This window comes from Mirounga leonina, unplaced genomic scaffold (genome assembly GCF_011800145.1).
Source record: "Mirounga leonina isolate KUSES-001 unplaced genomic scaffold, KU_Mleo_1.0 Mir_150, whole genome shotgun sequence".
In the NCBI taxonomy this organism is placed as follows: domain Eukaryota; kingdom Metazoa; phylum Chordata; class Mammalia; order Carnivora; family Phocidae; genus Mirounga; species Mirounga leonina.
Genome location: NW_023270374.1, coordinates 15,063,889 through 15,135,977, shown reverse-complemented (window position 1 = coordinate 15,135,977; position 72,089 = coordinate 15,063,889).

The window sequence follows — 72,089 nt, the reverse complement described above, 5'->3', positions numbered from 1 at the left end:
CATGGTTGTTTAAGAAACCACTTTTCTTGCTATGCCCTGATAATCTCACCTCATTTCCACCAAGAGCAAGACAGAATCAGAGCAGCATGACCAAGGATAATCCCTGAAATGTGATTTTAAAAGTGTGAATTGGTTTCTCAGAGACCTGGAAAGCATGCATTGTTTAGGTTGACCCAAAGTCATCCCCAGGGAGTAAGATGGTTTTAAGAAGACTGTACATTCTTTGACACATCTCCCACTAAGAGTTAGAATCTATGCTCCCACCCCTTGAAATTGGATGGGTTTTGTCATTGCCTCAACTGAAGGAGTGCAACAGAAGTAACACTGTGTGACTTCCAAGGCCAGGTATGAAAAGGGGCATATAGCTTCCTCCTAGCTCTCTTAGAACACTCACTCTTGGTGTCTTCATCTGCCCTATAAGAAATCTGACAACCTGGAGGCTGCCCTGCTGGGGGTACTATGTGGAGACACCATTGAGATGGAGAGAGAGATGAACAATGAGCCCCAGATGTTCTAGCTCCTGCCATTTGATCTTCTCAGCCTAGGGAATGCAGTACATATATGAATGAAGAAGACTTCAAGAGGACTCTAGCCCTAGCTGCTGTCTGTAACCACTAAGAGCTGGAAGCCAGAAATGCCCAGAGGAGCTGATGAGACAGTAATAAATTATTATTGTTTTAAGCTACAATAAATGACTGAAACAGGAGGCTCATGGCACAGAGTATGGTGTAGAACTCAACCCAAATGATTCTCCTACCTATTACTGTATACAAGTCTATGATAGCACTGATGAGGACATGCAGAGACAAGGCAATGCCTCATGGGACAGCAGAGCTGGTAGCTGTCAGCCTGCTATGATTTGAGAGATACTCAATGGAACCTCCCTCAGGGGACTGCTCAGGCCCCTGACTGCTCCTATGGTAATTGCTCTGATAGGATCTGCAAGCTGGCAAACTTGCAGAATGTAGAGATCCTCACATCCAATGGGCTTCAAACTAGGAACACTTGGGATTTTGAGAAGAGCCTGCCAAGGAGGTAGGGTGCAAAGCAAGCCTGGTGGGTATAGCTTATTCCCTTTGTGTGTTCTCAGGGATGGGGCTTCTTCCTTCTTCCCGACCTCACTGGTGGAACGTGTGACTCAAGTAGCCAATCAGCACGACACATTCTTCTGGCCTTCATGAGTGGTGTAGCCTCGGACATATGGCCCATGCCAGGTCAATCAAAATGAAAGTCAGGACATTCACAGAGAATGCTAGAGAAAATATGCTTTCTCTTTTTCAGTATATTAGAATTGAGAAGGATATTGTTCTGGAGCTGCTAGCAGCTGTGCTGTGATAGGGAGGGGCAGGTGATCCTGGGGATGGAGCAGAAAGAGGGAAAGCAGAGGGGAAGAGGAGACAGAAACAAGCAAACAAAACTGATCTTGATAACTTTGTACCTGTATTTCTGGCTATTCTTGAAGCTGGATCTTCCTGGGCTATTTTGTAGTGTGAGCCCACAGATTTATTTTTCTTGTTGATTTAAGCAACTAGAATCAAAGAACATCAATGAATATATATATGCTAAGATCCTTTTGAATTTTATGTTTGAAAATTATTTCTGGTGCTAAAACTGTATTTAGAAATGGCCGATCTTGGTCCAGTTTATTTACTACTTTTTGTCTTACAAAAGGAATGGAGTAAAGTCAAATTAGTACCCTAGTCACCTGACACCACTCCATGGAATAATAATCATGATGATGATGATGATGATGATGATGATACTAACATTCACTGAGCCCTAATCCTGAGCAAGACAGTATTCCAAGTGCTATGAATATATTAGCTAACTTAATCATCTCACTAATATTGTAGAGTACTCCATTATTATCCCCATATACAAATGATGGAACTGAGGTACAAAGAGGATAAATAACATTCTGCAGATCACATAGCTAGTAAGTGGTGAAGCTCAGATGGAACCCAGCTTATTCTCTTAGCTATACTCTACACCACCTCTGACAAGGTAGAGTACATTTTGTCGAGCAAAAGTTCTGGAACCTTTGTCTTACATGCCACAAAGTACCTACCTGATTCATGTCTACTTGGTTCTGACATCTTTACCAGAGGTAAGAAAATGCAGAGATCAAAGAGAAGAGTCTTAACAAGTTGTCAACTTGCCTCTGTTTCCAAAAATTCTTATGCTTAAAAATATGGCACAATGCTTTATTCTTCATTAGAAAAAAAAAATCAAATTGTAGCTGACTCCAAGTCTTCATTTCATTTGGGTTAGGGAGGATTCAATCACAGTGGGTATGTGGGTTCTTCTCTCCCATCTCTCAGCTCACAGAAAGTTCCAGGAAGTTGCATGCAGAATAGAATTGGGGGTGGGGGTGAGGTCAGGATTCTCACTGGTATTTGGTTACCCTGTATGCTCATTGTTCAGACTTGTGCAATCCCTGGAAGGAAGGTGGCTCTGACAGTCGTCTGTCATTCTTGGATACAGGATACTTACTTTGCTGAGACTGTTTTCCCAGAGCCTGGTGTCAAGCTTTCCTTTGTGGGGAATTCTAAGGAGATGATAGGGTACAAGATCAGAAGCCACCATCCCTTTCTATGTCTCCATTAATTTCCACCTATCCCTTCCCTTTGATGAAGAACACAAACGCCCATACTGCCCCACTCTGTTCTTTGTAGTGCTTTTCATATTGCATAGATTTCAGCCTAAATTAAAGTGGGCCTTTAAAAGAATTGCGGGGCTCTTAACCATTCAAGCATCATTTACTTTCATATTCCCTTAACTACCTTTTGAAAAATCTCTTAGAAGTCCAGTCGATTTAAGGGTTAGTTACTGTGTATTTTAATTGACCATTCAATTCAAATAAATGTGGAGGAAATTATAACCCTCTTTAACAGCTCAATGACAATTTAAGGAGAATGAGACCTTGATTGAAACCATTAGGAACTTAGGAACCAGACTCGATGTGGTTGGATGTGGTCAAAGAAAAGAGCCTAGGAATTTTTAAATCCTCTTCTACTTTGCTTTTAAGAAAAACTTTAAAACCACAAAACTAGGAGAGATACTACTTCAAATTTTGAAACCATTTAATAAACAGATTGAATGCAATTATTATACTTGGCATTGAAAAATATTGATAACCAAAATTTTATCTTTTAAAAATAAAAATGATGGTTCTCATCTAGCCTATAGGTTTGAAGCTGGGAAAGAAAACATTTCAATATCCTGTCATCTGCTACATATGTTGATCAACCCACATAACCAGACAAACTCCTGCTCAGATGGGCCATCTGCAAACTCCTAAGAACACTCTTTTCTATCAGCTGCATTTTATTTATTCCCTTTTTGGATCTGTGAACAGAGGTAGTGATGCGCCAAACTTGTCCAAGTTCTGTAAACAGGCTGGGGGTTGGAAGACCACCCTGGCAGGCAGTCAATTGAACTACAAATAAGAATGAAGAAACAAGGGGCACCTGAATGGTTCCGTTGGTTGAGCATCTGACTCTTGATCTCAGCTCAGGTCTCAATGTCAGGGTCATGAGTTCAAGCCCCGTGTTGGGCTCCATGCTCAGCATGGAGCCTACTTTAAAAACAAAACACAAAAAACGAAGAAACAAGAAAGAAGGAGCCTATTATGTGTCAGACAGTGTGCAGGAGCTTCTTCATAAGACATTACATTTTCTCCTCCCAACCCTATGAGAGGAGGTAAGCATATTACAGATCAGAATCACAAGGCTAAGTGATCTGGTAAAGATTACATGATGAGTAATGCATGAGTATACATATAATAAATGCATGTAAATGCATTTATTCATTGACTGACCATCTACCAGTAGCCAGACACATGACTGTATAAATGCTTCTCAAAATTTAGCACTCATTGGAATCACCTGGAAAGTTTGTGAAACACAAATTCCTGGGTCCCACCTTCCAGAGGTTCTGACTCAGTATATCTGAGGTGAGGCCCAAGAGTTTGCATTTCCAACATACTCTCAGCTGCTGCTGCTGCTGGGTGAGAACCCCATTGTGAGTGGTGAACGACACACATCACCTCTGCCTTCTCAGAGCCCACAGCCATCAACAAGCAATAATTTAGCTCACATGTGAGGGGTAGATGGGGAAACAGGGAGCTATAGAAACACATGGGAGGGCCTCTACCTAAAAGTTTGGGGATCAGGTTTCCTGGGAGAAATTTCAGGCTATGCTGACAGCTTTATTTATTTATTTTCTTAAGATTTTATTTATTTATTTGACAGAGAGAGACACAGCGAAAGAGGGAACACAAGCAGAGGGAGTGGGAGAGGGAGAAGCAGGCTTCCCGTAGAGCAGGGAGCCCAATGCGGGGCTCGATCCCAGGACTCTGGGATCATGACCTGAGCCGAAGGCAGATGCTTAATGACTGAGCCACTCAGGCACCCCTAAGCTGACAACTTTAGATTGAGGAGGAATTCTTGCCACGTGAAGGCAGCTGGGAGGTGGGGAAGAGGAGAAGGGGGAGGGTTCTGAGAGGAGGTGACAGCATTTGCAAAAACTCAGTGATGAAAAGACATATTCAAGAAGGAAGAAGTCTGAATATGATGGAATGGCAAGAGGAGAGACAGAATATGCAAAAGATGTTATAAACTATTTAAGGAATTTGGGGTTTATGCTGGTGATAAAGAGAAGCCTTGAAGGGCTTGAAGCAGAACAGTGTCAAAATCAGATCTTTGTTTTACAAGAACATTACAGACAATGTTCAAAACTGCAGGTCTGTCAGTCTCTACATCTTAGAGGCCAGCACCAGTGCCACAAGATGCCTCTGACCTTCCCCCAGGGAGAACCCTCTGTCTATAGAGAAAATGTGCCTCTGGTCTACAGAAGGAAGTCCCTACGCCAGTCCTACCAGCCCCTTGTGTTGGCTTACTTAGCTCTGCATGGGGCAAACCTTCTTCCATTCTGGTTAGGTTTGGTACCAGCTCTGCCATGATGAAGCATTCTCCCTGGCCTTCTCCTGCTTTCAGCTCCCTCAGCCCCAGCTCTCTTCCTCCTCTGACTCTAGATCATGTGTCTCCCGTGATCCTACCTCACAAGGGGCTGTTATTTTGCTAGCATGTGAGCATATTTCTGCCCTCTGCAATTAAAATGTTCAGCCCCTTATGAGGTAACCTTCCAAGTCATTTAGGCCAAAGTAAATCCCACCACAGTTGTGCCACAAATACTGACTCCACAAATAAGCACCAATTGGCTGCAAGAGAAATGGTTGTAATGTTTTATTAAAGTAATTATCATAATGACTACTATTTATTGAGTACTTACTATGTGCCAGATACTAAAATTTTCTAGATATCTCATTTCATCCTCATAACAACCCAAGGGAATAGAGGTATATTCTATTGTTATCTCCATTTTACAGTTGAGACAAAGATTGGGGAGATAACTTGCCCATGGTCACACAATTAGTATAGATGCCAGAGGTTATATTTATATCTAGCCAGGTCTGTTTATTTTTTTTTTAAGATTTTATTTATTTACTTGACAGAGAGAGACACAGTAAGAGAGGGAACACAAGCAGGGGGAGTGGGAGAGGGAGAAGCAGGCTTCCAGCTGAGCAGGGAGCCCGATGTGGGACTCTATCCCAGAACCCTGGGATCATGACCTGAGCCAAAGGCAGATGCTTAATGACTGAGCCACCCAGGCACCCCTAGTCAGGTCTGTTTAATTCCTGAGACCTAATTATACTTCATAATGAAAATATTATATGTTCCAGAAAACTGAATCAAGCGACATATAGAAAGGAATATACACCATAATCTACTGGGATTTTTCCCAGCAATGAAAGGTTGGTTTGACCTCCTCAAATCAAGTAATGTAATGCCCCTTATTGATAGAACAAAGGCCACAAACTGCACAATCATCTCAATAGACATAGAATAAACATTTGACAAAATTCAACACCCTTTCATGATAAAAATATTCAATAAACTAGGAAAGAAGGGAACGTCCTCAATATGACAAGGCCACCTCAAAAAGCCCACAGCTAACATCATACCAACATAAGATTGGAACATTTTCCCCCAAGATCAGGAACAGGATGGTCTGCTCTCACCACTTCTATCTAATATTTTACTGGAGATTCTAGCCAGAGCAATTAGGCATTAATTAATTAATTAATTAATTAATTAATTAAACAAATGGCATTCAGACTGGAAAGAAAGAATTAAGACTATCTCTATTCAACTACGGACTCTGAGAAACAAACAGGGTTTTATAGGGGAGGCGGGAGGGGGGATTGGTTAGCCTGGTGATGGGTATTAAGGAGGGCACGTACTACATGGAGCACTGGGTGTTATACAAAAACAATGGATCGTGGCTCACCACATCAAAAACCAATGATGTCTTGTATGGTGACTAACATAACATAAAAAAAAAAAAAAAGACTATCTCTATTCAAAGATGACAAAATCTTGCATGTAGAAAATTCTAAAGAATCTACAAAAAAAAAACCTACTAGAACTAATAAAAACATTCATGAGTTTGCAAGATAGATCAGTATATGTAAATCAATTGTATTTCTATATACTAACAATTAACAATCCAAAAATGAAATTAAGAATAACATGCCATTTATAATAACATCAAGAATAAAATATGTAGGAAAAAATTAAGCAAGAAAGTACAAGACTTGAATGCTGAAAATAACAAAATATTACTGGAAGAATTGAAAGAATACCTAACTAAGTAGAAAGACATCTCATGTTTAGGGACTAGAGGGCTAAAGACTGTTAAGGTAACAATACCCAAATTATCTGCAGACTAAAAACCAGTCCCATCAAAATCCCAGCTGCACTTTTGCAGAAACTGACAAGCTTATTCTAAAATTCACACAAGCTTATTCTAAAATTGAGAATAGCCAAAACAATCCTAAAAAAGGAGGAGTAAACCTGAAGAACTTACACTTCCTCATTTTAAAGCTTGCTGAAAAGCTTCAGCAATCATCTTGAATACAAGCATAAGGATAAAGATATAGATCAATAGAATCCAATTTAGAGTCCAGAAATAAATTCTTACATTTAGGGTCAATAGATTTTTGGCAAGCCAACACAATTCAATGGGGAATAAATAGTGTTTTCAATAAATGATGCTGGGACAACTGGATATCCACATGCAAAAGAATAAAGCTGGATGTGTGCTTCACATCATATGCAAAAATTAGCTAAAAATAGACCCAAGATCTAAATATAAAAGCTAAAATTATCAAAATTGTGGCAGAGAACCTAACAATAAATATTTATGATACTGCATTAGTCAATGACTTCTTAGATATGACACCAAAAGCACAAGTGACAAAAGAAAAAATAAATTGGGCTTCACCAAATTAAAAATTTTTGTGTTTTGAAGGAAATCACAAAGAAAGTGAGAAGACGACTGTAGACAGGAGGAAATATTTGCAAATCATATATCTGATAAGGGACTAGACTGTATAAAGAACACTTACAAGTCAAAGACAAAAAGACAAAAACAAATTAACTTAAAAATAGGCAAAGGATCTGAAAAAAACATTGCTCCAAAGAAGATACACAGAAGGCCAATAGCACAAGAAAAGATGCTTGACATCATTAGTCATTACCTAAATGCAAATCAAAACTACAATGAGATACCACTTCACACCCACGAAGATGACTAAAATAAAAAAGACAGAGAATAAATGTTGGTGAGGGTAGAGAGTTTGGAACCCTCACATTTTGCTGATGGGATTGTGAAGCAGTGCAGCCACTTCTGAAAAAAAGCCTGGCAGATCCGTAAAAGTTAAACATAGAGTTGCAATATGATTCAGCAATCCCATACCTACATATATACCCAAGAGAATTGAAAACATGTTCGTATGAAAACTTGTACATGAATGCTAATAGCATCTTGACTTATAATCACCAAAAAGTGAAAACGACCAAATGTCCATCCACAGATGTCATGTATCCATACAATGGAATGTTATTTGGCCATAAAAAGAATAACACACAGACACATTCTAAAACATGAAGGAACCTGGAAAACCTGATGCTAAGTGAAAGAAGCCCATTACAAAAGACTGCATACTGTGTGATTTCATTTATATGGACAATCCAAAATGGACAACTCCACAAAGAAAGAAAGTAGATGAGTTGTTGCCAGGCACTGAGGAGAGGAAGGAGTAGCGAGTGACTGCTAATGGGTATGGAGCTTCTTTAGGGGTGATGAAAATGTTCTGGAATTAGTGATGATGGTTGCACAACTCTGTGACTATACTTCAAACTATTGAAATGTATATTTTAAATTACTGAATGTTATGGTATGTGAATAATATCTTAATAAAACTGTTCCAAAAACTATATATGTTAAATATCACATATTATATAAGACATGATAATCAAATAGTGTGTATTACACTGATATATATATCATATATACTATGTATTGTCAATTATATATTATAAAATGCATATGTAATTATAGTGTACAAAATGATAATAAGTAATGGGGCTTGTTGTAATTGTTAATGAGCCCTATACCTCTCCTGGTCTGGTTTTGAAGACACCTAAGCTCGTTTGACCTTCATAAAACTTCCTCCTTACATAAATATGCCATCTCAACTTCCTCCACAGGGAGTTTTTTATTTGTTGGTTTGGTTTGGTTTGGTTTGGCTTGGCTTGGTACATCGTGTGGTTAGGAGGTCTAAGGTCAGCCTGCTGGGCTGCTAATCCTTGGCTTCACCACTTTACTAGCCATGGTTTAGGTTAAGTTAACTGCCTCTCTTTGCCCTATCTGTCAAATGGGATGAATAATTGAATTCATCTCACAGGGTCATTAGGAGGCCTAAATGACTTCCTAAAAATTCAGGGTTCAGTCATTAAGACAAGGATTTATGCTCAATACATGATAGCAGTAGTATTTATATAGTTACTCTTTGGCAGATTCTCAAAAACATCTTAAATTTTAAACTACTTAGCCTTCTTATTGGAGCAGACTCAGCCTTATTCCTAACTGGGGAAATACAAAGAATGTGAAGGGCAAAAACAAAAACAAAAACAAAAAAAAGGAAAGAAAGAAAGAAAAGAAAGAGAGGAAGAAAAAAGAAAAAAGAAGAAACCAACAAAAAACAAAGAATGTGAAGGGCAAAGGCTCAATATTCATAACCTGCGGATAGTGCCTGAAAACCCAAATTTGGGGCATCCCTTTTTGCTGCTCTGCAAATGGTGTTTATTTACTTTGCCTATCTAGCCTCATGATTAATTACTGAGTTTAGGGGGAGGACCTTGAAGTTGGTCCATAAATTTTCAGCATTTAAACGGAAGATTTTTATCACTGAATATTCTGTAGTGAGCATGAGTCCAGGAGAGTGACTCAGGCCATCTTCTTAGAGGTGGCTGGCCATAAATCAGATTTTGCAGAAAACCAATTTCCCCAGAATCCTTTGGAAAGTCAGCAATTATTAGTAGCTAGTGTGAGAGAGAGTCTTCAAAAGAGGAATGGTAAGACAATGTCACCTTGAGTTTCTTCTAAACTCACTGATATTAGAGAAAAGTTTTTCCCTCAAGTAAGCTGTGGACAGGAATGATTCCCGCAGGCAGGTGCAGCAAAAGGAAGTTGTTGGTGCCTGAAACTCACTACATATGTGAACTGGATCCCATGAAATACCCTGGTATGTTAAGGGAAAGATAAGATTTCATGAAGCTATTTGACCCAACCACAGATTGTTTTTAGCCACTGCTAAATACCTAGGATGTCTTGAAAATATTTAGCCAGCCACTTTGAGAGTTTGACTACCAACACCCAACAGCTGAATATGGAGAGTATTCAGGTCTTTCGGCCAGTGTAGAAAGAGTCACAGAACTAGGGGATTCAAGAAACGGACATTGAAGTATCACCCACTTTAAACTCTCAGTTGAGGCAGGCTTCCACTGAAACCATCTGAAATAGGTTTGCCCTCTTTCTGCTCATCTCTATCAGTGGATTCTCAAAGTGTGATTCCCAGACCAGCAACATTGGCATCGCCATGCATTTTTACAAATGCGCATTCCTAGGCTTCTCCCCAGATTTACTGAATCAGAATATCTGGGGCTGGGACTCAGACATTTGTATTTCAACAAGCCCTCCCGCTGATTCTGATGCATGCTCAAGTCTGAGCATTATGACTCTACCTATTGCCAGTAACAGAGCTATTTTAAAGAAAAGAGTGGATATACCAGTTGGGATTGTTTGGGGCTGCAAGGCACAGAGAGTCACCCATTGTGGTCTCTCTAAATGAGGATTTCTCTTTTGTCACAAGAAGACTGGAGGTCAGCACCCCTGGGCTGATGCTGCAAATCCCACGTTATCATTGTCCCAGGCTCCTTCTACCTTCACACTCTGCCAGCCTTGGTAAGTGGCTTTTGTCTTCAGGTACAACACTTCAAGGCTGCAGGATGGCCTCTCATACATGTCAGGAAAGATGAGATGAGAAGAATGATTGATGAAGAGCAAGAGGTAAAGGGTACAAGCAAGCTGGATCTCTCTCCACTTCTGAAAAGTTTCCTGGAAGCTTTGGCTAGTGATCACCACTAACATTTTGCTGGCCAGGACTGGCAGCTGCAAAGGAGAGTGGAGTGGTGAGCATTTTTAGCTGGATACTTTGCTGCTCTGAAAAAGAATCAGGGTTCAGTTAGTGAGGCAGAAGTGGAGAAAGGACATGGGTGTGCAATTAGCAAAGTTGCTAAGTGGGCTTGGTAAAGAGGGCTTAATGATTCAGGTCAATATAAATACTAATTGTAGACATTAAATCATCAGGGTTGAAAGAGACTTTAAGAAAGCACAAAACGTTTAAAAAGAGTGGCTAAAAACTTTATGGAATAAGATCCAGTTCTGGCAAAATGTCTATAAAATGGTCGAATTTATTTTGGAAATTGCTCCTCTTAAGATGAGTAATGCAACTCATCTTTGCAACTGTAGTTGAGACTTCCTTTATTTTTTCTTCATCCCTGGATGGTTTTTGTTCTTGGGGACATTTCAGAAGTTAAATGGCTAGCATCAAGTGTCACATCTGCCTGTAATGCTGGGTCACTGTACTCGAGCAAGATGGCTTACGTTGTCTTTTCTTGACTGAGTTCATTTCACTTATTTGTGGAAATTGTTTCATATCATACTGTTATTTCCTGATCACAAATTTTTAGTTTGCCAACAAGCCAAATAAAATATCTGTATCACAGAGAAGTATTCTTAAATCCACTTACTCTGAAGTATACAATTTTCATCAGTGACTTTTTTTTCCCTGGCAGCAGAGGTTTAAATTTGAGAAAATACTCCATTCATACTTACAATAGCACCCCCTCCTCACCAGCGCTTTTTCTAGTGCCAAATGAAGCCACTTAATGCTCATCACTGCCTATCATGCATCCCAGTGAATTTATACTCCTCTCCACCCACCCCCAACACCTAGGACCCTGCCAGGAGAAAGTTAAAACCCCCAATGAGCACACATGGGATGGGATGGGATGGGGGTGGTGCTAAATCTAGAAACCTAGACTCAAAGTATTGTGTTCCCACCAGCAGCAGCAGCACCACCATCACCTGGAAGCCTAATAGAAATGCAGAGTCTCAGGCTCATCCCAGATCTGTTGAATCTGACACTCTAGGGCTAGAGCCCAGTGACATGTGTTTTAACAAGCCCTCTGGGTGATTCTGCTGTAAACTAAGGTCTGAGAATTGCTGTCCCTAGACCAATGGTCTTCATCTTTAATTACACAATGAAATTAAAAATTATTATGTCTCCCACCCTCAGAAATTCTGATTTTATTGGTTTAGGGAGCAGCTGGACAGTAGGATTTTTAAAAGGTCCCCAAGTGGGTTTATTGTGTAGCCTAGAGTCTAGAGGCATAAGAAAATGCTCCCAAGCAGAAGACCCATGTATCTGAGGGTACATCTCCAGTAAGACTCAGAGCCAGGACTGGACCATAGAGCTTTGACAGGGATGTATCTAGTGACCCTTCTTTTTAGGTTCTATCTTGATCTTTCTTTTAGGGCCCACCCTTTCTCTTTTCCTTTGTAGCTGGAGCTATATGTACCCCAGGGCTCACTGTAGCTGCAAGAAGTTCCTTTCAATCCACTTCTCAGGGGCATGTGGCCCATGGGGGTAATGAACAGGGGATTCATTCATAATAAACATGCCAACACCCTGTATTAACAGAAGAAGTGTATTTGCCCTGAATCAATGTCTCCATTGTATACTTTCTTCTTAAATCTCTGGTCAGAATGTCAAGAACTCCGAGTCAGCATCTCTTTCTTTCTTTGAGGAACCTAACTAATGTCCTATACTATCTTCCTGTCAAACTGTGTCCATTGTCTTTTTGGGAAACTCACTACTCCTAGGATAGGCCTTTTCATGTTCATAAGACTCTAATTGTACAAAGTCTTTCCCTTATGTTAAGCACAAATCTGCTTTCATGGAGGGCCCAATTATGGATCCTACATCTGCCTACAGAAAGGGGTTATCTACATGACATTACAACTCATCAAACATTAGACAATTTTCAAGCCTTGTGATATTGTGATTTATAATAAGAAATATATACTTGGTCTTTGTCCCTATTTCTGGCATAGAGCTCCTGAAACCTTTGGAATTTCCTAAATGATGAGAGCAATAAAAGTGTCTTTATGTTAATAGATGACTTTTGGACTGCACCTAAGGATGGGGGCTGCTTGCCAGGAGAACCAACAAGGTAATTAGAGGGTTGGAACTTTTAGTTCCATCCCCCTAACCTCTGGGGACTGGAGGAGGGAGTGGAGGTTGAATCAGTTGCCAATGGCCAATGATTCAATCAATCTTGCCTGTGTAATGAAGCCTCCAGAAAAACCCAAAAGGCCAGGGTTGGGAGAGGTTCTGGGTGGTAAATATGTGGAGATTTGGGGGAGAGAGGTATACTCAGAGAGGACATGGAAGCTCCTTGCCCTTTCCGCATAGCGTGTCCTATGCATGTCTTCCATCTAGCTACTCCTGAGTTATATCCTTTTATAATAAACTCATAACCTAGTAAGTAAAATGTTTCTCTAAATTTTGTGAGCCATGCTAGTAAATTACTCAAACACAAGGAGGGAGTCATTGAAACCTCCAAACTATATCCAGTTGGTCAGAAGTACAAATAACAATCAGGACTTGCAATTGGCTAGCTTGTGAAGTAGAGGGTAGTCTTGTAGGATTGAGCCCATAGCCTGTGGGATCTGACAATATCTCAAGTAGACAGTATCAATTGAATGAATGTTGAACATCCAGCTGGAGCCTGAGAATTGCTTCATGCTATGGGAACCCCAGCCCCTTCCCCCACACTGGAATTGGTATCAGAACCTTTAAACCTCTTCTATATTTTCTCTAGTTCTTCTTTGAGTTCAAAGTTCACTTTTTAGGGACGTGTGAATGGCTCAGTCAGTTAAGCATCTGACTCTTGATTAAGAGTCAGCTTTTAGCTTTCAGAGTCAGCTTTCAACTCAGGTCATGATCTCAGGGTCATGAAATGGAGCCCCACATCAGGCTGTATGCTCAGCCCCTGCCCCCCCAACTCCTGCTCACAGGTACTAAATAAAAAATAATAAATAAATAAATAAATAAATAAAACTTTTTTAAAAATTCACTTTCAAAATAGTGCTTCTCTATAATAGATACTGTTGGGGTCTGCTCCAGACCCCATTTCCTGGGCTATATTCCCATTCCCTGCCTGCTCTGAGAGCTCACAGCTATATCTTCTAGAAAATTGAGGCTGATGGGTGCCACAGCAATGGAGATGTGTGCCACCCCTTACCCAGGGACAGCCACAACCAATGGCTGACATACATGGGGACAAGAAAGCCCAGATTCCTTGTCTCAAGGTGGGACAATTCTGATCTCAAGGGGTGAGATCCTAGGCATGTCCATGCCTAGCCCCCTCCCCTTTTTCTGAGAATCCTCCCTCAACAAATCACTTCACAAGAAGCCCCATTTTAGGCTTTTCTAGGGAACTTGACCTAAAACAGCTTCTCATGAGCAGAAACATTTAAGACTGCTCCTTTTATGTGATCACCCACATTGCCACACATTTGTTTGACCAGTCAGGATTAAAACAGCCTGCTGAGCCCCAAAGGAATAATGCATAAAAGAGAGTTGGAGAACAGATTTGACTGTTTTTGTGGGGCGAGGGTCAAGGATGTCGCCTGGGAAACCTGGAGAGCAGCTGCTACCCTATAGATGCTTTGCAGAAAGGAAAAGACTTCTCAATGCTGCTGTCTTGATGCCCCAGCCACATGGAGCAGATTGATTACCAAAAATGGCCCTGATTTTCTACCCCTCTCTGTACGCACACTCCTTGCAATGTGATTTTGCAGTTCCTCCAATTTAGATGTTAGAGTATGTTTCCCACTTCTTGAACCTGGGCTGGACTGGTTTTAACCAACAGAGTCAAGGAGAGCAAGTAGTTTGCCAGTTCCAAGCCTCACCCCTGGAGCCCTCAAACACCTCTCCTCTCTCTTTTGCACCCTCCAGCCACCGCTATGTGGCAATGAATGCCCAGACTAGTCTGCTGGAGGATGGGAGTTGTGTGATCCAGTCATGCTGTTTCCCCAGACAGCAGCCAGCTGACTACCAGCCATGTGGGTGAGGCCATCCTCCAGCAGTCATCCTCCAACTGGCCACCAACTCACAACTAACCCCAGCCGAGATCAGCAGAGCCTGGCCCTGAGCAGAAAGAGCACCCAGCTGACTCATAACCTTGAGACCTAATTATGGTTGTAGCTTGAAGACATTGAGTTTTGGGGTGGTCTGTTAGGCAGTATTGTGACAACAGTTCACAGATACCCCACAGCTTTCAGACCCCTCTTGGAGAAACCCAAATATGGAACAGAAATATTAAACTACAAACTACAAACAGCTCTGCATGCCTGATTCTGGTCTGGGGAGACAGGTTTGCAGCTGACAGCCATGGAGGGAGCAGGGGTTCTGGTGGCCAGAGAAAAGCACTGGAGGCAAGAGCAGGATTTGAGCTCAGAGGGGAACCTGTGAACAGCAAACTCCACAGTCTGAGGCCTCCCGTGCAGTCACAGGGGAAGTGATGAGAAAGCATGTTCTATTTTTGTTCCAAGGTCTAGCAAAAGTACCTGGGAAGCCAGCAGGGAGCAAAACAGGGAAGTTGACTAATATGGCCAACAGGTGTTTCCATTTTATGAAAGACGTGGGATGGAAGGAGAGGAGAACAGAGCCCAGAAATGTGAAAATCGGGGGTAAAATTAGAAACAGGCTTTCTCTTTTTGTAGTTTTAAAGTGTCTTTGGAATGTAACAAGCATACAGTAATTAATACAAATCTTAGAAGTCCATAGCAGTGAATTGGTAGTGTAAGCACCCAGACCAGGATGAAGGATCTTTTCAGCACCCAGAAGGCTCCCTTATGCCCATTCCCAGTCAACACCACTCCTTTATACAGAAGTAACCCTGTTACTTAATTTTGCCTGGTTTTGAACTTCATATAAATGGAATCATGTGGCATATGCTCTTACGTCCGGCTTTTTCTGCCCACTGTTTCGTTTCTAAGATTCATATATGAGGGGTACATGATATAGTGTTTTGTTCTTTTTTTTTAAAATCATTCTGTAGTATTCCATTGCATGAATACACCACGATTTATTTATTCTACTGCTATTAGACATTTGGGCTCTTTCCAGCTTTGACCTTATGAATAGTGCTGCTATGAACAGTTTTGTACATGAGCCTTTTGGTGCACACACACTCTCTTTCTCTTGAGCAAACAAGGGCTTTCAATCAACTTCTCTTTTGTCCTCTATCTGGTCCAGGTAAGGACCCAAAACCCTTGGTCACCTGTTGACCACAGGCTTAGGTAAGAATCTACATTCGAATCCAGATTCAATCTTTCTGGGAGGAGGAAAAGAGAAGAAAAAGGGAGAGGAAAAGAGGAGGCAGCTCCAGTGACAACAGAAATGATAATCAGTCCCTTTCAACTTTACATTTTCTCTCTGGTAGCCATCTGAGATGCCTAAAATAATGATATTCATTTGAATTAAAGATGTGAAGAGTCCTTTTAAGATGCAAATGTGCTTTTTTGGGAGGGCAAATACATAAAATAATTAAAATGTTACAGTTTCCTGGTGTTTTGTAATGTTTACATTGTCCCCTTCTTTGCTAGCTCAACCTACTCAGAGTGATCCCCCGCCCAGCAGTATCCATTAACCTGGAACTTTGTTAGACATACAGACTCTCCTCTCCTCAAACCTATGGAATCAGGATCCATATTTTAACAAGATCCCGGGGTAATTCCCATGTACATAAAAGTTTATAAGCCCTCTTCTATCCCTCTTTATACTCACAAGACCCTATAAAACAGAGAAGGGAAGGGTAATTGTTCTCATTTTACAGACGGGAACATCAAGACACAGAAAGTGAACTTAATGTACCAAGGGAACCCCACTGGTTCCATGCCATTGGAAGTTCTCTATATGGAAACTGCTCATTTTCCATTACTTCACGCCAATACCCACTGACATGCCTAGCTTGTCATCAGGTCAACCAGCCTGTTTCTCCCTAGAAAGCACTGTCCCGATGGGAAGCACTATGTCTGGGTCACTTTCTCTGGAGGTTGGCCTGAAGAATTATCAGAAGGACACAGATGAGGCAGCATGGGGGGTGGGGGGAGAGGGGTGGGGTGGAGGGAAGGAAAGGGAATGAGGAAACGCATGAAACAGCAGAGAGGCATGGAAAGCATTCGAAGCAGCTCCAGAGACACATGCAAGTCCCTGGTGTTGCTGTCTTCCTCCTCCCTTGCCTGTAAGCAAGAGGTCTGTGCTGTGACGCAGTCTGCAAGAGACTGTTGGCAGGCAGCCCAGAGCAGGCCTGGGCCCTCACTGCAGTGCTCTCAGCTACAAAGGGAGACTGAGGCTGCCTGGTGTACCTTTGCTGGGCCCCGCAGAGCATCAGCACCACCTGCGCCAGAGGGGACACAGATCTGCAGCAAACAAAACCAGCGAGACTGCAGAGCTGGCTGGAAAGCTGGGTGCAGTAATCCAACAGAGGTGCAGCTCAGGGCATGCCTGTATATGCTGGCAGAGTCTAAGGACCCTGGGGTTTCACCCTCCCATTCTGTCCCTCCAGGAAGCAGCTCCAGGCTGCAGACTTGCTCCACCTGGCCTGGAGACATCTGAATGTTCCCTCTTGACCCTGAGCCCTGTGACAGTCTGACAGCCAGGATGATTCTGGCTCAATAAGGCTCAAGGTTCAGACCAGTGAAACCCACCTCGACTCTATGGTCTTTCCTCAAATCCAGCTGGAGGGGGCTAGAAAATACCCAGGGCTCTTTCTATCTGGGTACTGACATAGGAAGACTCCAATGAAACCTACAGCCTCCCCCTCACCAGTCCTATAGATGCCAGACATCAAAGGAACAGGTAACAGTGGCCCTTCAACGCCAATGTCTGATTTGTTTCCTAACCCAAATGATGGCTCTGATGGCAGAGGTTCCAGAACAGGCAAAAGGAGGGAGTTACCATGGGCTGGAAAGAGGTACTTCGGGCAGGTGAAGAAGCTTATGGGGAGTTGGAGTGGGGACCCAAACATGTCTCTAAGTCTAAAGAGCAGAACTCCAGCTGTTGCCTTGACCCACAGCCTCCTGGGTTCTTCCCACTGCCAATTTCCATAACTTTCACCCTTCTGCTATCAATGGCTTTCTTTCCCCCATGTTGGGAGATGGCTGCCCCTCTCCACGAACAGCTGTGGCCTGTTTATTCAGTCAGGGTCCAGTTGTGTGGCAAGGACACTGAGCCAACCAACCTCCTAGCTAATAAAGCTATGCAAGAATGAAGATCAGTTTCCAGGCCAAGGTCAAAAACTGGTCTGTATGTTGTGCATGTTGGTGGATGGTCAAAAGTGGAGAAAGAAGGAGATGGAGGTCACTGGAAAGAATCCATCAGAAATCACTGTTTGAGGACGAACTGTTTCTCAGGCAGCCTAAACTTTCCTTCCCACTGAGCTCCTCCAGAGTAAATGTTCTCCCCCACCCCTACTATGGACCTCTACACAGTTCCCAAAACAGGACAGATCAGCGAATTCACTCAAACCTTCTTGTGGCAGTGGAAATACGTTTAAAAATCTTCATGACAGAAATGGTCTGTCAGCGTAGGTGTCAGATGTCACATGACTAGGGTGTAAATCAGTTAATTCCGGACACTGTGTTTCCTGAATTTGCGTCCATGTTTTTCCTACCTGTTTGATTCAAGTAGCCAGAGCTTAAAATCTAAGCCAGAGCTTAGATTTCGTCTTCTCTCTGTTGTTATTCTCTCACCAGCCTCCTAGATACTGGCGGTTCATTCATTCATTCAATTAATAATTATTGAGCACTTGTGTGTGAGTCATTGTGCTAATGAAGAATATAGTTTCTGCCACATAGGAGTTTATTTATTCTACAAATATTTATTAGTGCTGCCTGCTCACATCGCACTGTGCAAGGTACTAGAAAGGGTGAAAAGGAAGAGAGTATATAAGCCCTCATGATGATTCAGACACATCTGGAGAAATGTGCAAGATCACAGACAGCCCATTTCTATTGTCAGAGAAGTGGATTCTTGCTACAGAAGTGTGGATTCACTGAAAACTTGTGTGAGACACAGAGTCTCAGCCCAGCCCCCCACCATGCCCCACACCCCAGACCTGCTGAGTAAGAACCTGTATTTTAACTGTATCCCTAGGGGACTCCAAGCACAGTAAAATTTGAGACCACTGATGGGCACAATTGAAGCTGTAGGAGTTCAGGGGAGAGACAGATTATCATGTACTTCGGTGGTCAGAAATGTACCCATGCATCAGTTTGTCTCTCAAGAATGACTAGACTTTTGCTGGGTACAGAGGGCTCAGGGAATATTAATTTCCCACTTCCACCAAATTAAAAAATATATATATATGTATATATATATGTCTGCAAACTGCAGAAGGCAGTAAAATTTTGCAGACACATTTTCCACAACAGCAAAAGCTTTGAGTCAGGTAGGATGAGTCGGCAAATTCTTGTGGCTTTCGGTGTCAGGATCCCCAAATGGCAACTTGCCCAGTTTGGACGACTTCAAGGTCAGATGGCCTTGTGTCCTGGAATGGACCAGCCCACACAAGACTCCTGGCCTTGTCCAACCTGCCTGTTAGTCAAACAGATGACCAATGAGAAGCTGGCTCATTATTCTCCAGCAGTTAACTCAGCCAACTGGCAGCTCCCAGCAAATCGAGTCCTGGAGTGGCATCATACGAACATCAGTGATGAGGCTGCTTTATTAGGCCAGTCCAGGAGAGCAGATAAATCACCGTGAAGTTTCTGTTAGAGGCAGTCCGCACCGTGACTATTGCTCCCTATCGGATCAGCTGAAGTGGATGCCGCAATTTTCTTGCACTCACCCTTCCTACATCCAATTTAAGAATTAAGCTTTTTGGTCTAAATATAAAAACTGAAACAAACAGATCAAAACATGACTGCCTAGGGGCGCCAGGGTGGCATAGTCAGTTAAGCGTCGGACTCTTGGTTTAGGCTCAGGTCATGATCTCAGGGTTGTGAGATCCAGCCCTGTATGCGGCTCTACGCTCAATGTGGAGTCTGCTTTGGGATTCTTTCTCCCTCTGCCCCCACCCCCCCCACCTCTCTCTCTCAAATAAATAAATTAATTAAAAAACAAAACAAAACAAAACATGACTGCCTTTAGTGTTATCCCTTGTTTCTACCTACTGCCCCAAAAACCTATGTGTGTCCATTAATTTAATCAGAAAAAGATGATACAGAACTTCACAATGCCATCAAATTCATTACTTAAAATTCAGGCCTGCACTCCATAGTGATAAATCCTGCACATCTTTTGAGAAGTCATGCCAAGGAGAATCTGCTCTAAAGAAGGTAAGTTCTAAAGATAATGTAGCCCGACTCATCTATCATCAGGCAGATTTCTCCTTGGGATTCTTCTCTAGCAGCAGGGATGGGTTTGTGCTGAGTGCTGAGTCCTTCATACCCTCTAAGCTCTGCAACCATGGTTTGTTTTATGAGGCAGCTCACAGGGTAAGGAGCTGAGCAGACGCTGGGTAACAAGTCCCAGCTGGCTGAATCACAGGAAATGGAACCTAAGGTCTTCGACTCATAACTCTATTCTAATCCCATTGATCTGACACTTAATTAATAACATGGTAGTAACATCTGTCCTGAACCCACCACCCCTCGAGACAACCCTCTTCTCTTTTCTCCACTCCAGTCTCCAGGACACTGGAAGCATGGGTTGGTCAACTACTTCTCTTAACTATTACCATGGATGTGATTTCAAATTGGTGTAGGCTGAGTTTATGCCTGAGCAAGATGGCAGGTAGGGGCAACCACACACCAAGAAGAGTAGACCTACTCCTCTTTCTCTAGGGACTATGCTTTTAGGAAAGAGCTTTTGAGTGGGGAACTTTGAGCCTCAAACACTAATCTCATCATTTTGCCTCCATATTTCCGAGACCAAGCCTATTGTACTGTGTTTTTGAAATGATCAAATGAAAGTATGAGAAATCTGGAAGTCATATAGGTAAGAAATGTTTGAAGATACTGATGGTGCTCAGATGAAAGTTATTTTTGAACTCTGGAGATGTTGTCGTGTGTAAGAGGGAGCAAGTAAGTAAAGTTTTTATTGTTCCCTGGATAGGGTGTAAGTTCAGTGGAAGGAAGCACTTCCTCACAAAGTAAAGCCACCCAACAATGGAGGCAAGACCCTGCTTCTTGAAGTAGGAGCTCCTCATCATGACAGGTACTTCAGTTCCATGACTATTTTAGGAGATACCTGCACTCTAAGGGAAAGGTTGAATAGAACTTTATCATTCTTTCAACTCTGATTCTAAGATATATGCAGAGCCAACCTTTACAGAGTAATTTCTATGGTCTTATTTTATATGCATTATCCCATTTAACTCCCACACCATAAGGTGAGTATAGTTGTTATGTTTTGTTTTACATTCCTGATCCCTCTGCTTGGAATATTCTTGCCTCCGGTACTGCGTGGCACCCTCCCTTCACAATATTCTGGTCTTCTCTCTGTTTTATCTCCTCCAAGAGCCTTTCTTCTCTGCTCTTCGTAATGTGGCCATCCCTTCCTTCAACATCCCCTCTCTTTCTCTGCTTAATTTGACTCTATGGCACTTAGCACTATCTAAAATTATGTTACAAATAGATCCATTTATCTTCTGTCTCCTCTATGAGAACAGAAGGACTTGGATGGTTTTGTGTAGTGCTCCATCCCCAGCATATGGAATCAAGGTTGTGGTACATGGCAGAACATATGTTTGGAATGAATAAACAAGCCTGTTTTACAGATGAAGAAACTGAGGCATTGAAGAGGTAAAGCTAAATCCCCGAGGTCATGCAGTGAATAAATAGCCAGTGAGTGCTCAAGGATTTGAATAATATGGTTCCAGAGTCCACACATGTAACTGCTATACTCCATTTGATTCTTTGAAGAAACCATGTTTTCTTGAAGAAAGGCTTGGACCCTTAAAATTTCAATGGCTGGCTCTGGCCAGTTACCTCTTGTTTTATTACTTCAGATGACTAGTGCCTATAAGCAGGCGGCCACTGGTTGCCACCGACATGGTGTCAAAAAGCCCAGTGAGAAGGCAGAAAGCAAAAGTCAGAAGGCACAAGGCCACCTTTGCCTCACTGATCTTCTGCTGACACAAAGATTTGGTGAGTGGAGCAGGTGGGTCAGAAGGGGACAGTGAATAGCTTGGCAGTCACCTGGTCCTAATCTGCCCATGGGCAGATATATTGACTCTGACACCGGTCCCATGCCTGGAGTCCTCAAAATCAAATTTGCAAATTCAAAGTAGATTCCTTGCCTCTCCATGTGATTTGAAGGAGCTGAATTTATGTTCCCTGCTTCCTCCCTCTGGGTAGGGCTTGGATTTTTCCATGACAAAAATCATATTGATTTGAATATTAACAGGTCATAAAAGAGAGTCAACATTAGCTTTTGTAGTTAATGAAAAAGAATACAGACCTGAAAATCAGACACGCCTCAATTAAAATTCAAGTTCGTTACCCTCTGGGCACTTCAGTTTTCTTACCTGAAAAATAGGAACTAATCCTTCCCACATGGTTTTAGTAAGGATGAGCTGAGAAAACATAAAGGAGGACATCTGCCATTGATTTTTTCTTAAGTGTCAGACCATTGTTTTCCTGCTAGCTGCCTTCTACTCTTTCTGTAACTGGGTACAGAAAAGAGCTTTATCGGAAGGAGATACTGGGGTTGAATCCAAAACAGCAAAATCAAATTAGGAAGAAAAAAAAAGGACATTTCAGTCCGCTAAGGCCAGAAAAGTACTACCTTTGTGTGTTGTCTACACCTTCAGCTCTTTGGGTCAGGCTCTGTACCATCTTCCTGCTTGAGTCCTCGGCTCTCCATACCCTGGATCACGGGGATTTAGCCCACTGTGGCATCAAAATGGCAGAGCTAAGAGAGGGCTGGAGCAGGAGTTTTCATAATCAGAGCCTGCCAGTGGCCATGCCTTCTCCTGGAGCCTGCAGTGGGAGGTGAGGACATTTTTGCTATGGTCGACATTTTCTTTTCTTTTTTTTTTTTTTTTTAAAGATTTTACTTATTTATTCATAAGAGACAGAGAGAGAGAGGCAGAGGGAGAAGCAGGGTCCCCGCTGAGCAGGGAACCTGATGCGGGACTCGATCCCAGGACCCTGGGATCATGACCTGAGCCGAAGGCAGACACTTAACCATCTGAGCCACCCAGGCACCCTATGGTAGACATTTTCAAGGACCCAACTGGGCCTGTGGATCTGCCAGAAAATTCTTCTGTTTCAGGTGGATAAAAGCCCGGTGCCCAGCACTTTTAGGCTCCACCTATTAAGTTTTCTTTGGGGGTCACCATTGTTCTTCAGCTTAAAAACCATCTTCATTCACCCAGTAGTATCAGATTCTGCTGGATGCCTCTTACTAACAAAGCATATGAAATATTTGCTTGTAAAATATGATACATGAAATACACGGAGAAATATGTCTATAAAGTGAACTGTGCTTATATTGCTACCACTAAAATTTGTGTACCTACCTCTAACCATTATTGGGACCCACTGGAGTCTAATACAAAGTTGTATGCAGTTGTACTGGGTTGTTCCTAACAGAGGGTAAGAGAATACATCTTATACATCTCTAGTGAGAGGCAGGCTCTACCTCTTTTGAGGTTCAAAACACAGGGAAGGGTGTTCAAAGGTGTAGGGTGAACAGAAAGATTATGTTCACTCTAGGGGCGCTTTAAGGTAGATGTGAACTTCCACACACTCTTATATACTCAGTTTCAATCAAAACAAAACAAACAGAATTAAACCTGACATCTTGGAATGAGAAATCTTAAGATTGCCTGGCACGAGTAGGTGCTCCATAAATAATTTGAATGGATGAGAGAGTAAATGAATAACTAAGTCATGAGGCCTCTGATGTTTGAGTGATACAGAAATATCCTGAAGTGCTGGTGAAAAAGGAAAGCCTTTTTTAATCCAATTAAAGAATTTTAAAACTCAAAAAGGGAGCAGATAATTACTTTTGTGGTCTGTTTTTCAATGGGTTAATAAACAATAAAAGAATTCTGGTCTCTTCTCAGGAGGCTATCTGGAATGATACAATAGACTTGGTCAATTTGATAGAGAGAAGCACAGCGAGAGAGGGAACACGAGCAGGGGGAGCAGGAGAGGGAGAAGCAGACTCCCCGCCGAGCAGGGAGCCCGATGCGGGGCTCGATCCCAGGACCCTGGGACCATGACCTGAACCGAAGGCAGACGCTTAACGACTGAGCCACCCAGGCGCCCCCCCAAAGATAAATTTGATATGCCCCGAGAGAAAGAATATATAGTTGGGCCAGCTTTTCTCAATCTTGACGCTGTTGACATTTGGGACTGATAATTCTTTGTTGTGAGGAGCTATACCTTGTAAGATGTTTAACAGCATCCCTGGCCTCTACTCAACTAGATGCCAGCAGCACCCCACCCTTAGTCATGACAGTCAAAATGCATCCAGACATTGCTAAATATCCCTAAAAGGAAAAATTGCCTTTGGTTGAGATTTAGGCCTTAAAAATGGTCAACTGTTAGAGATGTAAAATTGACTCCTAAGCTTTAGAAAATTGTAAACCAATTTTTTGCTAAGTACAGCTTTGCATTGATTTCTGCTCCAAGTCAGTTAGGCCCTGAATAGAGTAGTTACAGAGACCAGAGATTTCCCAGGGGGTTAAATCTACAAGAAAGGTTGTTATGCCAAATGATACTGTCTCAGTTAACTATTGACACAATCATATTGCATACCACACCAATGTGGAATTCAGAGATTTCAGACAACAATCATTTATTCTGATGCTTCAGGGTGTACAAGTTGGCTGGGGCCACTCTGAGTCGGTAGGCACACTGGGGCAGTTCTGCTCCATGAATCTCATTTTGAGACTCGGGCTGAAAAAGGAGCAGCTCCTAGGGAGAAGCCCTTCTCATGACAGAAGAAGTTTCCACAAGCGCTAGCAAAAACATGCATTATCTCCTTCAGGATAAGACACCATTTCAAAGAGGGAGAAGCTGAAAGTGTCAGATGTCAGAACGATATCAAGCAGCAGTAACACTGTCACCTCCACACATATTCCATCAGTCTAAACAAGGCACATGATCAAGGCCAACATGGGTTGGACAGGCAAGTACACACTTACCCTTCCCTTGGATGTTGGGGGCAGGGGGAGGAAGGAATGGAGATAAGCTAAATAATATACTATAGTTACACACATGAACTTCAAAGACCACATTTTCAATACCACCATGTTTCTTCAGCTCTCACTGGCTCCATGTTTTTGAGAGACAAAGAGGGGGAAGTACCACTGGCATTTGAGTCATGTTTGCAAAATATATTAAGATCTTAGCTGGGAAAGCACACAACATAATAGCAAAATTTTCTTAGCTACCTTTAAGAAATCTTACTACTAAATCAGTAGATGGGTGGTTTTATTGTTGTGTTTTGTTTTCAGGACCCTTGGTGAATATTGTCTTAATTTGGGTTAATTACTTTTAAAGAAAACCTAAAGTATCAATGCAAATGGTTTAGCCCTGCTTCTTTGTAACCAGAATGCTAAATAAATCAATAGCAGCTTGACAACAGCCAGCAGCCTACGACCGAAGTATAGTTTGTATTTTCTTCTGCCTTCTTATGTACTCTGCTGCATTAGTCATGACTGTGCTAGAGAGCTCTGTGTATTGTTTAGGTTTCTATATGCTTTAAAGAATATATAGAGGAACTGGAATGGGTCCAGCAACAAAATCATCATTGGAATAGAATAGAAATTGGATGCTTTATAAGATATTTAATAAATATCTACTCTGGATTTCATTATTTAATCACTCAAATGCTCCTGATACATCTTCTCAGAGACCTGATGGAGGCTAATCCCATAATTTTACAGATGAGGAAATGACCTGAAAGAAAAATCCATGTGTTGTTCAAGGTCACCCTTTAGCTATAGCAGATATTAAGTTAGGTTTTCTGGCCCCCAACCCCAGAACTATCTAGCACACCATTTTTGTTAATTAAGTAGAAGAATTGGGGTGCCCAGGTGGCTCAGTCGGTTAAGCATCTGACTCTTGATTTCAGCTCCGGTCATGCTCTCAGGGTCGTGAGATAGAGCCCCAGTGCATTGGGCTCCATGCTTAGTGGGGAGTCTGCTTGAGATTGTCTCCCTCTGCCCCTCTCCCCCCACTCTCTCTCTTCCTGTCTATCTTTCTCTCTCAAATAAATAAATATTTAAAAAATAATAATAAAAATAAAGTAAAAGAATTGTGGGTATTTGGCCTCAAGGAGACTGTAGTAGTCTTGGATTTTAAGTACACGAAAGTTTTTTTCCATCATCCATGGTGCCAAACTCTGGGGTCTCAAATGAAATAGATGAAAAACTAATTTTTGAGAATAAAGGGGCCCTCCCCAGTGGTCTCATCTATGGAGAGGTGGGATAAGAATATTTATCCCAAATGATGATATCCTGTTGACCCTCCCCTCTCCTTACTCTGCATGTTGTCCCTGGAGCCTAAGATTATGGCTCTCAAATCTTTTTCCCCAGCCTAAATTTCTCTTCTAAATCCAGAGCCATAGGGGCACCTAGGTAGCTCAGTCGGCTAAGTGTCTGACTCTTGATTTCAGCTCAGGTCCTGACCTCAGGGTCATGAGATCGAGCCCCAGGTCTATCCCCACCTCCAACTCCATGCTCAGCTGGGAGTCTGCTTCAGATTCTCTCTCTCTCTCTCCCTCTGCTCCCCCACCTTTCTCTCTCTCTTTCACTGTCTAAAATAAATGAATAAATCTTTAAAAGACCAAAGCCTCCTTTTCATAAGTAAATAAATAAATAAGCCCAGAGCCATATACTCAACCTCTGGGTAAACATCTGTTGACCCATAGTCACCAAACAATAAATTCTCTCCTCCTGCTTGTCCTTCAAACAACTATATCCTTCTCTAGTCTCCCCATCTCAGTGAGCAGCATTTTCATCCACCCAGTCGGCCAGCCCAGAAACTAGGAATTCAATGCAGATTTCACTTTTTCCCACCACATCTCACATCCAAGGAGCCAAACCCTGCAATTCTATATCCTCCATATTTTCTAATTGTCTCCTTCCCTTCACTCATTGACATTGTCTTGAGTTCAGTCCCTTTGTCATTTCTTCCCTGGATTATATACTGGCCTCCTAATTGTTCATTCAGTGCAACTCCAGCCCTCTGTACAAACCATCTGTACAGAACACACATTCTTCAGTGAGTTTTCTCCAATAAAAAATAAATTTGAGTTTTATATGGTAGCCTGGTTTATATCAGCATTTGTACTCTGAGCATGGGACGTTTGTTTATTCATTCAACATTATTTAATAAGTGCCCACTATGGGCCAGGCCCTGGAAAGACAATAGCAAAACAAAACAAAACAAAACAAAACAAAACAAAAAAACCCCAATAAAAATTAAAAAAAAAATAAATCATCCCTCTCAGGGAGCTTAAAACATTGTAGGGGGAGACACACAATACAAATTAAATAGATACTTATAATAAATAATATAAATCAATAAAATATCTTTTAAGTTAAGAAATGAAAGCACTTGTTAGAAAAATAAAGCCGAGAAGAGGATTAGTGGTGTTGAAAAATCAGGGCTGAAATATTACATAAGGTGATTATTAAAAGCCACATTAAGAAGATGACATTTAAGAGACTTGTACATAGTAGGCACTCAAAAAACTACTTTTTAAATGATAAAATACATGGGTAAATGCCTAATTTCATGTGACCCCATGCAACAAGCAGTGAATTAAGCAAAAAGTAAGTCTTCCCCTATTTTACAGGTGAGGAAATGGGGGCTCAGAAAATGAAAGTGACTTGCCATTCAGGAGATGGTGGCATCAAGTCTCAACCCAATTTTTTATTCTCTAATACAAATGAGGAAGCTACCAACATTATCTCAAAATTCAGTACAATAACTTGAAGGCCTACACTTGACTCAGGTGGTCTAGAACCTGGAGTGCATTCCATTGCAAATAGTTTTGATCAATCTGGCATTCTGTGAAACACAGTAAGGTCCAGAGTGAGTCCGGGATGGGTTCGGGCTTCATTCTGGGTTGGCCTGGCTGAGCCAAGCAGGCTGACTGCTCCCTTGCCCATTTGTTATTTGTTCACATGGTGGGAATTGAATGTCTGTAACAAGCAGTGTTCTAGATGTTATGGGTTCTGCTGTGAACAAAATAGACATTCACGGAGCTCTTTCAAAGGCAAAAAATAATATGTAATGAAGCTGGTAGTGGTAGCTCTGGAAAAAAAAAATGAAGGACAGTTGGGGACAAGAGGTTAAGAGGTAGACTGACCAAGGGGAAGTGGAAGAAAACGATGGTCTTCACGCAGAGAAGGGTTTGGCCAGCTGGTAACATAAAGGGTAGATGCAAAGTGCCAGGGAAGGAGTTGGTTAGGTCGACAACTCTTGTCCAGAGGGTATAATTCCACCTGTAGGAGTGTCCCCAGGTCCCCCACCTCCTGCCCTCAGCAAAGGCAACAAGGTCCTGCTTTAAACTGCTGTTGGTATTTGTTTCACTCTGAAATTCCCTGGGTCACCTTTCTTGATGTTTTTGCTTCTCAGATTTGTAACTCCAGGTTGGATGAAAAAAATGTGAGGTCTATCCTAGAAATTAAGACAGAGGAAGAGATCAAAGCACCTTCAAACTGATTACAACCTAATAAGAGTTTCCCAAAGTTCACTGACGTATACACTGCTGGTAGGACTGGTTCTGTGTGGTCCTCTCTATCCCCCCACCAGGAAAAAAAAAAAAAAGACAACGTGACTATGACTTGCATAGAAGCCTGCCTTAATTCAAACATGACCTGTCATTTAATTGCAAATATTGACTTTTGGCTCACACAAAGTATATGGAGTGCAGTTTAGGGAGAGCCTGGGAAAAGAGCCTTTTATAATTACTCTGTTCTCTCAGGGAGGAAAAATATTTTTGGTAAGCGTAAGGCAAAAAATTTCCTTGCATTTATTTTAACAATACCTTCTGTTAATGGCAAATTATCCTGGATTTTCATTTACAGTATAAATATAAGGTCTTCTTTTTTTAAAAAAAAAACTTTAATTTGTAAAGTGAGTACAAGTGACAAGTTCTTGGATTCCTTCTCTCAACCTCTTCTTTTCTTTCCAAGGTTGGAAGTCTTAAAATTATACTTTCCAGATGCCCTTGCTGCTAAGGTTCTGGATATGAATTATATTGTGCCAGTTAGATGCAGTTGCCTGAGTTTTATAAGGCAGAAATAAAGTGGAGGCAGTCTTGCTACAGTAAAGGCAGTTAAAGTAAGTTTTCAAAGATTTGAGTGCACATAAGAGTCAGACTCAGGGTTCTGCTTTTCAGTCGGCAGCCTCACAGGAGTGACACTTAGGGAGGCAGCAACAGTGGAAAATGTGATGACCACATTTCTTTTTTACTTTGACATTGAAACCAAGATCCCACTGGTGCCTCTGACTTCCATTCTTCGCACCATTTTGTAAGCACTTATTTCCCTGTATTAAATCACCTTCTGCTTGAAATAACTAGAATGGTTTTGCTTTCCTTCACTGAAGCCTGATGATGTGGCACATGTGACCAAAATTGTGAAGGTGGTAAATACTGGTCTTATGGAGCCATAATCAGAAGCACGCATTTTCAGAATTTACACACAAAGGAGAAACAAGTGGATTTCAGAAATGTTACAACTGGCGAGGCAAAGTAAAGCTGTGGATGCTGAGGTAAATACTCATTGGTGGATGCTCTGTGACCTCAAACAATCTATCTAGTTTTTCTAATGAAATGTGTTTTCAATTAACTTAATTGTTTTGGAGTTCTTTATCTGACTCACTTTTCCATTGAATGAGAAGTATCCATGTGGGAGACATTTTTGTGGAGTGTAGGAAAGCGGTTTGTTTCTTTGATTACCTTCATCATGGAGTAAAAAACTACACACTTACTGGAAGTTGCCCCTACACACACACACACACACACACACACACACACACACTATTTGGCTTGCCATTCCCTTTCATAGCATTTTAACTTCACAGGAAAGCAGTCACCAGGCTCATGGTTTCTTTAATAAACATGAAGAACAATTTTAAAAAGCTGTGGATGAACCATGGACTGGAGAGTCTGTGAGGAGGACAGAACTATGGTAGTGGCTGCTGATCCTGTGAGCTCTTATATACTCAAGAAATCTGCTAAATTTCTCAGGGGAACTTGGGAAAATCTAGCTGCCTCGGGAGGCCAGAAAGAGAATAAGTAGAGATTTTGGAAATATCTACAAATATCTGCATTGTCGATACAGCAAGCAGAGGGGCCTTTTGAACATTGACCTGGCAAGTCTTGCTCTAGAATTGAGATGCCCTAGGTTTTAGGGGGATTTCACAAATAGAAATTGCCTCTCTGGCTGCTCCCTTTTCTTTCACTTTGGTAGTACATCTTTGTTGTTTCTCCTGCCACTATCTACTCTACCAACTTCTGCTTTATCATTCCTAACTCCTCCTTTGGGAACCACTCCCCTGCTATTCCCAGCCCATGTTCACATGGGCTGACTGGCCTGGCCCCTGAAGACTTTTGATAGAACCGTTTGGGAAAAGGGAACTCTGTCTGTTGGTATCAATAAACAGGAAGATGTAAGCTTATAACTGCAGGAGGATCTCCATGTGAAGAAAGCCAGCCTGAGAATGAAGCCAACAGGAAGGAAAGATAAATAAATAAATGGAAAGAGAAAGACAGAAACAGAGACACAGAGAGTTCTTTAAATGCCATATGAGTCCGGAATCCGGTCATACCTGAACTCAGAACTACCCTCCTAGACTTAATTACATGGTCCAGTGAATGTTCTTTAATGCTTAAATCAGTTTGAACTGAGTTTCTGTCACAATCCAAAGCATGCTGACTAAAGCTTTAATTGTTTGTTCTCAATATTAGTACAGTGCTAAGTACAGAGCATGTACTTTTTCTTTCTCCTTTTTTCTATAATTCTAAGTTTTGGACTTCTGACTCTCAGTTTCATCATATAATCATTCAGCAAATATTTATTATGCACCGACCATATGCCAGGCATTGTTCCCAATGGTTTTAGGAAAATTAATAAGGTTTGGACTTGCCATTTAAAAGTTCAGAGTCATCTCAATATGATAAGCTGGTCATTTTTATTTCACCAAGATTTCAGTTCTCAAAAAAAGAAAAGAGGGAGAGATTCGGCAATCAATTTCAAATGTTTTTAACCCTTACCAATAATTTTACTTTATTGCATATGAACAGTTTGACTTAGTAGCAAAGGTCGCCTTTCCCCAAATTGTTTCCTATTTTCAATGTGGTTACCTCATTTTTCCCCTTAAGTTACTTATTAGGCTTTCTGAGTCTTAGTTTTCTCATCTGTAAAATAGAGGGTGAAATGTAGTGGCTCATCTGATTTCTTCTCAAACTGAAATTCTGGCATTAGCTAACTTTTGTAAATCCCTTTCTTCCGTGGGAGCAATGTCCTACCCTGCCCTGTAGCAGACTTCACCACACATATCTCTCCCACCTCCCAACCCCAGGAAATCAAATGAGTTTCTCAGATAACTTCCATTCTTATTCCATTCTTAATACCTATAAGCCATTCTCTATGCAGCAGCCGAACTGATCTTTCCCAACCATAGGTCAAATCAAACCACATATTCGCAACCCCTACTTAAGATCCAGTGGAATGCTATCACCTTGGAATAAAATTCAAATTCCTTAGGTGGCCCTTGTCTTCCTTTTCCTCTCTCATCTAACCTCCTTTTCTCCTGCCCCTTGCTCACTATACTCCAGCCACACTGTCCTGTTTGCTCCCCCTTGAATCTGCCATTCTTGTTTCCCTCTCACAGTCTTTGGTCTTGCAAATCTCTCTTCCTGGAATACTTTCCCCCAGATCAAGGCAGTGCTCCTTCACTTTACTTAGGTCTTCACATGTGTCACTCATTCTGTGATTTCCTGACTCCTCCTCCTACCATCCATCTAAAATAACATCCAGATCCACCTCTTCTATTGATTTATTTTCTCTCTAGCTCTTATCACTCCCTGGAATTATAGTAGATCATGTTATGACAATACTATGTTATATAATTAACATTGAATTTAATATAACTTAATGTAAATTATATTAGTATAGAGAGGAGCAAATAGTAGAGGCTCATTTGGTGTTTGTGGAATGAATGAGTAATTCTACTCTAATTCCCAATTAGCCATCTGTTTAGCTCTGAGGCATATATGACAATATCCTGTTGTAAGCATCTTTTGCTCTAATTCATGGACAGTTTTTCTATCCAAGCAAATTTTGAGAAATGTGAAGATCCCATAAACAGATATCCCTTCTTTTGTGAATTCTCACAGAATGTCACTAGCTAATAGAATTATAATAATATTCTCATAAGAGACTAGATATTTTATTTTTGAAAGAACAGTTTTTTTTCACATTGTTAAAAGATTCAATTGGGACATGGCAGAATTATAAAACAATCTATATGGGCAGTAGATATAATTCAGTTCACCAGAAGAAACTACAAAACAATGTTCAGATATCAGGGTATAAACCCAGGGATTAAGCCAAACTGAGGCACTCTGCCAATGGGATTTTTCCACCATTTTGTCAAACCTATCCAATTTAACCACTAGAGTCTGGAGATAAAGTTCAGACAAAAGACCACAGTCAGCTGGACAATATGCTCCTGGCTAATCTAGGAAAGAGTTCATGGAAATCATCTGTCTTCATCTGTATTTGGTCCAAATTAAAAGATCAGGGACAGAAATCTGGGTCACAGTCCTGGTGAACAGGATGAAATTTAGAAGATGAAAGTTCAAGAATCTTCCTGCTATCTGTATTTACTAAAAGGTAATAAGAATGCACAAGAATTTTTGTAACAGCACTGTTCCTAAAATGGTGAAACTCCCCATTATCCATCGAAAGTAGAAATGACAAACAAATCACATTACATTCATGCAGTGGATTACTATACAAAATGCAAGAATGAATGATTTACAACTGCATGCGGTAATATTAATACATTCTACAAATATAATGTTGAGAGACAAAAACCAAACAACCAGTCACAAGAGTATATACTAAATGATTCTATATGTAAAGTTCAAAAATAAGCAGAATTAATCTATAGTATAAGATCAGGATAGTGGTTACCCTTGAAGAGTTAGTGACTAAAAAGGGGATGTAAAAGAGATGCTGGTAATGATCTAGTTCTGTTTTTGGGTTCTGGTTACATGGATATGTTAACTTTACCAAAATTCATTTAGCTATACATTTACATGTGCATGTTCCTGTATTTATTCCTATTTCAATAAAAGTTCACTAAAAAAACTTCATGTTTTAAGGAATTTTAAGCCAAGAAAATTAAGAAAGGCTCTTTTGCAAGTACTCACAGATTGATATGCCAACTTTCAAACCCATCAGAAGCATGTGTTGAAAAGAAGTTGAATCTTTAGCTGAATCTCACAAAAAGAACACATTTGAATCTGAAGATGTCGCATATTCTGAGTTTTTCAAAAGAAAATGGCTTGGATTTCAGGATCCCAAGTTACATATTTTTTAAAAATCTCATACCTTCTCTCCTGGTCATTCACCAAAACATATCAATCAATCGATCAATGTATATTTTTATTATAAAATATATATGTATATTTAACTGAAGAGGAAGAGTATTAGTGGATAGACATCTTTTTTCTCTTCTAGCTCAAGTCATATATTGCTAAGAGTTTTGCATCATAAGTATGGCTCTGGAGTGGGTTAGGAAAAAGAGGGCAGGAAGTGGCTGTCAGAGTGAAATGAGGTACTCACCAAAAAACAGGTAATAGGGCAGTATCTGAGAAAGGTAGTAGTTCAGATATTTTTCTCCTAGCCAGTATATAACCAGCCTTTAAAGTTTATACACAGGCGACTAGTCTATAAGTCTCATTAGCTTGAGACATCTGCCTTTAGTAATGGAAGACAAGGTAATTTGAATTAACCTCATCACTGAGGACAACTAGAAAAAGCTGGGAAAATATATTTTAAAAATTAACAATAGGGACGACTGGGTGGCTCAGTCTGTTAAACATCCGACTTGACTTTGACTCAGGTCATGATCTTAGGGTCATGAGAAAGAGCCCTACGACGTTGGGTTCAGTGCTCAGCAGGGATCTGCTTGGGATTCTCTCCCTCTGCTCCTCCCCCCCCATGTGGGTGTGCATGTGCACTCGTTCTCTTTCTCTAAAATAAATAAATCTTTAAAAAAATTAATAAAAGTCAGCTTGAAAGCATAAAAGAGTAAATAAGATAGCAAGAAATTACCAACCAAATCCAGGGGGAGTTGCAAATCCAGAGAAATGAACCATTATTTTTGCCCATATGGAAAATGCATGTGAGAGCATAAAGGGTTTTTGTCAGTCTCACTGTATCAGGAAGACAAAACTTGGGATCAAAATCCCTCTGCTCTCATACATAGTTTAGCTTTGAATTATCTGGATTGCCCAAATAAATCCCTAACTTGGATTAAGGTGCTCTCAAATTGCTAGTGTTCCAGGCACATGACAGAAAAAAAATGCAATTCCTTTCTAGAGGAAGATAACTTCCACAATTTCTTTTTTCAAATATAATGTCTTATATAAAATGAAATTAGGTAAAAATGAAGACCTTTAAAAAGAAGCATCAAAAACTTCAGACAACAGAAAGAAAACCACAGGGTCTCCCTTATATATGAATATAAGAAACAGACTTGAAAATAACTTTTTGCTTTATTGAAGAAGATAAAAATTAAGATTGAAAAATTTTACAAAGAATTGTAAATTTTTTTAAAAAGGACAAATGAAATTCTAGAACTGAAAGTTACAATAGCCAAAGGAAAAACTAGAGGATGATTATAACAGTAGAATTGGTGGAGCTGAAGAAAGAATTTATGAGCTGGAAAATAGCTTGAAAAAAAAAAAACCCAAATGCATCATGGGAAGAGTGAACTGATAAGTCACACCCATTCACCAAGAGATAGGCTGCTTTGTAGCAAAATCCTCCATGTTACCCCATTCTATGCACCATGTCCTTCTCTACCGTCATCACCGCCAGAACTCTGAACCAATATCCTACCACTCTGTAATTTTTTCCTCACTGGTGCTATACTGTATGGCAATTTTAATTTGATTTGACTAGTGTGAAAAGATTCAAAGATGACAAACTTGGAAGTGGCTATAGGCTTCATTTCACCTACAGATAATTTATTTGGGGGACATTTTACAAAGATTTTATTTATTTATTTGAGAGAGAGAGCAGGGGGTGGGGGAGGTGGTAAGGGCAGAGCTAGACAGAGAATCTCAAACAACTTCCACACTGAGCACAGAGCCCAACTCAAAGCTCAATCTCAGGACCTTGAGGACATGACCTGAGCCAAAACCAAGAGTCAGAAGCTCAACCAACTGAGCCACGCAGGTGCCCCCACAGAGCATTTTTTAAATGTTTGAATGTAAATGTCTTTCGACTTATAAAGGGGGAGAACAACACTCCTTCCTTCTACTACTTACTTCTGACACCAAATGTGTGTGTGGTTTTTTTTTTCCACACCAAGCAATTCTTCAATTCTCTGCAAACATTGACTGAGCCTCCTACAATTTAACTCAGTTATGACACTAACTACCCAGAGTTAGCACAGACCCCACAGGTTAAGGGCTCAGTTCCAAGACTGCTCTCGACTTCAGATGTCAGTCAAAAGTTTGAGATTGTCACTGTACTTTTGACCAGACTGCCATAAATTAGAGGTTCTCACAGCCTCTAATTTAGGTTATCAAACCTGTAGGTTTGATAATTTGCTAGAATGGCTCACAGAATTTAGGAAAGTGCTTCATTTACTATTACCCATTTTTACACAGGATATAACAAAGGAACAACAAAAAGGAAAAGATGCATAGGGTAAGGAATGGGGGGATGGAGCATGGAGCTTCCATGCTCTCTCTGGGCATGCTACCCCTAGCCAGCACCTTAATGGCTCAACAACCAGGAAGCTCTCCAAATCCCTTCAGTTAGGATTTTTTATGGGGTTTTCGTTTAGTAGGCATGATTAAGTCATTGGCCATTAATGATTAACCCAACCTCCAGCTCTTCTCCCCTCCCCAGAGTATGGAGGGTGGGGCTGCAAGTTCCAACCTTCTAATCACAGGGTTCGTTCCTTTGGCAACCAGCCCCCATCCCCCCAGAGTCACTTCATTAGCATAAACTCAGGTATGATTAAATGAGCTTATTATGAATAACAAAAGGTGCTCTTCTTATGCCTATCACTAAGAAATGCCAAGAGTTTTAGGATCTCTGTGCCAACAACCTGGGACAAAGACCAAATATGCATTTTTTATGATATTACAGTATCACAAATGAGCAAATGATCTCCAGTCAACAACCATGGTCCCCCACTACTTTTTGCACACTACACTCATATTTTCTACCTGGAATAGAAGACATTTGAGTTCTCTACCTTTGAATTAATTATTAGGGATCCAAAAATGCTGTCCTTGCCCTCTTGCTTATGAAGGTCAAGAAAGTCTTTTTTGGGGAGCAAAAAGTTACATGGAGGAATATAGACGTTTGTGTGACTATTGTCTCCATCTTTTGGTGTTTCCAAGGTACTCGTGTTAATTGGCTTATTGATGTGAGTGTGTGTGTGTGTTTGTGTGTACCAAGACAAAGTTGAGAAACAGAGAGACAGAGAGAGAAAGAGAAATCATGCTAATGACAGAATTACCAAGCCCAGATCTCAATCCTACTAGGGAAATTATCAGATATAATCCCAACACCCCACCTTCCAACTAAAACTGTCGTTGGACTAAAAAGCCACTGAGGTAGAACTCCAAACCACGTCTGACTCCAGATTTCATAAGATTTCACTAGAAATCTTAAGATACTCAGAAAATGTCAACTCTAAACATGAGCCAAGTTGGTGATGAAAAAGAAAAAAGAAAAAGAAAGAACTCCATGCTAGAAATCTATCCATTCATGAAATTAGCAAGCACCTTGAGGATAGATCATCAGTGTTGCCTTCATAGAGAGCTTCTAGAAAGAAAGACAACAGTCCCTTCATGAGAAATTTAGCTCTTATCCCCTCAACTCTGACTGCAAATGTTCATGTAGGAGCCCAAATAATCTGGTGTGAGAAAATGAGTACCTAATCTCTATGGGGCCTGCTGGTTTAGAGTTAAAAGATTCTGTTACCTCCACCAGTAACTGCAGTATGGCCTGTATAAAACCACTTGCCAACTCGAAGCCTTAGACTTCCCATCTATAAAAAGGGTGCAAACCAGGTGATTTTGGTTCTAAAGGTTGCTTTCAGTTCTAAAACCCCACTTTCTAAAATGCAACATTCTATTTCTTAACCTAGGTAGTGGTTACACAAGTATTTGCTTTTAATGATTCGTTAAGCTGAACGTACATGTTTCATACAACTTTCTAAACAAGTAATGTTTGAAAATGTGTTGAGAGGGGAAAAAATCCTATCAGAGGAAGCCAGTCTAGTACCATTCTTGAATTCATAAAAGTAGGTGTGAAAATTGAATGTCGGAGGCAAAAAGCCAAGAGCAGATTGAAGCTTGTAAAACTCCTGAGGCTTCAAACCATTTCAGTGATAAGATAGAATCGAAGAAAATGGAATGAATGGGAATTTGCAGGGCATGTAGGACTGTTACGAGCTCATAAAAGTCCCCACAATGGTCCTCGAGGAAATTGAAATCCAAGGGTTGTTACTTAACAGTTACATTTCCTCTTAACCAAATGTGACCACGGACATATATTGAATAGCCTAGGAAACAATTTTCTTTCAGTTTACAATAAGGAGCATCTTAACATGCTCAAAATGACTTGGTTATAAAACTTTTCTTTATAGCATTTATTTCTTTTGCTAAGTCCTGTGCTGAGTAGATAGGTCTGCTCTCAAGGAGCTTGCAGACTTAGAAGCCTCTATGTCATTTAGGATAAACTCCAAACTCCTTACTCCTCTCTGACCTTGTCAAAGAACACGTCTCCACTGTCCCCCACTGACCTTCTGTCTTTGCTTCAGCAAGTTCCCACCTCAGGGCCTTTGCACTTGCTCTACACTCTACCAGACAGTTCCTTACCCCCATTGTTACCTGGCTAGTTCCTTACTATTCAGGTTTCAACTCAAATATCAGAGATGCTTCCCCTGACCTTCCAATTAAAAAACATAATGTCCTTCCTCTCCTTCTCTTCAGTCATTCTCTATCACATTTCTCAAAGTAATGGTCTTCCAAATACTCAATATTTGCAAGTACGTTTTTTTTAAAAAAAATTATTTCTAGTCTTTCTTTTCCTAATATAAAGAAAGTTCCATGAGAGCAAAGGCTCTATCTGCCTTGTCCACCACTATGCCCCAGTGGCTGGATCAGTGCCTGGCATATAACAGTTGCACATTAAGCATTTTTAAAATGTTATCATTATTTACAAATAAATGAATAATATGAGGCCAAAAAAGAGCTATACAAAATGATTTTTAAGGTTCTGTTTAGTCTTAAGATTTACATGCTCCTAAATGCTATCAAAGAGATTAAAAAAACCTCAGGAAGTTGTAATATAAAGAAAGGTGAAATTAATCCTGAGTACATTTATGTCATCTACATTGGTTGGGGTGATAGAGGAATTCACAGAAGGTGCCATTAGTGGGATAGGGAAAGTCGTACATAATTCTTCAAGATAGAAAATGAAAAAGGTATTCCAGGTCAAGTAAACATCTTGAACAAAGGCATGAAGAAATAAAAATACTCAAAATGTTGCTAGAGCAGAAGATGAATGGAAAGGAAGAGTACTTTGAGCAATAGTCATGGAAGGCTTTCAACTTTATTCTGGAGGTGACAGGGATTAGGAAAGTAAGATGACCTCACTCATCCTATAGAACTATTAGTCTGACAGCAGTATGATGAATGGGTCTCTGTATGAGCATCAGTGAACACTTTGAAGTTGTGGCCAAAATTCTGTGCGTGTGTATGTGTGTGAATGTGGTATTTGGACATTTTACTGGGGAGAGAGAATTTGTAGCTTTCATCAAGGTTCAACATAAAAGAAATAAAAAATAAAGCAATAAAATATAAACACTGATGTAGAGGGAAAGTAAGAAGTACCCACCCTGAAGATAAAGGGATGATCCATCAGAAGAAATAATTGCTTTTTTTTTAAAGTTTTTTTTTTTTTATTATTTATTCATTTGAGACACAGAAATACAGAGAGAGAGAGAGAGAGAGCATGAGGAGGGGGCGAAGCAGAGGGAGAGGGAGAAGCAGGCTCCTCACTGAGCCAGGAGCCCGATATGGGGCTCAATCTCAGGGCCCTGGGATCATGACCTGAGCCGAAGGCAGACGCTTAACCATCTGAGTCACCCAGGCGCCCGAAATAATTGCTTTTTTTTTTTTAAAAAAGGTAATCTCAATGAGTAGTATAAGCCCCCTTTAATTGAGTCTTGATACTTTTGGGAAATGCTCAATCATACATATTATAAACATTCAGGTAGACTAAACATTTCTAGAAGATAGGAGAAAGTCAATTTTTTATTGATAATATAGGAATAGACCACCTTATATAAGACAGTCTTGCTTAAAGATAGGAAAGAGAGGCAAATTCAGGTCTTAACAACCTAAGATAAGAGAGAAAAAAAAAAGTATGATTCATACTCAGGTATGTTCTATGTGATTCTTGCCTCTGCCTCAATGATCCGTTCTGTGGTAGATGCTCCCCATGCTAAACAGTTCCTCCCAAACCCCCTTACCGATGAAGGGTCAATTCTTTGGTCATCCTCAAGCCAGTTCTCTGGTGATATAATTGGCAAAACTGCTTAAAGTGTAAAATTATCAGAGTTAATCCATCTGTTCTAAGTTATTATAATACTATTATAGTGAGGAAGAAATGGCCCCAAAGTAGAGAATAGCAGGATATTATTAATGGTAAAGATGAGAGAGAAGAATTCAGAAGAGAAGTTGACCAACAGGAAAACTTGATGCAAATCAAGCCAATGGTCATCTCTCCATGGAGACCAAACTGGGGAAACACTGAAGTCAAATAAGGACACTGGCAAGAAAAGGCAACAGGCATTGGAGTCAGATGGCCTCATCCTTGTAGAAGCTATGCACATCCCTTTGAAGAGGAGGAAGTTGGATTACAGGAATTGGCTCCAGTTCAGTAGGAAGAAGTTGCAGGAGCCAGGAGGCTGAAAGATGTCTGCCATCTGGAGAAACTGGGGGAAGGAGAATTGGAAGCCATGCAGATCAGGGGTGGGGAAACGAGAAGAAAGACAGGCTATTGGGCAGGGATACTTGGGTGGGGTCAGATGCCCCACAGTGCTCTAATTCTGGGATGCAGTTTGCACAGTCTTGACATCCAGTAGAGTCAGCAGTAAGAGAAAATCCTTTCGTTTCCAAATTCTGATAAATCTATATTTTGAAATGACATTTAGGAAAACTGTCTTTAAATATGTAAATGTAGTGTTTCACTGTGATCTTCCAAAAAAAAAAAAAAGTACCAAATCTCAAAAGTCATTAATAGCAATTCTAAAAAGTACAGTAAATTTATGATCTTTTTTAAAGATAAAGGAAATGATACCAGATCTCTCTGGATATAGAATTTCTTCTTGGAGAAGCAAAATCCAGTGGAAGTCATTGAAACTCTGGCAGGGCTAAGAGAAAAGTTAAGGTTGGGGTGGTTACAGGTACAGGCTTGGCTCTTGAATGCGAATACATGAGATCGGAACTCAGCTCCACCATTTACAAATTGTGTGTTCTTGGGCAAGTTCATAAACCCTGTATACCTCAATTTCTTCTACCTTACAATGGGAGTAATACTCATATCAAAGAGTTATTATAAGGATTATAATTCAAAATAATGCATGTAAGTTGTTTAGCACAGCTCCTGGTATATTTTGAGAGGCAAATAATTATCCATCATCCCTATCATCACTATTATTAGTTAATTAGAGAGGGCTTCCAGAATTATTAATGGACAATGTCAATTAGGATTGGAGTCTTCTGTTTTCTACTGAATTGCTGTATGAATTCCACAAAATGATTCAGCTATAAAAGGGGAACAAGATCTATGCCCAGACTGAATCTCAAGAATTTAGATCATAGACATTGTTATTATTAACAGTGAATTTTCACATAGGGGTGTTGTGTTCCTTGTGTCAACTCTACAATGAACTCCCTGTGATGCTAAATAAGCCACACATCTGTATAGGTTTCTGTTTTTTCATCAGTAAATACAATTGAACTACACAATCTCCAAGGTTCATTTGAATTCTAACAGTCTTTGATTCTGCAACTACTATTTCAAATGCAGCACTTGTGAGCTAAAACCACCATAACTGGCTGTATAGGTCTACACTCATGGGTAATGAAAATGCAGTGTGTATGTGACCTTCCACAATCAAGAGGTGGGTTGCCCTCCTCAGCCCAGCCTGCTTGCTCAGAATAGCCATTTTGTTTTGCCCTTGGTTAGCTGCTTCTCTGGTAATTTTCTGCAGCAAGCTCCATCCTTATCCCAGCCAGCAAGAGGAAAATGAATTTGCCCAGCAGTCCCAGGCATCTCTTTGGATGATGCAGGGAGAGAACAGGCTAGGCATTTCACTGTTAATTATCAGCAGCCTGACTGCTGTGGCCCCTTGCTTTGCCAATTTGAGCGATGAGACTCTTTACACTGCTTATTAGGCTCAGCTAAATAAATATTACCCAGCATTAGTGTTGTCAAAGATACAGTCTGAATTCACCTCCCTGGAGTGGTTGTTGGTACCCAAGTTTTCACCATTACATTTTCTTCCTGGCCCTCCCTTACCACACCACTATTAATCTTTCTCTCTTCCCTGGACATTCAACTGGATTCTCAGGGAGTTGAAATATAATATCATTGATTTAGTTGCTTCCTTATGGTTATCAGACACCTATGCTGTTAGACTTAAGGCCTTAGTATTAATTACTTCTATTTCCTGTCCCAACAGACTAAATTTCTCAGCCATGTGTTTTTGAGTTAGAGTAACCTTGCCCCCACCCACCAACAGCTCAGAAATGAGTGTAGATAGATTTAAGCCCCCTGGCTGCAACGATTGGGATGGGAAGACAGAAACTTGACCTTAATCAGGACAATCATAGCCCAAAAGACTTAATTCTAGGACTTGTTTAAGCTATTTGAAAAACACAACATCTCTTCTTAGATGGATGTTGAACCTAGAGAATAGAACCCTAAGGAGCTGCTATGCTATTTTGTAATCATAAAGGTGGAAACTACCAAGAATGAAGCTAACACATAGTGAGTGGCGCAAAGAAATAGAGAAAAGAAACTCATACTTGTCAAACCATTTAAAAGCCTGGATCAAGCTTTACCTGAAGCCACCCCAATCTTTGGACATTTCAGTTCTGAATCATTATGCCTCCTTTATTATTTAAGTTTGAGTGGGGAATTCTAATACTTTCATTTCAATTCTAACAAATAGATTACAAATATATCTATTTGTTATATGTGGTCTCCCTTATCTATATGTATTAAGTGCAGGTAAAGCCCTGCCCATCTCCTTTCAGATCTTACCATTGTAATGCTCTTCTACCTGAATTCCTACTCCTGGGCTTACTGTAGTGCTTCTGCCTTAGTACAAGACAGACCAAAAATGCTGGGTAATTAACACCACTCTGAGGCAGCCCTCAACCAATGAGTGGGAGGGGTTGGTAGGGTAAATACCCTAGTTGCCTTGCTCCCTTGGGATAGTTAAGATACATGTTTCATATGCGCTTTCAGAGTTCCCAGCAGGACTGAGCCTAATTTGTTTGCAAATGCACCCTGCATTGGCTGCCTTTCTTTCCCTGTCTCACTTCCTCACTTCTCTATGGGCTTGTTGGCATCACCTTCCAACTAAATTACTTGCACTTGGGTCCTTGCAAGCCAAGACACTGTTTAGCAGAGAAGCAAACTAAAGCTACACTGGTCCACAGGAATTTATAAAAAGTAACATCTACTTATAACTTTAAAAATGCACCCCAAGAGTTGTTTGGCTTACACAATTTTCATCTTTCCACTCCCAAGTAGACTGATGTATACACAGACCATTTTGACATAGACTCAGTCTAGAAAGAAGCTATGAATTCAAAATCCAGTAAGTCGATGCATTTTTTTTTTCCTGTCAGTGCCAGCCAAACAGAAGGTGACGTACTAGATGGAAGATTTCAGAGAGAAAGAGAAGTAAAAGCATGAACAGCCAAGGTGCAGAGGATACTCATTAATCCTCTAGCAGTGGCCATGAGCTGTCTAGATTCTTCATTGGAAGAATCATGATCACCTAGATTATTAATTTGGTGGTGCTAAAAGATAAGCAACACAGATATGTTTCGTTTCTGGATATACTCCTCTCTCCCTGCATCGTCTCTCTTCCAGTTCCTAAACCTTCCATGCTAAGAAAAACATCACCAGGCACGGGGCTTTGCCAAAAACATGCATTTGCACTCCAAATGGTACCTGTCAGATGAAAAAAGCACTTTTAAATAGTGTACTTGCTGCCTAGTCTCACTAATGGGATGTTGTCTATTATTTACATGAAAAGTGTTAGAATGCAGACTTCTTTGTTTTATTTTTATTTGGGGTATTTTAAACAAAACATTCACTTTAATGCCAATGGGAAAAGGTCCACTTCTCTTTTTTGTTCTTTTCCAGCTTCCAATACTAAATTCTTGCCAAAGAGCACATATGGCCAACAGGGCTCATGCTGAGCCCAGTGTAATTCCATTTCACTCCTGTGAGAAAGTACCATCATGGAATAAAGGAGTCAGCACCTTCCAGGTAACATCGTACAACCTCTTTATTTCACCAATAAGGAGAGGGAGGGCATGAAAGTCTTAGATGACAAAGCTGGACAGGACTTTAAGAGCTAATTCACTCCTGTCACAGGTAAGGAAACTGAGGCACAGATCAGTGAAATGATTCACTAAGACTTCATAGTTAGTTAAGGATAAAATTGGGGCTAGAACTAAGGAATCTTGATTCCATAACTGCACCTCCATCAGACCACTCTCATTAATTTTGGTTTAATGGAATTTTTGTTTCACCTGCATGTTTGTTTTATCTTAAGCTCATGTTTCTCTCCTATAACCTATTCTGGATGTGGTATGAGATTTTTCTTCTTAGAGAATGTGAAATTATACCAATGCATTTAGTGGCCTTGCCTAAAGAGTCACACTGGGGAGGAACCCTCCCACACAGTGAGTTTTGTCATGGGATGTCACAAGAAAAAGTCACATGACCTTTCCTTCTCCCTTCAGAAACAGCCTGAAAAGTCAGATTATACTGCAGATCCAACCTTAGTCCATTTGGTTTGATGTTTCTCCCTAATCCCAAACCATTTCCTGGGCCTGAGCCCAGGTACTGGTGTAGCCAGGAAAATGCCAGAAGCCATATGGACTCCCCAGGCCACCTCCTGGATGAGGTTGATGGCACACACCTAGGAACCAACTCACTCCAAGAGATAGAACAGATGGTATTCCAGATATGAATATGTAAAATTTAGACTGCTAAGGTTGTTAAATAAGTATGTGTTTTTAGGTGGATTCATGAAAATCAAGAATTTTATAACTGAAATGAAAGCCAAGCAAAGGAAACCACAAGGCACTTTCCAAGCTGTGCATTATTTCATATTCGTTGGTGTTGGCCTCCATAGCATGCTGCAACCTCCAGAGAAACCACTGGAAAAAAACCGGGAGGAGAGAAGTCAAAGCTGCAACAAAGGACCTCGACTTCAGATTTCCATGCTGCGAGACCCCAGAAAGGCCAGTGATGGCAGAATAAGAAGTGAGCTGAATTTATCTTTGGCTTTACCATCTCTTTCTATGGTCCTTTCCTGAGAAGTCAACCCTGAGTATCCCATCCCCAACTCAAAGTACTTACGCTTCAATCTGGCTGCCCAGGAACAAGGCCTGAGGGGCACAGCAGTAGTACAATCATTCAATCAGTGGAACTGGATAAGTTCTAGATGGACTTCCAGAAATCTCCAACACAAACAGTACCCAGCAATAATACTGTCTTGTATGTGCAGTTATTTCCGGTTCACAAAACACTTTCATACTTATGATCTCCTTTGACTGGATCTTTATAACAACCCCATGAGATAAATTGTGCATGAATTCTTACCCTCATTTTAGAGATGAGGAAATAGAGGCTCAGAGAGGTTAGATGACCACTCGGGGATGCACAGAAGGTAAATGATGCCATTGGGACTTGAACCTAAAACTTTTTGATTCTATGTCTAGTGATGCATCTGATTTGGCATTTGCCAATGAATCAACAGCCAAAAGAGCCTTCACTGGGGAAGAATTCCAACTGCTGCGAGAACAGCCTAATCCATGGATTAACTGCTTTAATGAGTTAGAACATCAGGGGGTGGAATAAAGTGATATTCCCATTTTCTGGAAACATTCCAAAGACAGAAACTGGATTCTTACTATGCATCATTGATAAGAGTGCTTCACCTTGGGGCACCTGGGTGGCTCAGTCGTTAAGCGTCTGCCTTCGGCTCAGGTCATGATCCCAGGGTCCTGGGATCGAGCCCTGCATCGGGTTGCCCCCTCAGTGGGAGCCTGCTTCTCCCTCTCCCACTCCCCCTGCTTGTGTTCCCTCTCTTGCTGTGTCTTTCTCTGTCAAATAAATAAATAAAATCTTTAAAAAAAAAAAAAGAGTGCTTCACCTCTCCTTGTACCCATGACCTTTTGCTATTCCTCCAACTAGAGGCAGAATACATTTCCCTGCTTCACTCATGATGGATGTGGCAATGTGATTTGCTTTACCCAATGAAATGTTAGCAATCATGATGTAAGCAAAGACTCAAAATGAACTTGCTTAGTTGGGTTTGCCCTCTTGTATTCCTATTACCTGCCCAATGTAGCTCGCTAAGCCAAGGGGAAAAAAAAAACAAAAAACGTGTGCGGATATAGGCCCAATCTGCAACTTTAAGCTGAGCCCATCTGAAGCTGAAGTGAAGTTATCTTCACTCCCTGTTTTTTTCCAGGCAGCGAATCACCACCTCTTCTTAAGTCTTAGATTGGCAAGAGTTTCAATAACGGGATTGGTATCATCATAGGATTATGAAAAGCTATTATTAAGGACCCAAATGGTACTAAAAACAAGGTAGGTAAAGTTATACTCACAAAAAAAGAGCACCATAGAAGCCAAATAATTATTTAATGAGTGATTGAAAACTTTGGGCATTTGAAGGCTATTTTATAATTAGCATGTTAGAGAAAACACATTGCCATTAGACAATATTTCCCCTGTGCCTCTTTACATACTGACCTGGTGCTCGATGTGCTAGGAAGACAGACCGCCCATCCCCTAGTGGCTTATTGACTAAAGCAGACAACACAAAGGCAGGCAATTGGTAGAAAACATTGTATAGGTAACAGATAAATCGATAAACCAAGGGCAAGTTTAGATATTTTATTTGGTCTGATTCTACCATGTTAACTTTGTTGGATGCATTCATAATCTTCAAAGCCCCAGAAAACCCAATTCTTCTGTCTCTTTAGAAATCTGTGGCAGGCTTCCATCTATAGAAAGTTACATGCTTTTCTAGGTGTTTAAGAAGTTCAAATCCCCTAGTTCTTTCATCAGCTTTTCCAAGCTGGGGTGGTTGGGGGTGGCGGTTATCAATACCAGCCCACTGATGGAAGAAGGATGTGGTTATTCATCAGTTATCTGAGGACAGTTTCCAGGAGATGCTGGAAAAAGTACGCCTCACACCTGGCCAGCACTCAACAATATTTGCCAAATGAAAGGAGAGAAGAAGACAGGAACTAGCCTGCCCTACCCAGCCTTCCATCCTTCCACACTGTTTCATCTCAGTTTGATCAAAAGTCATCCATTTGTCTGCTCCCTCCAACTCCCACTGGTTCCAGCCATGTGATTCAGCCATCACAAATCTCCAAATTTGTTCACTGATCACATTTCCCCCCTAGTCCCTGGCATACTGCTTGTTTCAGACTTGATTCTTTTTTTTTTTTTTTAAGATTTTATTTATTTGAGAGAGAGTGAGAGAGAAAGCACAAGCAGGGGAGAAGGACAGTGGGAGAGGGAGAAGTAGACTCCACGCTGAGCAGGGAGCCCAACGACGATGACGTGACGCTTGATCCCAGGACCCTGGTTTCATGACCTGAGCCAAAGGCAGAAGTTTAACTGACTGAGCCCCACAGGTGCCCCCAGACGTGACTCTTGATACCTGCAGGTTTTCCTTTTAGCTTTCAACCCCATTTTTATGTGCCCCAGAACACTGTATTTTGTACACGGTCTCCATCCTGGCTGTCACTTCAGAAGGATGGACCTTAATTCTCAGTTTCTTTTTTAATATTCTTTCTAACAGCATCATGATGGGTACTGAAGTATCCAGTGTTATACTGCTTACAAAACACTCTATTGCACACTAACTCATCTGACCTCACCACAGTGCTCTCAGTACAATCCCACCTGTTCAAATGAGTACTTGGAATACAAAGAGGGTCACAGAGTTGGTATACAGAGCAACCAAGATGCAAACCCAGTTTTCCTGTCTTCAACTCTGGAAAATATTTCTTTGGATTATGCTATTTCAAAAAGTACTGTCCCTGCTGAAAGTCTCGGACATCCTTTATAATATTCAAACTTAGAAGAGAAAAAAACAATAATTGCTAAGAACAGGAATGAGGTATTATGGTTCAAAAAATGGCCACAATAAGACCAATCCACTTAGAATGCTTGTATTTGCCCAAATGACTGTCAGCGATATTCCAACACATTAATACAGATCTTATGATTCTGGGTTCAGTTAACAGGACTCACTCTTCCCAGAATAACTCCAGCCTTAGTGGGTAGGATGAACTTCAGTACAAAAGCCCTGAACACTATGAACCTCAACTTCCAGCCATGCTTTCAAAGGTGATTAAAGAAATGTCAGGGGAGACCAAAGGTTGGCATCATATTGTGAACCACTCAACATCTACTGGAACTTACTACCTTTATAAATATTTACATGACAGAGTAATGGAACATTTGGAGGACCCTAAAAACTGCATCTTGAGAAGGTATCCAGCTTGCCCAGTGGCCATTGTCCAATCTGATTCCACTTTGAGATCATTTCCAATAACCAGCATGAGATGGTAGAAAAGTTCTAGGTCCAGAGGAGGTGTCAAGGGTTCGGCTACTGGTTGTTCCACTGACTTCGTGAAGTTGAGCAAATTCCTTGGCCTATCCCCACCTCATTCTTTCCACAAATATTAATTGAGCACCTACAAAGGTCCAGGCACTGGGAATTAGAACAGCCCACAAGACAAAGTTCTTGTCCTCAAGGAATTTACACGCTAGGGGAAATGCATGATAAATAAGTAAACATATAAGGAGCATAAGAAAACAGTAAGTAGATTTGCAGAGATAGAGAGGAGAGGTCCTATGGATAGGATGCTATTTTGGATAGACGGTCTAGAAAAAGGGGGAAGAGAATTCCAGGTGAAGGGGATAGCATGTGGGAATGCCCTCAAGTAGGGGGATCCTGGTGTGTTCAGAGAACAGAGAGAAAGCCAGTGTGGCTGGAGCAGACAGGGGAAGGGAAAAGAGTGGAAAGGGAGGAGGTGAGAGGTAATTGCCATCATGGAGGGTCTTTTAGGCTTGGTAATAACTTGGGATGGGAAGACATTGGTGGGATCTGAGCAGGTGACATTATGATCCAACTTAGTTTCCAGGAGCATAATTTTGGCTGCTGTATGAAGGCAAGCCAGGCTTTTCCTCACCAGGAAGCAAACTGGTAGGGACTAGAGAAACAAAGTGGGCTTCCCACTGCCCCTGTATGAGCTGACTGAGCCGGTCACTGTGCGTCCTGGTGAGGCACATCTAGACCTGTGATAGGTCTTTCCATCCCAGAGGCCCGGAGCAGTGCCATTCCCCTGCCATTAGCCTACTAGTGACTAGGGAAGGACAGATTCCAGCCATAGCAGCAGAGCCTGCAAAACCTGGTGACCCCACCCATAGCCCCGAAGTTAGGGTGGATTTTCAGAGTTGGACCCTTTAAGTGATTTCAGACAGAAATGACGCTATTTGCTGCTTTTCACTTCCATCCCATCACCAGACTTTGTTCCCAAAAAGTCATCTGGTAAATCCAGTAGGGTTAAGGCACTTGGCCTTGGCCCAGCAGAGTGATTATTCTGTGGATGCTCAAGACTTTCAGATCTTATTTCCTTTTCTGGGTCACCTGCTTGATGTGAATTCATCCAAATACACCAGTTTGATATTTTTAGTTATACATTATAACTGCATTTCTACTCTCCCGCAGAAATTCGAGCTAAGGGTTGGGGCAGAGTCCCCCGCGCTTGAGACTTAGAGACTGGCAAGACCCCTCACCTCCCAGCCCTCCTTCTGGAGCCAGCCCTCCTCACCGCCGCCGCGCTGAGCGACTTCGAGAACCCTGAGTCATTTCACCATTTCTGTTTCCCCCCCTTTCTCCAGGCAACTTTCCCGATACAAAGGAACACTGCAGCTCTGCGAGCGCCTCCCTCCAGCAGGGCGGGCACCGCACCCCCTTGGCCTCGCTCCAGCAGCCGCGGAAGGTCGGGGAGCCAGCTCCCCCCGGGCGAGCAGAAGGCGCGGGCGCGGGAGGCGAGGCGCGAGCGGGCCGGGGAAGGAGGGACACGGCGAGGGGCGAGGGCGTGGGCGGGCTCCAGCGGGCAGTGCCGCAGTGAGTCGGGTGGCGGTGACTCGTTCGCGGGTGCAGGAGGGGAGGAGGGGTTCCTGACTCACTGCGGCACAGGCGGGGCTGGCGCGGGCCCAGGCTGGGGCTGGGCCTCCCCCGCGCCCCTGCAATCTGCTTCAGGGGTCCTCTGTGGGCTTTCCGAACAGCCTGTGCTCCTTTCCGCGGGAGCCCTCGGGGCACCGTATTGTCACCATACAGTCACTGTTTGTTTATTTCCACATCTGCCCCAGGAGACTCCGTTAGGGCAGAGCTTTCTAATCCACCCCCTGATGGGGATTGGGGGGCCCTCGCACTTGGCCCAGTGCCTGGCACGTCATCACGACTTGGGGGATCAGTAAACAGCAGTGGAAGGAAGGGAGAAGGAGCGGGGAGGAGGGAGACAGGGCCGGAGAGAACAGAAGAACAGAAACGGAAGGAGACTCGAGCCTCCATTTCTGCAGAAGTGCCAAACATCTCCCTGTGTGCTACAGGAATTAAAGCCGTGGGTATACGTGGGATTTGGCTTAGCTGCCCCTCACACATTTGGGCATCATCCCCAGTGTTTTTGCTCCTAGAATGACAGTGATGGTGGTCAGGAGGGAAGAAAGGACAAGGAGGGAAGGAGTTGTCTCACCCTTAAAAATGGCCAGGGTCATAAACACTCCATTGGCCCCAAGCCAGCAGTTGTCCCCAAAAGCAAAGCAGGTTGGTGGCCCCTCCCTTCTTTATCATCACAACCTCAGAATTTGCAGAGCCTGGAGGATTCTCGAACAGCATCCCATTTTACAGGGCTGGGGGGCTCCGTCATATGCCCAAGTAGAGGAAGACAAGACAGGAATGGATGTGTTGGGGCTTGGATTTCCAATCCATTACCTTGCCTACTGCACCCCACTGCCTCTCCCTGAGAATTCTCCACTCCCGGTTTCTCTAAGATAATAGTTCTGTGGGAAGCCCCACATTGTAATTTGTTCAGGGCCTGGACCCTGGTAAAGGAAAATGGGGAATTCTGGGCGCAGATATACAGGCAGCCAGAAGCTTCTGAAGCCTCCTCCCTTCCCCCACCTGGGGAGGTGAGCAGCTGCCAGCCCCCGCCTGATAACAAGCTTTCTGGAGCGGCTCTTCGCTGGGAGAGGAGTGTCCCTTGCAGCTCCAAAAACAGATTTTGCCATCTCATCCCCACATTTGCAGTCTCAAGTTGGCTTCTAGTGATTGGCCAGAACTTTTCTTCACTAGAAAGATGAGGAGAATCTGCCTCCTCCCACCAGCTGGGAGGAAACACTGTGCAGAAGCCAAGGTGCAATGGCTGTCCCACCCCCCTCTGATGGGGTACAGCGGAGTCAGGCAATGATGCCAGGGACCCCTCCCCAAGGGTCTCCACACTTGACCCTGGGAGCGGTGGCATCTGACAGGGCAGTTAACCTTGTACCTTTCATTCTGCAACTGGGGGTGTCATAATGGGTTCTTTGGCTTTCTGGAGCAAAAGGTTTCTCAAATTTAATTTTAAAAGTTGTCATCAGGACTGGCAGCTCATGTACACAGCAGATGGTTGCTAATATGGTTCAAATCGGGGGCAATCAGAGCTTCCTGTCTGCCTACCCCCATTCACTCCCACATTACTGCACCACACTGATTCTTAGCCTCCTCCAGTGTGGAAAACTCTACCCTGAGAGATGCAGTCTTTTAGAGTGACCAACAGCACTTCAAGGCATTCCCCAGGGTTAAGGCTTAATTAGCTATTAATATCTCTAATGCAGCCGTTCTTTGCCTCGGCTGTTCATTAGAATCACCTAGAGAGTTTAAAGGAAGGCTGATGCCCAGGCCACACCTCAGACCAAGTAAATCACTATTTCTGGTGGTATTGTTGGAAAGTTCCCCCAGGTGACTACAGTGTGCTGTAAGATTAAAAACCACTGTTGTAATGGTAACTGCTGGTTTTGCCTGCCCACAACTGTTCTTTCTAGTAAGAGCACCTGATATTCTTCTGGAAGCCCCATTCTCTCTGGATCCACCCAATTTAGTAATGCTATCCCCAGCATCACCTCCTGTACCATGTTTTTCCTGGCCGGGGGGTGGAGGGGCTGGGGGGGTGGGGGGTGGGGTAGGGGGTGGGTTAGGTAACAGGTCACCAGTTTGACCAAATAGCATGTTCCATTCCCCTGTAGAAAGTAAATGGTTCAGGCATGACATGTGACCCAAAGAGGTCCAGTGAGAATCAGCCTCAAGACTTTTGCTGAAACGAAGGGGACGGTCTCTTTGTGCTGCGATTATTCAGCAGAGAACAGAATGAGTCTTGGGCTCACAGCAGCCATTTTTTGTCACCATATGGAGAAAGCCTGCCTGTAAATTAAGGAAACATGGAGGAAAAGAGAGATTAGTGATGGAGTGAAAGAGCCTGAAACCTAATTAAAACCATGCCCGAAGCCAGATACCCTTCAGTAGCAGAAACAAATTCTCCTTTTCACTCAAGCCAATTTGAGCTGAGTTTTCTATGATGTGCCACATCATAGCAGAATTAATCTGTTACATAACTAGATGTTACCTTGAAATGCAAAGAACAGGGTTCTGATCTGAATGAGCTTAGATATTCATGGTGAATGGTCCCAGGCACCTAAAGACAAGAGGATGCTGTCCACCTTCAAGGCTGGTGGCTCTCAAAACAGATGGGTGCTGAAACTAAAGACAGACGTATCCTAGTCCATTGTTTTCTTTCGTAAACATCAGGAGTCATGAGTATCTCAGTCTTAACTAAATAAGAAGATGCTTGAGGCAGAAGTAGATAAGTCTGAGAGATAATGTGTGAATTAAATTTTAACCCTGTCTGCTAGAGCTTTTTATTTATTTATTTATTAAAGATTTTATTTATTTGACAGAGAGGGACACAGCAAGAGAGGGAACACAAGCAGGGGGAGTGTGAGAGGGAGAAGCAGGCTTCCCGCTGAGCAGGGAGCCCGATGCGGGGCTCGATCCCAGGACCCTGGGATCATGACCTGAGCTGAAGGCAGACGCTTACACGACTGAGCCACCCAGGCGCCCCTGCTAGAGCTTTTTAAATAGCCAATATGAGAATGATACAGGAAGTCATATGGCCAAACAAAAGCAGGCCACAGACCATCAAGACAAGGTACCAGATGCTTTCTCGGTCAGGGGCACTCTCCTGGAAAATGTACCCTCTGTCTGAAGGTACAAGTGGGAGCCAAGTCATTGACTCACTGAATTTTTAATTTGGAAGTCATATCAGTGAGCAATAGCTGCAAAATAAACTATCCCTAAACTTAGTGGCTTAAACAAATGATTTATCTGGCTCCTTATTCTGTAGGTCAGCACTTGGAGTTAGGGTCAGCTGGAGTGTTCTGGTCTCAGCTGGGCTCACTCTTGTATCTGCAGTTTCTGTTCAGCTAAGTGCCTGTTTCTGAAACTGGCTGGTTGTTGGTTGGGGCCATGGGTGACTGGGCCTTGTGTCTCTCATCCTTCAGCAGCCCAGCCTGGGCTTATTGACAGGGTGGAGGCAGGATTCCAAGAGTGAGAGGAAACTCACACAAGGAATCTTGAGATCTAGGTTTGGAACTTGCACATTGTCATTCTATTTGTCAAAGCAAGTCACAACTCCACTTTCTGACAGGATAAGTTGCAAAGTCCCATGGCAGTGAGCCAATGAGAACTCAGAGATGATGTGACCCAACCTTTCCCACTGACGGGCAGCCAGGGGGCTTATTCAGGTCCCCCTCTGACTATGGAGGATTAGTCTGGCCTCCACACTGATGCTGTGTCCATGCCAATACTTTGTTTTCTACACTTCTTTTTTAGTTATTTCCCATATAATGTAGGTTTGCTTGACTCCTAGCAAAATCTCTGTGAAGTAACTAGGCAGACAATGTCTATATTTGCTACTTAATAATTAAAGAAACACATACTCTTATTCTCAAGGTCACCCATCAAATATATGGGGATTCTTTCTCTGGACCAGCTACTGGGACACAAGAGAAAATAGGGCAGACATGTCTATCTGCACAAAGCATAGAGTTTACCATTTAAACGACAGGTCCAAGACCGTTCTGAACCAAGACCATCCTATTCTTCCTCTGGACATACTTCTCATCCCTAGTTGCTGTTATGGATCTCCTAAGGCTGGTCGGCATATCAAAGCCAACTCTTTATATTGTGATGGGAGCTATTTATATTAATTTATGGAGTTGTCAGCCTACCCTCATTCCCTTTCCTGCCCCTGCTATGGAGAATTTTCTTTTTGACTACTCAGCTTTGTTACCTCTCCCCTGGGGAATTGTCTTTCCTGGGTAGAGTCCCAGGCTTCTAGTGACAGCTGAATGTGGATAATGGGGAGAGCAAGTTGAGAAGAAGCAGGAGGAAAAGACCAAGAGAATGATGACACAGGGGAGTCATGTGTGGTGGGGCTTCAGAAAGAGCAGAGGTAGGGAATAGAAAGAAAGGGATTTAGAGAATAGGAAAGTCCAGAAAAGCTACAGGTTATATGAAAACTAGAGAGAAGAAAGAATTTTTTAAAATGCTGTGCTGAGTCTAAGTTGGATCTCTTTTGTTTTGTTTTTCTTTCAGATATGCAAGTAAAGTTTGCTCTACCTTTTATTTTGATAACTTTTGGTTACTAACTTTGTTGAGTTTTTTTTAATGTAACATTTTGGTAAGCTTAGACCACACGAAAACTGGAAGTTTAGCTGGGGCAAATTTAATTAAGAATTATTATGTCCCCCGGCAGGACAACCAAATTCTGTACCCTCACTAGATACATGGTCCAGATAAAAAAAATCAGTCATCCTTTTCTTAAAAATGCAAAACAAAGACAAAACAGAACCCCGCAAACTCCATATTTCTTTCAGTTTTCATTGATTTTTCCTTAATGATTTTTTTTTTCTGCTCCAAGATCCCAGTTAGGATGTCACATTCATTTAGCTTTTTTTTCTCTGGATTGTGACACTTGCTCAGACTCTCTCTCTCTCTTTTTTTTTTTTGGATAGCCTTGACAGTTTTGAGGAGTCCTGGTCAAGTGTTTTGTAGAATGTCTTTCCATTTGTTTGGGGTTTTTTTCTTTCTCTCTCTCTCTTTTTTTTTCATAGTTAGGCTTGGGTTATGGGTTTACAGAGGATGACCACAGAGGCAAAGTGGGATTTTTTAAAACACATCATATGAAGGGCCCATATGAATCAATATGACTTATCACCGATGATATTAACCTTGATGACCTAAGGGAGTGTTTGCCAGGGTTCCCCACTGTAAAGGTACTTCTTTCTCCCTTTCCATAATCCTATTCTTTGGAAGCAAGTCACTCAGTATAATCCATCCTTTAGAGGTAGGACATTCTGCCTTTTACCACAGTAAAGAATTTTATTTCCTGGAATGTCTCTTCAAGTTAGGAATGGAAAAGGGCATAACTCTCCAAGTATAATGTGCTGGGAATTCCCACGTCCAGCACAGTGGGCAGGCATATCAGAGAGTCTGAAATGAGGAAATGGTAAGCCACATGATGCTGAAAGGGATGTGTGGAAAGGAAGGGAGAAAGTTTAGCAGTTGTTCTTCCTGGAGACTTGGGAGACAGGTACCTGGAGAGGATATTCCCAATGTTTTCTGGGCCACTCACTGTGAGAAGCCCCTGTACTACATCTTTGAGGAAATGTATAGTAAAGATTTCCATTTGTCTCCAAGGCCTCAGAAGCCACACTGCTATCTCTTCCAGGCCAAGAGTGGTCCACAACAGAGTCCTATCACACTTGGGTTGTATGGGCAAATGATAAATCAGGCTAGGTCTGGCCCTGAAGTGAGAAATACATAGTCCAAAGACTAGATCAAGCCTATTGTGTAATTTCTTGACCCTCATGGAAGTTTTTAAACAGTCTCATGGAAGTAGGTTTTTGCAATAGCATTCCTTCCGGAGCTACTCCCCATTATTTATCTGAACATGCAAACGGTCAAGTGGCTGATGGTGACATTTTTGTCCAAAGATTGGACTTTTGTGAATCTTGTATTCCTTGATTATTGTGACTCCTGTATTCTTTGATCATTGCTATTTACCAAAAATTTTATATATATATGTATAAGTAGATAACAAACATATTTATATATACATGTATGTATATAATATGTATATTATATATAAAGTTATATATATATATATATATCCCATAATTGTCTTATTATTTTTCTACCACAGAAAGATTGGTCCCCACTCAACAGCCTCTGAGTGGTTACTTTGTGGTTGCTCTTTTCATCATGTACATCTGTATTAAAAGATAAAGCATCAGTAACTTCTACCCAGCAGTCCAGCATGTTTCAAGAAATGAAATGTAGGATCCATGTGTTTCCTATGCAAGCTTCCACTAGAAAGATTATTTCAGCGTTTAGGGAAGAAATAAACATGTTCTAACAAGAACCTTGCAGTCAGCAAAACAAGGTGTGTGGTAAATAGGTCCTTTCTTGGGAATTGGCAGAGCCCCAGGGTGTGTGCTGCTGGTGCATCCAAGGAGACCAATTAAATGAATAGTCTGGTAGGTATCCAAAGAGATCCTTGGCTGGGGGGCAGAAGCAAGACCCTAAACAGGTGCTGCTTTCCACCATTTCTGGACACAAAGTCTCATTTCCAGCCCAAGCGGAGGCAGTAGGAAGTGCAATAGTTCAACCAAGCTTTCTTTCATCTCAGCATCCTCTGTGTAGTAATAATGCAAGGAAATTGAGTTCATAAAGAAAAGAAATGCCCATAGTTTTTAAAGAACCAGTCCTAGTGATAAGCCTGGGATGGGCAAACATTCTCAGTGATTCAATTACTCTTAGACAGAGGCCAGTTTCCAAGTGACATTGTGTGCCACATGCAGTATTTTTGTCATTTTTTTCTGTGGGCTTATTAGAGTGAAGACATTTGCATGCTGTTTGTTATTCACTAATATCAGTGAAGCCATCAGTGACAATGGAGCCAGCCATCTAGTGTTTGCCATCGGTGTGCTGGGAGACAGGTGTCCTTTCTTCTTCCATCTATGTTTTCACTGGTTTCTGAAACCATATTTGCTTTGAGAAGGAGCAAGATTGGCAGCCTGGATGCTCATCTGAGTTAGTGTCTGAAATATGCTGGTCACCTAAATCTAGACTTCACGGAGGTCTCCAACTGGCTAATTCCTGGGCCCCTGTGCTCCAGGTTAGCTTTTGTTTTGTTTTGTTTTATTTATTATTATGTTATGTTAATCACCATACATCACATCTTTAGTTTTTGATGTAGTGTTCCATGATTCATTGTTTGCGTATAATACCCAGTGCTCCATGTAGAATGTGCCCTCCTTAATACCCATCACCGGGCTAACCATCCCCCCCTCCCCCTCCCCTCTAGAACCCTCAGTTTGTTTCTCAGAGGCCATGGTCTTTCATGGTTCATCTCCCCCTCCGATTTCCCGCCCTTCATTCTTCCCCTCCTGCTATCTTCTTCTTCTTTTTTTTTTTTTTTAACATATAATGTATTATTTGTTTCAAAGGTACAGGTCTCTGATTCAACAGTCTTACACAATTCACAGCGCTCACCATAGCACTTGCCCTCCCCAGTGTCTATCACCCAGCCACCCCATCCCTCCCACCCCACCCCCGACTCCAACAACCCTCAGTTTGATTCCTGCGATTAAGAATTCCTCATATCAGTGAGATCATATGATACATGTCTTTCTCTGATTGACTAATTTCGCTCAGCATAATACCCTCCAGTTCCATCCATGTTGTTGCAAATGGCAAGATTTCATTCCTTTTGATGGCTGCATAATAATATTCCGTGGTATATATATACCATATCTTCTTTATCCATTCATCTTTTTTAAGACAGCTGAGAAATGATCAAACTCAGCAAGCTGCTTCTCTTGCATTAACAATAAAATAAATAGCACTCCACAGGGAAACATAAAATTCTTTGTTTCAATATCAAAATCCAGAGCGGGGTGAGATATAAACCAGAGAAGAAGACCATCCTTGGAAAAACCTATTCCAAGGCCAGAAGCAATCAGATCCTTAGCCAGGAGGAAGCACTGGTTGGGACAAATGCTGTGCTGCCCCAATAGTCTAGATGACAATGCTCTGCGAGACTAGGATGCCTCAGTCTTGGAAAGAATCTAAATTTCTACAGATAAAAATGTCTATACCGGCCCATCCCCTTATTCTCATGGTGGTAGGGCTGAGTGCAGGATGGCTGTGCTTGCCACATTTGGCTTCATCAGCTGTCCCAACCAGCCTGTTTACCTCTCTCCATCCTGAATCCACAACGAATGGGCCCATAGGTGGGAAGGGAAAGGCAGAAAGTAACTCAATAACGCTATCATCTGAATCATTTCTAATGAGCTGGTGTATTAACACTTGTCACTTAGTTTTAAAAAAAGACTTATTATTTAAACTATATGACTCCTATCCATTTACAATTGTGATGAAACTAGCCTTCTTTAATTAAATTTTTTTAATTTAAAAGTAATACATACTTATTGTAGAAAATATAGCTAACTATTACCCGTGATGCCAGCAGTCACAGAACAGTTCAATTTTATATGTGTATATGTAAATATGAATATATATGTATATATAGTTTTGTACCCCACTTAGTTAAACAGTTTATTGTGAACATTTTGTCATGTCATGAAATATTTTTTAGGAACATGAATTTAATAGCTGTTTAATACTGACCCCAAAGGCATGTGCCAATTTTATTATTTGAGACATTTAGAGTTTTCCCATTTTTTCTGTAGTAAATAATGCTTAATATTTGCCTGCAGATTCCAAAGTACTAAGATTTTCTTTTTTTTTTTTTTCTTATTTTTCTTTATCTATTAGTTATGATAGTAAAATCAGAATTTTGGCACTGAACAAAGCCTTAGAAAAAATAGCTCTCACTCTATTTTAAGGAACTGTACTTTGAGATTTTTTTTTTTAATATTTTATTTATTTATTTGACAGAGAGACACACTAGAGAGGGAACACAAGCAGGGGGAGTGGGAGAGGGAGAAGCAGGCTTCCTGCGGAGAAGGGAGCCCGATGTGGGACTTGATCCCAGGACCCTGGGATCATGACCTGAGCCGAAGGCAGACACTTAACGACTGAGTCATCCAGGTGCCCACTTTGAGATGTTTTTAAAAGCACAGCAAATTAGATGGAATGATGAAACAAACATTAATTAATTATATCTCCTTCAGAATTTTAATTAAAGAAATTAGAATATAAAGCTGAAGCCTTGCTTATTCTATTTATCTCATCTTTTCCCCTTTCAAACTGACTGTCATAAATATGATGTATATCACCCAGTCCAGATTTTTATATTTTTGCCACATACATATGGGAAATAGAGTTTCTCTTTCATATGTTTAAATGTTATCAGACTGAATGCAATATTTTTCTATTTCTTTTTCCATTCAACATTTAAAAAAAATCTGTCTATGTTGATTCATATGATTCTAGTTCATTCATTGTAACTGCTGTATAGCATTCTATCATGTGAATATATAATCTGTTTATCCATTCCATTTTTCATAGCTCTTTAAGTTATTTCCCCATTTTCTCTAGTACAAACAGTGTTGCAATTTGTATGTGACTTAGTTCATATCTCAGCCATGTGCAAGGCCAGCATTCTTTCAGTATTTACCTGATGTATCAAATGCCTTTTCCATCAACCTTTCTGGGTCTTGTTACTTTAAGTGTACCTCTGGAAAGTAGCAAATAGATGGATGTTTTTAAACCAATATGATTGTCTGTACCTTTTATGTAATCTATTTGTATTATTATAATTACTGATATATTTGGACTTCTCTCTTCCATCTTATTTTGTGCATTCCATTTTGGAGATTTTTCTTTGCTTCTTCTCCCTGTCCCTGAATTTTATTGGATCCATCTCCTTCGGCTTCTTTTATTGGTTGAGATGTCATATTTTATTTCTACTGTTTTAGTGGTTAACCTTACAGGTTTAAGATGTATACTTAAAAAATCTCAAGTTTGGGGTGTCTGGGTGACTCAGTCGGTTAAGCGTCCAACTCTTGATTTTGTCTCAGGTCATGATCTCAGGGTTGTGAGATCAAGACCCATGTGGGACTCTGTGCTGGGCATGGAGTCTGCTTGAGAGTCTCTCTCTCTCCCTTTCCCTCTGCCCCTCTCGCACCTCTGCCCACCCCCAGTGTGCACTCTCTCAAAAAAAAAAGGAAATCTCAAGTTAATTTGCATCTTTCTCCTTCTTCCAAACAGTACAATTCTTAGTAATGTGCTACCTCTGACCTCTTGCACTCATGCTATTATTTTCTAGTACATTTGTTCTCGCATTTCTATGTGTTTGAGATGGAAGGAGAGATTTCCTGGGTCAGGTCAACCTTCCATTGGAAGTCACAGAATAAAATTTCCAAGTATTGAATATTTGAAAATTTCTGGATAGATATGCACCAAAATATTGATAGTAATGATCTCAAAAATGGTATGATTAAAAGTGCTTTTTAATTCTTTTCTATGATTTTGTTTTTCTACATGTCCTCTTTTTTTCCATAATGAAAAAGTAGAAAGAGAGAGAGAAAGAAGAAAGACAGAAAGAAAAAGAAAAGAATGAAAGGAAAGTAACTTCCTTTACTGTTTTGTTTTCATTTGTACTGTGGTTGTCTTCTTCTTTTTTTTTTAAGATTTTATTTTTAAGTAATCTCTACAACCAACGTGGGGCTCAGACTCACAACCCTGGGATCAAGAGTCACTATGCTCCACCCACTGAGCCAGCCAGGCACCTCCTTCTGTGGTTTTAATTTTAACTAATGATAGGTTACAGTTTTAAACTCACCAATAATGGATAGCTCAATTGCCCCATGTATCAGTTATCTATTGACACAACAATGCCACAAAACAAATGATCTCAAAACCCCAATAGCACACAACAATGAGCATTTATTTTTCACACATCTGTATCTGCTGATCTTGGTCTGGCTTGCTCATATGACTGGTGTGGTAGAATAATGGTATCCAAAGGTGTCCATGTTCAAATCCCCAGGACCTGTGAATATATTACCTTACATGGCAAGAGGGACTTTGCAGATATGATCAAGTTAAGGATCTTGAGATGAAGAGATAACCTTTGATTATCTCGGTGGGCCTGATATAAACACAGGAGTCCTTACAGGAAGTCAGCAGGAGGTCATACAGGAGAGAAGATGCTATGCTGCTAGCTTTGAAGATGGAGGAAGCATTCATGAGTCAAAGAAATATAGGCGACCTCTAAAAGCTGGAAAAGGCAAGGAGATAGGTTCTGCTCTGTGGCCTCCAGAAGGAAGGCAGCTCTGTGTACCCATTTTAGGCTTCTGACCTCCAGATCTATAATAATAAATTTGTGCTGTTTGAAGCCACTAAAATTGCGATAATTTGTTAAAGTGGCACTAGAGAACTAATACGTCTTGAGATGTCTGGCTGTCAGATGATCTAAGATGACTTCAGCTGGGATGACCAGGGTAACTCAGCTCTCTTCCACAAACCCTTGAGCCTGGGCATGTTTTCATGATGGTGGCAGACACAAAAGTACAAGCAAATGGAAGCACAGAAGGCCTTTTGTGACCTAGGCATAGAAGGGGGACATATCCCTTCAGCTTCATTCTATTTACTAAAGCAAGTCACACGTCCAACTCCAGATTCAGAGGTGTGGAAATAGACTATGCCCTAGACTCTACCTTGTTAGAAAGAGGAGTTATGAAGTCATGGGACAAATGACATGGGTATAGGATGGGCAAGGAATTAAGGCAAATGATGCAATCTACCATAATGAATTAAACAGTCACATTTGGTTAAATATTAAGTACTTCTAATTCCAGATGCTCTATCAAGATTGTATCTCTTATTTCTCAGTTGGTCTCATAATCTGATCTACCCTTCTAATATGAGGTTTGGGTATAGGTAGAAGTTCACATTCTTCCCTAATGTGGTTCTCTGCTAAATCCCACTGACCTCAAATTTGGATATACCTCACCTTACCTGGCAAAACTCTGATCTTACTGCATCCAATGCTGATGGGTCTAATGTAATTCATGATGTTCTCTGGCTGAATTGTTCAACTTTTGGGGTCTTAGTGGTGATGCTCCTCCTCTGGGACATGGCAATGATTTCCATTCAAATTGATCTGGAGTGGCCCACCCTGCTGCCCTCTACTACAAAATCACCACATCCTTTACTATAAGGATCCCCTTCATTCAGGTCACAAAGCAGCTATTTCAATTATCTTACGTGCCCCTCTGTCCCACACTCTCTGGGGTATACAGGGGATTCTGAATGCCTTACAAAGCATTCTGAAGCTAAAGCAGGTGGTATAAGCTTTCTTAATGATTAACCACATCATGCCATGTATTCTTGTATATTCTGCTTTTACTTCTTCTTGTTGGCATAGGATTCTTCTAATAATCTTGAAATATTCCTAAGATATGTTCATTAAAATTGAGACATAATTCCCCCCACTCTGGCACTTCTCCAAAACAGTATGGCTATTTCTCCCATTGTATTATCTCAGATGCTTTTGGCTCTAAATAACAGAAAGTCTGACTCAAATTAGATTAGAGAAATAAAATTATTATGTCACAAAAGAAGAAGTCTAGCATTAGGGTTGTTTGGTTCAAGACCTCAGCAATATCACATTATCAGCTCTGATATGGGTTCTTTCCATCTCTTCACTCTGAGAGCCACACGGTTGACCTCATTCTAAAACTGGTTTCCTGCTAGCTCAGAAGTTGGCTGTAAATCATACTGGGAGCCTGCTTCCTCCATCACCAGTGGGAGAGAGAGGGAGAACACCTCTCTGTAATCTTGTATTAAAAAGTTTTCCCTTTTCATTGGACCAGCTCAAAACAAGTAAGAGTGGACAGAGGAATGGCTTGTGCTGATCGGTGAAAGCCTGAATTTCTGAACCAATTGCCATGAAGACGGTTGACATTACCATAATTTGGTTCAACTAAAGCTCCACCCCTGTAACTGGAGGTGAGTTCAGTTTTCCTAGTCACACAGACTATGTGAAGTAAAGATGGACACCTAACAAAGTCTTCATTCTACCAGTAAGAAGATAAGCAGTTATGGATGTTTGTTCTCCCACAATAATGTTCCCTAAAAACATATTTCCAAAAGGTATTTTTTTAAGATTTTATTTATTTATTTGAGAGAGAGAGAGAAAGTGCATGAGCAGGGAGAGGGGCAGAGGGAGAGGAAGAAGCAGACTCCCCACTGAGCAGGGAGTCCCACCCAGGCTCCATCCCAGGACCCTGAGATCACAATCTGAGCCAAAGGTAGATGTCTAACTGACTGAGCCACAGAGGCAACCCACAAAAGGTTTTTTTTTTTTATATCTACTGGAAAGAACCAGTACATTCATATCTGATCTCTTGTCCTTCAGTTTCTCTCTCTCCCTTTCTCTTTTAGTAGTGAGAAGCTTCCTACTCCTTTCTGTCTCATTGAAACTTCTCTTTAAATATACACTAAATTCTCTCTACCTCTAGCTCATTGTGAAACCCTGTGTTTAGACTCCATTTCCCCTTACCATGTAAAGGAAAGGTTTGAAATTTTAAAATTCCTTTTTTCTTTGTCAACAAAAGCTAGTTTTATAAACTGTCATTTAGTAGACAGAGCCCCCTTTATAATGATGACACTAACATTTGTCTAGGGGGCATCTGCCATCCTCATGAAGATATAAATGCCAGTAAGCCAATGAGTAGAGTGTACTAAGGCAGCAAGACAGATTCAGAATGTATTATAAAAATATAGAAAAAAAAAAACCCACAGAAAAACAAAAAACACATCACACTGCCTGCCTGATTTTTCCTCCAGGCAAAGAATATTAGACCCTTCAAATTTCAGACCATGTCAACTCTGTCCATGTTGCTTAACATCCAGTCCAAAAGACTTTTCCCAGTAATTCTCTAGTTCACCATTATAATGGCTTCCTTCCTAGAAATTATTAGAATTTGTAATTATCTATTTATTTATAATTATGCCTATTTATTTCCTTGCTAGTTTATTTCCCATTTCCTGCACTAGAATGTAAGAACCATGAGGGTAGAGAGTTCAGGTATATCATTCACTACTTCATCTCCAACCTCTACCAGAGGACCTGGAACAAAAATAGACTTCCACTAGTTATTAGTTGGATGAATGAATGAATGAATGAATGAATGAATGAATTTGTCTCTTTCTAAATTGAACAACTCTTTTTTTTTTAAAGATTTTATTTATTTATTTGAGAGAGAGAGTGAGAGAGAGAAAGAGCACAAGAGAGGGGAGCAGGAGAGGGAGAAGCAGACTCCCTGCTGAGCAGGTAGCCCGATGTGGGACTCGATCCGGGGACTCCAGGATCATGACCCGAGCCGAAGGCAGTCGCTTAACCAACTGAGCCACCCAGGCACCCTAAACTGAACAATTCTTAATGGACCTTCAGATCCATTATCTTAGTGGATTCTCAGAATAAAGTTACTCTTTTCACCAGATAATAATAATGATAGCAGTATCTGGGTACAGAGATGTTATGGGACTTGCTCAAAGACACACAGTAAGTGTTAATATGAATCTCAAACTCAGGTCTTCTGTCTCAAATTCTGTGCTCTCTCCATTCTGACCCATGCTTTAAAGTTCTCAAAGCTTAAGAACCACTTCAACAGGTACATATGGTAGAAAGCCCTCTCTAGTCAAAGAGAACAGAATGAGCAATGTTAGGGAGATAGGAGGCAACAGGGAGCATTCTTGGAGAACTGTGGTGCATTCTGGGAGCACTTTCCTGTACCTAGCCCCATAAAATGGCTAGGGAGATGCAAGACTTTCCAGAGAGGAGGGGAGCTTTTTCCTGCCTGTGTTTGGCTGTAAACAACCACTACTGCCTCTAGCAATGCAGAGAAGCAAGTTCCCTGCATAGTAAGAGTCTGAATGGAGGACACAGAATAGGAATCCCAAGGTGGAGGAGATTAAATTTAGCCTTTGTTTTCTTGGAATGTTCCCGGAGCTAGAGCTACTGGGGAACAAGGCCAGCAATCAGAGAGCAGGGCTTCTCCTTCAGCAAAGGGAAATATCCCAGGCCCTGCAGGCATGCCCCATTTCATGCTGAAGGATTGGCCAGGGCGGGTGTCTGTCAGGAGCTTGGGGAGCTGACCACAAATCAGGAGGGAAGCTGTCAGGACGAGCAATGCTGGCTTTTTCCTACCTTGGAAACCCCAAAGCTGCTAAAACCAGAGACCTGAGGCAGCTCTGACGCTGCAACAGCTGTACAACCTCATACGTGCTTGAAGAGCTTCCTCCCAATGTAAGATATGATAAACCTTATCTCCGAATAACCACTGGTAGGACCAGAGCTCATCCTTTAGCAGCCACTGTTCTCACTGACCCTTAATGAAAAGCTTTGCCAGAGGACTTGGGCTCTGTATTACCTTCCTAGGGCTGCCATAACAAAGCATTACAAACAGGAGGCTTAAAGCAACAGAAATGTATTGCCTCACAGTTCTTGAGGTTAGAAGTCCAAAATCAAGGTGTTGGCAGGACCATGTTCCCTCTGAGACTCTGGATAGAATTTTTCCTCCCCTCTTTCTAGCTCCCAGTAGTGGCTGTTAATCCTTTGCATTTGTGAACTTATAGCTGTATCATACCAATACCTACCTTCATCCTTACATGGCATTCTCCCTGTGTGTCTCAGTCTTCATCTGGTGTTTTTCTCTTCTTATAAGAATAGTAGTTATATTTGGATTAGGGCCCACCCTAATAACTTTGTCTTTACTTGATTTCATCTGCAAAGATCCTATTTCCAAATAAGGTCCCATTCATAGGTACCAGGAGTTAGAATTTCTACATCTGTTGGTGGGACACAATTCAACTTATCACAGGTTAGTATTATTATCTCCATTTTTTTGGAAGAGGAAACTGAGGCTCAGAAAAACCAAAAGAATTGTGTGATGTCACAGTGGTGAATCAGTTGCCTCGTGACCCCAGTTTTTTCCATGCCTCTCTGTATCTACATCTTTTGGTAGTGCCTTTCTACACTGACTCTGGGCTTAGCCATGTGACTTGCTTCAGACAATGGATAGAGCAAACATGATATAAGCAGAGGCTTGAAAAGTGCTTTTACATTAGGACTTGCCACTCTTGCATACTCTTTGAGCTCTGTGGTCATCATGTGAATAAGCTCAAACTAGGCCTGCTGGATAATGAGTGACCACATGGAGAGAGACCCCAATCATCCCAGTGTCACCATAATAAATCAGCCAGCACGAGCCAAACCTTCAGGTGACCACAGATGCATGAGCAAGCCCACCAAGATCAGGCAAGTTCAACCCAAATCACCAGAACCCATACCTGACCCACAGATTCATGATTAATCATGAATAAATGGTTATTGTTCTATGCAAAAAAAAAAATTGAGTGTGGTTTGTTATACTGAAAAAATTAACTGATATTGCCACAAAGATGGTAAATGGCAGAGCTAGTTGTGGTAAGGTGGTGGGATGGAGCAGGTAGGGAAGGAAGTGTATTACTGAATCAATTAGCTATTGCTATGCAAAAAACCACCCCAAAACTAAGTATCATAAAATAACAACCGTTATTTCTCATCAACCTGTGATTCTACTAGGAAGCTCTGCATCCTGGATCAGTCTTGATTGATCTTGGCAGGGCTTGCTCAGACATCAACTATCTGCTGCTAGATTGGTTATCAGCTGGCTGGTCTAAGGTGGCCTCAGCTGGGATGCCTTGGCTCTGCTCCATGTATCTCTCACATGCCTCCAGCAAGCTAGCTCAGACATGTCCTCTTGATGGTACAAGCGTCCAAGACAGAAAGCGAAGATGGGCATGCACTTTTCAGTAAGATGGCTACTATCTCATTAATCAAACACATCTCATGGCCAGGCCCAGAATCAGTGGGAAGGTCACTAACCAATGCTGTGGATAAAAAGAGGTATGGGGGCACCTGGGTACCTCAGTTGGTTAAGCATCTGACTTTGGCTCAGGTCATGATCTCAGGGTCCTGGGATTGAGCCATGTCAGGCTCCCTGCTTACCCCTCTCCCTCTGGCCCTCTTCCCTGCTTGTGTTCTCCCTCTCTCTCTCTCTCAAATAAATAAATAAAATCTTAAAAAACATAAAGAGAGGCATGGAAATCTGTGTCTATTAATGCAATCAATATTCAATAACAAGTTAATAATCATGAAGCTGGACAGAGAACTGGGTTCTTAGAAGGAAGCAATAAATCCCTAGTATTGACTAAGAAGAGAAGAAAATTTCCCAGAAGGCACAAGGGCAGATCCAGTAAGAGCTAAGGTTTTCCAGAGTATGGTCTTGGGCCTTGAATGCCTTTGGACAGAGGTACAGCTGAACATTTCATGGCTTCTATGACCTTATAATCACTACCACCCCTTAATTGTGAACATATTGTTATTTCCATGTCTCAAATTATAGGTTAAGAAATGCTCATTCTAAGGAAAAAACAGCAAATAATTCAAAAGTACATATGAAAAAATTATGGTGTGGCTTCTACCTCATTCCTCAGGGGTAGTCATTGCTCTCAATTTGGACCATTCTTTCCAGTCTTTTCCCTGCATATGTACTTTTTTGCATGTGACTTTCATGCATTATTGAGCAGGGCTGGGGTAATGAGGCCAACATTCTAGGCATCACTCTGACAGTCCAGAAAGCTAGCTTTTTCCTCCTTCTTGTCCAACCCTTGTGCTGTCCTTCCCTAACCAGAAAAATACTCCCCTTGCATGTTTGTGAAGCATAACACTAGAAAGTCAAATGTAGACACACTGGGGGGAACAAAATGAGGTGAGAGAAAGAAAAAAAAATCAAGAAATATCAGCAGGAAAAAAAATGATAAAATGAAAAAAAATCTGGAAAAATGCTGTGGAGATGCTCTGGTCTAGTATTTAATCTAAGGACCTAATGGAAGTACATCACATCCTGAATAAATATGGGTGATGAGCCCAGAGATTAGATACATCTTAATAATGAGCGGGCCAGGTGGGGCCTCATACCTCCCATTTAATGTTTGGTCCATTTTTAGTCTTATTAACTGGGCCATTTCAGTTTCAGAAGTCCCACTTTCACTGGTGCCTTTTACTTGAAAAGTGTATGTGTTTCAGCTAGCATTGGATTTGGGTGTAGATACATGTGACAGAATATGCAAAATAATGGTGCCTTAAGGAAGATAAAAGTTCATATTCCCCTCACATAAGGAGAATCTAGATTTAGATACCCAGGGCAGATTTGGCACTCCCTGATACCTAAGACCTAAACTCCTTTATCTTGTGGATCTATTATCCTTATCACATGGCCTCTACCTTATGGTCCAATCTAGCTCCTAAAATTCTAGCATCAACTCTGCATTCCAACCTGCACGGTGGAGGAAGGCAGTGAGGAAGAGTTGAGACTCTTTCTTTAAGGAAACTTCCCATCAGCCTCATACAACACTTCCTCTTATAGTGCATTGGCCAAAATGTAGTCTCATGACCATCGTTAGCCACAAGGAAAACTGAGAAATATAGACTTTGTTCTCTGGGGAGGGATATGTGCCCAGTTAAAAAAATAAGATGTTCTACTACTAAGTATGGAAGGCAAAGGGATACGGAGGGTCAACTAGTAATCTCAGACATATAAAGTCATCAAAATGTTCCCCCCTGAACCCTTTTGAGAAACTGAGTACATAAACACATATGATGTCTGGGCCCCTCAAACTTGTTTTAAATATACAATTTGTTTTCTCCAAAGGAGGATAGAAGGAAAGTTGTCCAAGTTAAAGAATGCAGAAGATTTTAAATGATCGCAGTCCACTTGGTCTCCACCTCCCCAGAGGCCATCCCAACCCAGAGTCTTTCCCGTAGACAGTGGGCAATGATCTCAATTTTTGTCTAGAAAGTCTTTGACTTTGAGGTAAGCAGTGCTCTCCTTACCTTCAAGTGACCAGTCTTCCCCAGGCTTTGCAATGAATGGGAAAAAGAAAGCCTGCCTTGTGTTAAGCAGAAGAGGTGGGCATGCTCTTGGATGTTTGGTGGAGTGCATAGAAAGACACAGGGAGGAGGACAGAAAGCTGAGAGTGAGTACCCCTTTGCATACTCCGCTCATTTGGAAACCACTGGAGAGAGAGAAAGATGCTTTGTGCTTGTAGCAAGTTCTCACTCTCAGCTTTCATTTTCCTAATGTATAAAACAGGGACAGTGAAACCAGACTCATAGGCTTATTAGAAGGGTTATTTGGAAAATCCTTGCTGAAGTTCCTGGCAAACATCTCCACTTAATGTGTTCAAGTTCCTTTCTCTTTTTAGATATTCTTAGATTATCTAAAAAAGTATCTCATCTCCTTTTGGAATAAGATAATCTGATTGTAAGAACACATTTCCCAAGAAAACACGATGAGAACAATTTGGCAAAGTGTTTAGAGCTGTAAAATGGTAGCCACTAGACATTTGTGGCTATTAAGCACTTGAAATGTGTCTACTGTAATTAGGAACTGAATTTTTTATTTCATTTTAATTTATTTAAACTTAAATTTAAAATCTGATATTGGGGCGCCTGGGTGGCTCAGTCATTAAGCGTCTGCCTTCGGCTCAGGTCATGATCCCAGGGTCCTGGGATCGAGTCCCGCATCGGGCTCTCTGCTCTGCAGGAAGCCTGCTTCTCCCTCTCCCACTCCCCCTGCTTGTGTTCCTGTTCTCGCTGTCTCTCTCTCTGTCAAATAAATAAATAAAATCTTTAAAAAAAAAAAAAATAAAATAAAATCTGATATTGATTCACGGATTAGAAAATGTTTATGCATGTATGGAGCCACTTGGGTATGTGAATCTCCTTTTTCAACCATAAATTTTATAAAATTGAAATACAAATCAAGTATTTCCTATGAAAATTTAACACTTGAATAAAGATGTGCTGTAAGTGTCAAATACCACATATTAAAGACTTACTACAAAAAAAGAGAATGTAAAATATTTCATTAATAATTTTTACATTAATAATTTTTATATTGATTACATATTTAAATGATATGTTGGATAAACAGAATACATCATAAAATTAATTTCATCTGTTTTTTTTTTTACTTCTTTAATGTGGTGAATAGAAAATTTAAAACTGCATAAATGATTTGCATTATATTTCTATTGGTAGTGCTTGGCAGAGGACGCAAATAATTGGATTGAGTTTTCTTACCAGAGTGGCTGGTGATTTTGGCCTTGGTCAGACATTTCATTAATTAATTGAGCACCTATTCGGAGCTAGGGAGAAAGGAACAATTGAATTATAAACAAGCATATAAACCAACATTGTAAAATAAGACAATTACAAATAATTTTCATGAGTACAAGGAAAAGATATGTGCCATAATGATTAAGGGAATAATTATCCAGAGATGGGGGTGTTTCCTTAAATGAGAGAGCAGGCAGAGAAGACCTCTAAGAGAAGGAACATCTGAGTTAAGACTTGAATGGTAAAGATGAGCTAGAAGTGCAACAATTTAGATGAGAGGAACATTTTACAGGAATATTAAATGATTGTGTTCAAGATCAGACAGCTACTCAAGAGTCAGACTAGGATTATATACTCAGATTGGTCAGTCCCCAGAGTCTCTGATCCTAACCATTTGTGAAATGCTACTTTTCCCTCTGATAATAATACTGTCCTAGTCTTCTAATGGGACAAAATTATTGCCACTGACTAACTGCGCTTTTCCTACCCTGTTGTATAGAACCTATCTCATTATGTTATGAAATTGGCATTCTTTAGTTAGATTCCTAAGGGCAGGAATCAATACACATAGGTATGTGGCATATCTTGGAGGAAAGTATCCTTTTCTACTCTTTTTAGCATTTTGATTTTCAATGACAAGAATAAATTACAAAGATTGCCGAAATGGTGGAAATTATTTCTGAGGAAAGGAGTTAAACAGATGTATCTTTCCAAAGCTAGGACTTAATGGGGTCAGGCTAACAAGCTTGAGGGAATAGAAATGACCTAGTGAGAAAATAATGGTAATTCTGAGAGGCGGACAGTGTGGATTTTGGAGTAGGGGCCCAACCAGCACTACAGTCCTATGGGGAGTTATTAGATCTGGAAGACAAGCCATCCCTTGAAGCTTCTATAGACTGAAAAATTGATGTAATCCGATGCATTGGGTTACAGAATTTTATAGACAAAACTGATGAGGAGTACCACCTTTTTCTCAGACTCTGAGTCTCCCATATTTCTTTTGAACTCCTAGGGACTGCTGTGAAATTACAAATGTGTGGTGTGGAGCCATTTAAGCTACAGACCTTACTTGATTTTTTTTTTTATGCTGTAACTAAAAATCCAGAAATCTGGTTGGCCTTTGCTTTACTTCACAAAAGAAAATGACTAAAGAAATTCTTCATAGGTACAAGAACAAAGATGGAGGAAAATGACCCCAGTGTTGTGTGAAGAAGCATGGGGGGATATTGAGATTCACGGGTTTGGAGAAAGACAGATAGACAGCTGTGTCAAAAGAATAATTCAAGTTAAAAAAAAAAACCAAAACCACATTTTTGTGTAATAAGGGAAATTCTATATCTAACTCTGATCTCTCCTGTGGCTCCAGGCTTATAGACCCAATTGCCCACTTAGCATACAACCACCAACAGAAAAAATATCTCATGGTCATCCCAAATTGAACATGGCTAAAATAGAACTTTTGGGTTTTATGCCTAGTTTTTCCCATCTAGGGAAATGAGCACTATTTAATTGCTCAAGCCATACCTTCTGATATCAATTCTGTCATCAAGTACAGCTAATTCTACCTCCAAAATGTATTTAGAACTTCTTTTTAGCTTTTCATGTGTTCATTGGCCATTTTTTTATGTTATGTTCATCACCATACAGTACATCATTAGTTTTTGATGTAGTGTTCCATGATTCATTGTTTGCGAAATTTAAAACTTTACTTTTTTCTATCTCCAGAATCATCCCCCCCCAGTCCAAGCTGCCATCATTCTGAATGTCAACAACAGCCTCTGACCAAGTGTCTTGGCCTTTATTCTTGCTTCCCAAGTCATTCTTCAGGTAGCAGTCACAAGCCAACCCAGATCCAAGGGAGGTAACATTGACACCCAAGCTCTCAGTAAAAGGCATGTCAAAGAACTTGCGGCCATTTTTTTTTTTAACTGCCACACTCACTCTTACAGAAATTGGTACCCATTGTAAAGTACTTCCTTTGGCATTCCCACTGCTTCTGGTCACATTCCCTGCCCAATGTGGAAAAAAAAAAAAGTCCACACCAACTGCATCTTTCTACAAAGTCCATTTTTTGCATGGTTTACCTACAAGAACTCAGCAAGCCTGTCTGCTTAGACTTTGAGGTGACTGACTCAGAGCAGCCCCTTACCTCTGTATCGTTAGCTCTTCAGTGAGCCTTTGGAAAATTCTTTAGTCTCTCTAGGACTCAGTTTCCTGATGAATTAAGGGTCCTTATATCTCATCATCTCTAAGTGCTTTGCAATTCAGCCAACAATGTGAGAGTTCAGTCACTGACCATGCTCACACACTATAGATATATAACTAATAATAATCTTTTAGTTGCTTTAATTATAAGAGATCCGCTTACATTTCATCTTTTCATAGAACATGATGCAAGTCTTCTGAAGATTTGAGCTGTTTTGCCATCCCTCCTCCCCAGCATCCCTAAATCATTTGAACCTACTTTAGATGGTGTGATGATTTCTATAGTTAATTTTCTAAAAGCTACTTTCTCTTTTTTGGCCCAGCCAATTTATCCCCATTCCAGTTTTCCAAGCAAGCCCCTATCTGATTTGGCCTTTTTTCCCCTGCAAGGTCTTCTTTTCTTTCTAACTGTTCCAATTTTTTCTTCAGTTGTCTTATTCAGAAGAAC